The sequence below is a fragment of the Callospermophilus lateralis genome, chromosome 4 (genome assembly GCF_048772815.1).
Source record: "Callospermophilus lateralis isolate mCalLat2 chromosome 4, mCalLat2.hap1, whole genome shotgun sequence".
NCBI classification, from domain to species: Eukaryota; Metazoa; Chordata; class Mammalia; order Rodentia; family Sciuridae; genus Callospermophilus; species Callospermophilus lateralis.
In genome coordinates this window covers 157,309,337-157,378,300 of record NC_135308.1, presented here as the reverse complement: position 1 = coordinate 157,378,300, position 68,964 = coordinate 157,309,337, and the positions used below count along the sequence as shown (strand labels likewise).

The window sequence follows — 68,964 nt, the reverse complement described above, 5'->3', positions numbered from 1 at the left end:
CTTTTCCTGCTTGCAGAAGCCACCCGCATTCTGTGGCCCTGGGTCCTCCCGTCTTCAAGGCCAGCAGGGCTCAGAAAGGCCTTTCTCTAGCACCGGGCATCTCTGGTTCTCTCGCTCCCGCCTCCCTCTTCCGCATTTAAGGATCCTTGGATCACATCCCCACCCCCCCATCCAGGTGACCCCATCTCAAGGTCAGCACACAGGCTGCCCCCTGCCTCCTGGCCACAGAACAGAACCTTCCCTCAGGTTTCGGGGGCGAGGCCGTGGGCATCTCTGGGGAGCGCTGCTCTGGTCCTGTGCTGTTCCCTGGGTGGCGCGGAAGGGGCCCGGTGTGCGCGGAGTCCCCCTGGACCCTCCCCGTGCCAGGTGCCACCCTGCCCAGGCCCAGGCTGTCGCCATGTCCTGAGAAGCCGAGCTGAGCTGGAGGCAGGTGGACGCTGTCCAGCCACTACGCAGCAGGGTGCTGGTCCAGAAGGAGGGACATTCGTAAACGCGGACCCTCAAATGTTGGTTGCTCTTCAACTGAAAGAATCCAAGTGACACTTGGTCCAGTGAGGGCACCCCCTATTTCCAGCAGGTTCCCAAAGGGTAACACAGAACTGAGCTGAGAAGAGGGGACTCAGGCCTGCAGGGCAAGGCGGTGTCCCCCGAGGGAGGGGACCATCCTTGTCCCTCGTGACCCATCCCCCTGTCTCCAAGTCTTGCTCTGGGGTCCTCAGTAGCCCCCCGCCCCCCTCCCGCCTGCCTGACTGCTCCACAGAACGTGAGTCTCCGGCAAAGTGCAGAATTCAGGTGGCTGCAAGGAAAGGGGCCCGGGCAGGTGCGATTCACTACTGGGGAGCGGGCGGAGGGCGTTGCTGTTGCTGCAACTGTGATTGACAAGCATGAGGACAAAGGGAACAGTGGCTGTGACCTGTGCCGGGGTGACAGCCGCACTTAGGGAAGTCAGGCGCCAGGGAAGGCCCCTTGGCTGGCCCGAGGACCACCAGGGTAGTGTGGGTGGGATGGGGCAGAGAAGTGAGCGGCTGGCCCTGGAACTTGGAGTCAGGCCTGGTCTCCCAGAATCCAGACTGCAGCGCTCTCCCGGCCCAGGTGCTGGGGGTCAGTGCGTGTCAGGACGTGGCCAGAGCGCAGACTCGTTGTTTGTTTGTTTTTTAAATATTTTTTATTTATTCTAATTAGTTATACATGACAGTAGAATTTTGCATTTTGAGACAGCTTATATAAGTGGAGTGTGACTTCTCATTCATCTGGTTGTACATGATCTGAGTTATACCGGCCGGGTAATTATATATGCACATAGGCTAATAATGTCCAATTTATTCTACTATTTTTCCTATCCCAGACCCCCTCCCCTCCTTTCAATCCCCTCTGTCTAGTCCAGAATACCTCTATTCTTCCCCCACCTAACTGTGAATTAGCATCCACATATGAGAGAAAACATTGGGCCCTTGGTTCTTTGGGATTTGTTTCACTCAGCATGATATTCTCTAGTTCCATCCATTTACCAGCAAATGCCATAGTTTTCTTCTTCTTTAAAGCTGAGTAATATTCCAGTGTATATATGTTCCACAGTTTCTTTATACATTTATCTGTTGAAGGGCACCTAGGTAGGTTTGTTTTTTTGAAACCAGGGATTGAACCCAGGGGCACTTGACCACTGAGCCACATCCACAGCCCTTTTTAAAATATATTTATTTATTTATTTATTTTAGTTTTCAGCGGACACAACATCTTTGTATGTGGTGCTGAGGATCGAACCCGGGCCGCACACATGCCAGGCAAGCGCGCTACCGCTTGAGCCACATCCCCAGCCCCCCCAGCCCTTTTTATATTTTATTTAGAGACAGGGTCTTGCTAAGTTGCTGAGGTTGGCTTTGAAACTGTGATCCTCCTGCCTCAGCCTCCTGAGCTGCTGGGATCACAGGTGTGCAGCACCATGCCCGGCACAGACTAGTTTTATAGGCCCCAAAGTTTATTTGACTATAGAATCCTCTTCAAAACCCCACAAAATCATAAAACAAAACTAGGTAAAAAGTGATGTTATATTGAGAATGAGACAGATTAAAAAAAAAAAAAAAAAAACTGTAGAAGACCAGTTATGGTGGTGATGCCTGTTGCCTGAGCCCCGTGCTCAAGACCCACCTGGGCAACAGAGCAAGACCCTGTATTAAAAGAAACAACAAAACTGAAAAATATCACAAAGTTCAGAATCGTCATGTTTGTATTAATTAACTGACCTTTGATGCCAGGCTCCCCGTGCGGCCTTGCAAGGGGCTTGAGCAATGAGACGTGAGTGTGGACAGCACCCAGCAGAGCTGTCCCTGGAGGAGTGTTCCTGCGCGGGGAGAAGCCGTCCTTGTCTTCATGGCTCCCGGGTCCCCGTCCTGACCCTCCAGCCTGTGCCCGTGCCGTTACCTGCGGGGGAATGAAGCCTGTGGGGGGTGGCAGGGCAGCCTGTGTGCCGACCTTGAGATGGGGTCACCTGGAAGGTGGGGAGTGGGATGTGATCCAAGGATCCTTAAATGAGGAAGAGGGAGGTGGGAGGGAAGAACCAGACACAGGAGAAAGGCTGCCCCAGCCCTGCTGGCCTTGGAGATGGGGGGACCCCGGGCCACGGAATGCAGGCGGCTTCTGGAAGCAGGAAAAGACAGACGGACCCTCCGTCGGAGCCTCCCCAGGAACCGCGCAGCTGCTGACTCGGTGATTGGAGTCCACTGTGGACTGCCGACCTCCGCATCTGGAAGATCACACACTCGGGTTGTTTGGGGGTGAGCTGTGGCGGACAGTGTTGCTGTGGCTTTCCCAGTCCCAGCCCCCGGATGCTAAGGGAAGGAGCTAGACCTATGCGGGACTTCAGCTCTGCCATGTGACCAGTGCCACCTGCCCCGCCCCTGACTGCAGTGTAAGCAATGGGCTGAGGGCAAGGCCATTAGGGGCCAGCTCAACCGTCCAGCACTGACCAAACAGTGGAGCAAGTGAGGTGGAAAGAGGGGCAGATGGGGGGCTGTGGCAGAGGACTCGTCCTCAAGAGGACCTGAAGGGTCGGCCATATGAGGGAGGGCCAGGGAACACTGGGCTCTGGAGCAGAAGCAAAGACAGGTGTGTACTGGCTGGAGAGTCTGCCCCGACCCTTTTTTTGAATAATAATAAGAAGAAGAAGTATTATTATTATTTGTACTAGGGATTGAACTCGGGGGCCCTCAACCGCTGAGCCACACCCCCAGCCCTATTTTGTAGTTTATTTAGAGACAGGGTCTCCCTGATTTGCTTAGCATCTCGCTGTTGCTGAGGCTGGCTTTGAACTTGAGATCCTCCTGCCTCAGCCTCCGGAGCCTCTGGGATGACAGGCGTGGGTCACTGTGCCTGGCAGACCCTTTCTTTGGCAGATGGTGCCCCAGCCTGCCCTTGCTGGTGGTGCTCCTGGCCCCTCCTCGTCCCTTTTGGCCTCACCCCATGGAGGCTGACCTCTCACCCGCTTCTCCCAAGTTAAGAAATCCATGGCAATCCCACGTGGACTGAGTCAAATGAACAGAAAGACAAACACACACTCCCAGTGAAGAGACGGACACACAGGCCACAGTTTAACAGCTCGACTCTGACGACTCACCGGAACCCAAGCTTCACCAGTGTCCCAAGTTTTGACACCACCGAAGTCATCGCCAAGGCCATGATGGGCAGCAGCTCTTTCCTCCTGGACACCACCTTAGGAAATCCCCGCGGCTCTGACTCAGAGAGGGAGGCTGCGTGTGCCACGCGGAGGCTGTGTACACACCGACCAAGAAAAGCACGCTGAGAAAAATAGCCCTGACCTGGGGCGGGGGTGGCGCACACCTAAAATCCCAGAGACCCGCCAGCTGGGCAGGGGGACGGCAAGTTCAAGGCCAGCCTGGGCAACTTAGTAAGAGCCGGTCTCAACACAGACGATAAGGAGGACTGGGGATGTAGCTCAGTGGTAGGGTCCCCTGGTGCAATCCCCAGGGCTGCAAAAGAAAGAAAGAAAGAAAGAAGGAGAACAATATGCACAGGGAATCTCATTTTTATAACATAGAAAAATCATAGCGCTACCCCCGGTATATAATAATAGTCCACACGTGTTGAGCAGTGCCCCACGCCCAGCCGGTGCTGGGCTGTGTGGCCTGTATTTGGGTGTAACTCAGTTATTTGCTATTCTCACTTTCTTCGCCAGGTGGGAAAAGGACTTACCTAAAGCATCCAACACCTGGCCCTTAACCAACGCTTAGAGTCACCTCCCTTAAACTGGACGACTGCGGGGCCCCAGAAGGAAAGGGCTCCGGGCTCCAGACCTGTCTTATGAGGGTCAGTGGGACTGGCTGCCCCTCAGGATGGTCATGCCCGAGGTCAGCTGGCAAAAGAGGACACCTAGGCCTCAAAGGAGGTGACTCGCTCCGTGGACGGAGTGTGGACAGGTGGCTCCAGAGAGCCACGGCCAGGCACTGGTGAGGGCCCAGAGGCCACCGTGTGTGGTTTGGACCCACCCACTCTGGTGTCCTTCCCGCTCAGGGAGCCAGGGCTGAGCTGGTGGAAGGAAATGGGGGCAGGAACTCGGGGCCCAGGAGAGGCCTCACTGGACCTTGGGAAGGAGGGCTGGCCTCCTTTGGACCCACCAAACCCCCGAGGTTCCGGGGCTATTCCGGGAGAGACCTCAAGAGGGAGACACTGGGCTTCTTAAGCTGGAGTAGACGCTGGAGGTGCAGGAAGTGAAACCCCAGAGCTTCAGACTGCTTTCTCTGAGGAGCGCAAACCCGGCTCACACTCCCACAGGGTCTTAACACCATAGCCCACAGCACGAGTTCTTCTGTAAGATGAAGAGGGCGCGGGCCGCAGTCACACTCACCTGCAGGCGCAGACCCCTGGTCCGATCCCAGCCCTGCAGGGAGAACGGGAAAGGAAAGGGGGTCCTCATAACAGCAGAAACACTCGATGAAAAGGCAAATTATCAGCTAGAAAAAGCCTGGGGGTACGAGGAGCAGTGGCAGACATCCCAAGACATCAAAGGCTCGAACAAATGCTCCAAAGAAAGCCGTGACCCCCCAAAGGGAGAAAGTTCATGGACATGTTTCTAGAGAAATCAGTCCAAGGAGTCACACAGCTGTGACCAGCAGCCAGTCGCACTTTCCACCAAGATTAACTAAGACTTTCAGAAATGACCGTGGGGCTGGCCGAGTGTGACAGAGGCACACCGTCCCACCCACGGGCATCAGCGTCCCACCGACCTATTTAGATAACAATTTGCTTCTAGGGACAAGGACCTTAAATCGGTCAGACTCAGCCTGGGTCCAATCAGGACAAAAGAACGGGGCAAAACACACTGAGGACATTTGGCAAGATGCTCGGCCAGGACCTGCTGACGTGAATGTCACAAAGGTCCACCAGCCGAGCTAGCACGGGGACGCGCGCCTGTGATCCCAGCATCGAAGGAGGCTGAGGCAGGAGGATCGCAAGTTCAAAGCCAGTCTCAGCAACTTAGTGAGGCCCTAAGCAACGCAGCAAGACCCTGTCTGTCGCAAAATAAAAATATGCATAAATAAAAAGGGCTGGAGATGTGGCCCCCCGAAAAACAGACGAAAAAACAAAGAGCCACAAAATGCCAGAGATTGATTCCGTCTTAAAGGAGACAAAGATACCTAACAATCCAACTCAATATGTGGCGAGGACACCCCAGGAATCTTGAGCAAAGTCGATTATGACTTGTGGTGCCTGTGACCCGTTTCCGGGGTGTCTCCCTGGACTGTGGTCCTGCAGGCCAGTGTCCTGGTGCTTGCGGTGTCACTGACGATGGAGTCGGAGCGTCGAGTGTCCCCTTGCTGCATCTGGGATCATTCAGCAGGCGCCTGTGTTGAAATGTAGACCAGCTGTCCACATCTGCATACAGCCGGCTCAGCACACCTGTGGGCTCAACCGACCGCAGACCAACAATATGCAGAAAGAGGGCCACAGCCGCGGTTGGTGGCAGAGCACTTGCCCATTGGGTGGTTTCAGCCTCTCACTGCAAGAAGGAAAGAGAGGAAGGGGGCGGGGAGACGGGAGGCGGAGGGGAGATACCCCATTGTGCTGAACGTGGTGGTGCCGGGCTCCCTGACCTCAGCCTGGGTACTCTTTCTCCAAACAATACAGTGTAACAACTGGGCACACAGCGTTTATCTTGCATTAGGCAACAGACGACTGTTACGTATATGGAGGGCGGGCCGTGTGCAAATTCTACCCCAAATTACATAAGGCACATCAGCATCTGCAGATCTCCGAGTCCAGGGAATGCTCTGGAATCCAGCCTCACGGACCCCGAGCTCGGCAGAGAAAGCGAGGGCTGTGGAGGGGAGCGGCGGTGAGCCTGGGCAGGCGCGGGCCCTGGGTGCTCTCCTGGCGCAGCGCCGTGTCAGTTTGAAGATGCTCCCGGTGGTAAGTGGGGGGTGCTGGAGGTCAAGCGAGTCTTGTGGGAAGCTCCTTCTAGGACACACCCCGGAGCAGCAGGGCAGGCGTGCCAGCTTCCTGGGCTGCCTCTGTCCTCAGTGCCACCCACACCTGCCCTGTCCTCGATGCCATGCCGTCCTGGAGCCCCGTCCCCACAGCACCTCCAGGAAAGGCTGGAGTTTCCCCGGGGCCTCCTGCCCCAGCCCCTTCCTCCCTCCTTCTTCTCCTACGTACGTCAGGCCGCCATGAGGCCAAACCCGGAGCCTGGTCCAGAGCTTGGCGTCGACGCTGAGTTGTGACAGACACTGGGTTCAGTCCTGGGGCTGCCTGTGGTCTTCTGAGGCCCTGACCTGCGCTGGTCTGTGTCCTCACCCGCCCTCATCACCGACCCCAGGGCTCTGAACACTCAGCATCAGCACTGTTTTCCTGACGTTGGGCACATGTTCTGCCATCCGAGTGGGCAAGAGCCTGCCTGGAGGAGGAGGTAAGCAGGGGTCCATGGTGGGGGACGAGGGCACCTTAGAGCCACACAGAGCGGAGGTTCCACAAAAGACAGCAAAGTTCTTGCTCTCGGTCCCTCCCTCCAAGGTACCAAGTCCAGCCGCCCCTGACCCTGGACTTCCAGAGGAGGAGCAATGGCCTTCCCAGAATAAAAGGCAAAGACTTCTAGAATCAAAAATTCAGAATAACAGAGTCACAGGAGCTCAGAATTCTGGACCCACTTATGTCACTTTATATTCTAAAATGTAAAGGGTCAGAGTGGCCCTCTCTTACAGTTACCGGGCAAATCCTTCACTCCTACTCCGTGCACCAGGCTCTGATGCACCAGCCGGTGCCCTGACCAGCAGCGGGCACCAGAGGGACATGGCATGGAGACAGAGGGCCCAGGCCTACGCGCAGGACCCAGCTGCCCTCCTGAACCCAGCACGGCTGCTGTCACTCCCTGCAGGTGTCCAAAGCGTGCTTTGGCAGAGGCTCAGGAGGCTGAGGCAGGAGGATCGTGAATTCAAGGCCAGCCTCAGCAATTAAGCAAGGTCCTAAGCTGCTCAGCGAGATCCTGTCTGTAAATCAAATCTAATAAACAGAAGGTCTGGGATGTGGCTCGGTGGTAAAGTGCCCCTGGGTTCAATCTCTGGTGCCAAAAAGCAAAAAACAAAACAAAACAAAACAAAAAAAACACCCACCGTGCTTTGGCCCTGCTCCAGGCAGCGGAGGAACCCTGGGGGCCACCCGGCTCCTGTGCACATGTCAGGGACCTTTCCCCTGAAAGAAGAGGCTGACACCGGGTCAGGAGGGGGCAGTGTCGGCCGCTGGCATTGTGGCTGGTACTCCAGACGCCCAGGTAGACGTCACACGCTTGCCCCAGCAAGGAGGCAGAGACACGTGAGCCTGGAGGTCTTCATTTCTGGCTGATTGACGTGGATTCAGTGAGGGACAGTGACCTTCTGCTGATTCACAGCTCTGGTTTTTTGCTTTTGCGTGGCTCTGCTGAAGGTTGGAGAATGCAGGAATCTCTAATTTCCTAATGGAGTTGGAGACCCAAACTTTTGAAACATGGAAGAGGTCCACTATGGAAACGTCACCTAAGGAGATAAGCAGAAGTTCAGCGAATATGTTAGAGTTCGAGGGTGTGCACTGTAGCATGATCATGTTTTGAAAATACTTTTATGTTTATTTTGTATTTATTTATTTTGGTACCAGGGATTGATCCCAGGGATGTTAACCTCTGAGCCACATCCCCAGCCCTTTTGTGTTTTATTTAGAGACAGGGCCTTGCTGAGTTGCTGAGGCTGGCTTTGAAAGCTCAATCCTCCTGCCTCAGCCTCCTGAGCTGCTGGGATGACAGGCGTGCGCCACTGTGCCCAGCGGTAGCATTATTTTTGGTCTTTGAAAAACTAGGGGAAAGGGGCTGGGGTGGTAGCTCAGTGGTGGAGAACCTGCCCAGCCTGTACCAGGCCCTGGGCTCTATGAAAAAATAAAAAGTACACTTTATTTTATTTTATTTTTTTATTTTTTGCTGTCCTAGGATGGAACCCATTGGCTCTCTCCCACTGAGATACAGATCAGTCTTTAAAAATGTTATAAATTTTGACAATCTGCCAAAATACATTGTACTGTCATGTATGTCTAAAAAGAACAAATAAAAAAATATTTTGAGATAAGGTTTCACTAAGTTTCCCAGGCTGGCCTCAAACTTGTGATCCTCCTGCCTCAGCCTCCTGAGTTTCTGGGATTACAGGTATGGGCCACCAGGTCTGGTTTTATGACCATTTTCTAAGGTGGGGATGATTATTCTTATTTTATAAATGAAGAAGCTGAGGCCCAGAGAAGTTAAGTGACATGCCTAAGGTCACACAGGGGGAAGGGGCTAGAGCCAGGTGTCAAGCATGTTGAACTGTACAGTGCAGCTGAGCTCTGGCTAGCGTCACTGCCAGCCCCTCTCTGTGCAGCTCTATGGGATGGAGTATGGCTGGAGTCCATCTTTGGCCAAGTATCGTGGTGCATGCCCATAACCCCAGCAACTAGGGAGGCTGAGGCAGGAGGATTGCAAGTTTGAGGCCAGCCTCAGCAATGTAGTGAGACCCTGTCTCAAAATAAAAATTAAAAAGACCTGGGGATATGGCTCAGGGGTAGAGCACCCCTGGGTTTAATCCCCAGCACCCAAAAGAAAAAAAAAAAAACATACATATATATATAGTCCGTCTTTCCCTGAGTGGTTTCTATGTTCCAGACTTACAGAGAATCTCCAAGACTGTTGGTCTCTGAGTCTTAGGCAGCTGAGGTCAGCAAATACTGACAATGTGAGGCCAATGTCCATGTCCCCCGCCCCCCACCCAGCACTGGGACACAGCTTCTGGTGGTTGGTTAGGCTCGTGGCTGCCAGAAATGGAGACTGCCTTTCCCAGCCTCTTCTGCAGCTGGGAGTGGTCATGTGATCAAGTTCTGGCCAAAGAGTATCAATGGACAAGTTGTGCTAGAGCTTCCTGGCATGGGCCAGGGAGAGACAGCTGACAGGCCCTTTGTCCCTTCTTTTGCATTCCTCCTCTCCCTCCTGCTGTCTAATGCTGATGTGATGCCCGGAACCAGAGCTGCCATGTTGGCTCCTTGGGGAAGGGAGACTCTGCCCGATGGAGTCTGGCTTCCAAGAAGGGCGCGGGGTCTGGATCCTCGTCACCGTCACCATGGCACAGCGAGGGTCCTTCCCTGGGACTTTTCAGGGTTAGATAAACACAGGTTGTTCTCACAGCCAGACGTCTTCCCATTCACATGCCAACGGCCGCTTTTCCCCAGATCCCAGGGTATTGCAGGCCCCGGCCTCACTGCCCCGTGTGGAGGCCAGCGTGGCAGGAGAGGGCAGAGGTGGCCTGCGGGGGTGCGCACGTCCACACACCTGCACGTCTCGTGCCAGGTGAGTGTGTGGACACACACGCGTCGCGTGCATGAGCTTGTGAACAGGCGCGCACAGGCTTTTGGGTGTGCGTGTCCGACACTGGCACACGATGGATGGCTGCCTCCGATGAAACACCAGGGTATCCCAGGACAAACAGGAAACGTCACGTGGTCAGACAGGTGAGAATGCGGATTTTTCAGAAGATCTTTTCAGTTGTAGGTGGACACGTGCCTTTTATCTCATTGATTCATTTTCCCGAGCTGCCGACAGGGAGCCCAGCGCCTCCCCGCTGCTGGGAAAGCCTCTGCCCCAGCCACTCCGCAGCCCCTGATTCTGCACCTTAACGGACTCGTTTGGGATCCTCCTGGGGACAGCAGCAGCTCGGCCTGAGATCCCAGCAACTTGGAGGTCGAGGCAGGAGGATTAAAAGCTTGGGGCCAGCCTGGGTGACTTAGCAGGACCCTGTCTCAAAACAAAAAGACCAAAAAGGCTGGAGAGCGCCCCGGGTTCAACCCCCAGGACCAGCAAAAACAAGGCCAAAACAGAAAACCCCACGGTCCTGCACACTCTCCAGGTGCTCCTCCTCACACCCCAATTGCCACGCAAGAGGTGGGGGACCTGAGGCCCAGAGAGGTTGAGTGACTTCCCTGGGGTCACACAGCTGCTGTGCACCCTTGGAAGCATATACACAGACATGTGAGGAGAAGGGACGCGCAGGACGGGGGGTGTGTGCTAGGTGTTCGTGATGGACGTGTTCCCAGCTCTGTGTGGGGAGGATGTGGTGTGTCCAGTGGGAGTTTGTCTCCCTGAGTCTTAGTGGTTCTGCTCCCAGGCCGAGGCACCCTCCCTCCAACGTCCCCAGTTTATCTTTGAAGATTCGGAGGAGGCTGCACCTCCAGGCCAGGCAGCCTCCCCTGGGTCCCCCTGGGTCGTTTGCGTCACCTGCTCTTCCTGGTTGTTGTGTGGTGGGGTGAGGGCTGGGACAGGGTGTGTCCCCCATTATCTGTGTCACCCTGGTGCCTGAAACAGGCTTGACCAGGACATTAGCAGCATTGATAACAGCTGTCCCTCCGCAGGTGTGACCTCACTCAGTGACCTCATCTCGGGGAGGAGCCCGATCGAGAACCTGGGCTTGGCTCCGCCCTGGGCCCCAACCGCGGTCCTTCTGGGATATTTTATTATTAAAAGAGAAAAACGAAACTTTATTTCTATTAGAATTTAACTGGAGCAGTTCAGAATGTCTGGAGGCACCTGATACTGAAATAAGGGTCCCCCGTCCCTGGGCCCGGCCTTCCCCCAGGAAGCAGCCGCACGCGGTCGCCAGGTCTCGCGTGCAGGGCCCCTTGGCCCCGGGTTCGCTGGCCCTGATGTGGAATGTTCTGGAGAGGTCACGCGAAGCCCCACGGGACGATTCTCCTCCTGCACAGACCGCGGCTGCCCCGCGTGCGCCTCTGCCGCAGGCCTGCTCCCTTCCCGGTCCTCTGGAAGGCCTGTCGCCCTGCCCCGGAGCCCAGGGGACAGGGGAGGCTGTGAGGGGAGGCCTGAGGTGGGGGCCTGGCCGAGGGGCACCTGCCTTCCCAAGGAGGAGCCGGAGGCCAAGCCCCAGGCGAGGGTCTCTCTGCAGGGCCCCTGGCACCCCCTCATGAAGGCGGCTGGGCCACCCGCTGAAGCTGGGGCACACTTCGCCCCTCTCGGACCCTGGCCAGCGCTGCCGCAGCCTGCTCCCGAGGGGGGATGTGACCATGCAGCCAAGGACACGGGCCTGAGGGTGGCCAAGCCAGGACTCAGAGCGAGTGACCAACCATGAGACCGCTCCCTGCCAACCTCCTGAACCAGGGAGGAGCCGCGGCGGCCTGCGGGGGTGGCCGGCCCTGGGGAGGTCTGGCTGGGCGCCGCGGGGTGGCGAGGAGCTCCAGGCAGGGCCCTGCGGGAGCTCGGGCTCTGGGACGGGGCAGTTGGCACCGCATGGGGATGTGGGGAGGCCAGAGCTGCGGGATCACAGGCCGAGGCGGCCAGCCACGCGGGGTCCCCCCTCCTGCCCTGTCCAGAGGCCTCCAACGTCCTGGGCCTTTGGAAGGACGCTCTTACTCTGCTTCTCCAGGAACCGGGCGGGTGGCCCGCTCAGGGCCCACGGAGGTCCCCTGACCTCCCTCCATTCGCAGCCCCCGTGGGGGCCCAGGGCCCTCATCTCTGGGCAGCCTGCAATGAGAAGAGCCTGGTCAGCTCTGGAGGCCACCTGGGCTGGGGGACTGGCACCCCTGGACCTCAGCTCTGTGACCAGGTGATTTGGCCCAAATCTTCACCTGTAAACTGGGGACAATTGTGCCACCTCCTGCACAGGCTGTTCTGGGGATTAAGGGAGGGGAGGAGTGGGAAATGCTTCTGCAGAGTCCCTGCCGCAGCAGCCAGTGGTGACAAAGGTAGATAACGTTGCTGTCAGGGCAGGCGGGGGACCAGGAGACAAGCCGGGCTCTGGAGCCAGACCTGCTGAGTTGTTGACCTTGGGTGAGTCAGAGGCCCTCTCTGAGCCTCAGTTTCCTCCTCTGTAAAGTGAGGAGATCCATGGATACTTCAAAGGGTTGTGCGCATTAAGAGGAATGTTGTAGATAAAGTTTGCACGTGACGGACGCTCCATCAAAGTAAGGCCCTCCCTCCCTGGGCCTCAGAGCCCACAGGGCCCTTTTGAAGTCCAGATGGGACGCCAGGATGACAGGGATGACTCAGGATTACAGCCCAGCCCTTCATGTTCTGGAAACTGCCATTAGCCTCCAGCCCCGAAGGCTGGGTGCTGGGCTTCCCAGCAGGTTTATGGGGAGACACAGCCTCTTGTCATTTTGTGGGGAGCCGAGGCTGTAACTGTGCCTGGCTGGGTGGCATTCATTTCCAGCCAGTCAGTCAGTCAGTCAACAAACACTCACTCAGCTGAGACTGGGTGCCCTGGGCTGGGCACTAGAGACAGAAGTGAATCAGAGCCAGGGTCTTCCCAGCCCGGCTTGTCTCCTGGTCCCCCGCCTGCCCTGACAGCAACGTTATCTACCTTCGTCACCACTGGCTGCGGCAGGGACTCTGCAGAAGCATTTCCCACTCCTCCCCTCCCTTAATCCCCAGAACAGCCTGTGCAGGAGGTGGCACAATTGTCCCCAGTTGAATTGTCCCCTGTGAATCAGGCCCTGGGCTCACAGTCTGGGGGAAACAGAGAGAATGTGCCGCAGGCAGAGGCTGCGAGAGCCATGGTGGGACCAGGATGGGGCTTCCTGGGGACGACGGAGGCTGGGGGTGTCTACACCCTAAAAACTAAAGCCAAGGATGAGGGGTCAGGGGTCACGGGAGAACACGGAGGGGAGAAGACAGGAGAGGGAAGACGGACCCTGGGGACCAGGTGTTAGGGGGCTGCGCAGACTCTGCCCCGGAGACCTGGGGGGAGCTGCTGGGGACAGGCGCAGGAGTGAGATGGCTCTGGATGGGCCACGTCTCTGCCCCTGCACTGTGCTGTCATCCTGTCCCCTGGAACCGGCCTGGACCACGTGGTCGGAGCCGCGCTGCAGTGTTGCCAAGCCTGACCTGGAGGAGACAGGAGGCCCCACGGGTCTCGATGTAGGAAATGGGGCTCCAGACGTCCCACTGTGCAGTGAGGAGGGCCAGGGATGGCCACATGGAGAAAGGGAGGGACGTGTCCTGGTGGACGCACAGACCCCCCAGCGAAGGAGCCACCTTGATGTGCACCCAGAGGGGGCTCCTGGTGACTCCAGCCCCTGCCACCACTTGATCGCCACCATAAAAGGACACCAGGAGGACTGTCCAGGAGAGCGGCTCGCCCAGGGACCCCGTGAGCACAGGGCTTCCTGGGCCCGAGGTCATGGGGTTGGTTACAGGCTGTGGAGCACTGGAGCAGTGGGCACTTCAGTACCGCGCAGCCCGGGGGACATTACTGCCCCTCTAACAGATGAGGAATGTGGCCCAGGGCCGAGCTGGCTGGCGGGCGGGTGGGCGGGACGACCACAGGGCTGACCCTTCTCTTTCCGAGCACAGGCCTGGCTGCCTGAGGCTGTTGACCAGAACTTGCCACCAAACCACGTGGATTTGGCCCAGTTCCCAGTGTGACGGAGGTTATGGGGTTACGGATGTCCTCTAGGTGGCCACCTGCTGAACCCTGGCTTCTTTTTGTTTGTTTGTTGTGTATCAAGCAGCCATTTTATACACCCAGCCCAACTGGAGTGCGCACAACCTCGTGTCCCTGGGACAGCCCTGTGACATACCCAGCTGAGAGACAGACATTTCTGGCACCAGAAACTTCCTCTGTGCCATCTGCCAGGCAGCGCCCCTCCCCTGGCCCCGAGGCACCCACCGTTCTGATGGCTGTTGCCCCCGACTGTTTGCTTTGTGTGGTGCTGTTTTCTGTGACGTGGATCAAGCCCAGGCCTCCCAAACGCCAGGCAAGAGCCGCACACACAGCTGGGCCACACCCGGCCCGTTTTATTTTACTTGGAGACAAGGGTCTTGCCAGGTTGCCCAGTCTGGCCTTGAACTGGCAATCCTCTGGCCTCAGCCTCCCGAGCGGCTGGGACTCAGGCGGGCACTGCCATGACCTGCTTTGCGCGGCCTGCTCTTGGACGTCTCGCAGACGAATGCTGCAACACGTGGTCTTCTGCGGCTCTTCTGCTCATCCTGCGTGTTTCTGTGGGCAGTGGGGATTCTTCTCTGCACTGCCGTACAGTGTCACAGTGTACAGACACGCCCCAGCTTGCTCATCCTGTTGTTGATAGGACAACTGTGATGTCCCCAGACTTGGGCTCCTTTGAGTGAAGCCGCTGGCTCGTGACTCCGCGGGCTGGCTCCCGCTGGCTCCTCTCTGCTGTGTGCGCAGGAGTGAAACGCCGGCCGCTTCCTGGGTGGCTCACAGAGCACCCTCCCACCAGCTGTGCAGAACCAGCCCAGCCGTGTCCTCGCCAGCACTTGATAGGGTCAGTCCTTCTAGCCTGGGTGTCCCAGCCGCAGGCGCGTGGCCTTCTAGTGGCGATGCCTGGCGCCTCCTGACTCCTGCGGGGCAGCTGCTTCCCAGTTGGCCCGGGGCTGTCCCACTCACCCAGACCCTGGGGAGGAGGAGGGGAGGACGCCAGCCGGAGGACACTGCCACAGCCCAGGTGAGATGGTGGTCCTGAGCCGGATGGAGGCACGGTGGGGGGCAGTGAGGGCCGCCTGGGCAGGTGGCGGGATGAGGGGGGAGGGGAAGGGCTCAGGCCCTCTCAGGTGGGGCTGCCAGCTGCAGATCCCCATCTCTGAGTGGTGGGGGATGCTCCTCGCCCCCTAAGAGGTCCTGAGGCAGGTTAGCCCTAAGCCTGGGTGACTTGATGGCCTGGGGACCCTGACTACTCTGATTCCCAGCATATGGATGAGACAGGATGGCGGCAGCATGAGGCCCTCACTCAATGCCGTCTAGAGGCCGAGGGGGCTGTCTTTCCTGTACCCCCTCTAAGAAGCAAGGAACAGGGCTGGGGGTGTGGCTCAGTGGTCAAGTGTCCCTGAGTTCAATCCCTGGTACCCGCCCCTCCCCCGCAAAAAAGAAGCAAGGGACACATTCCCGAGGACCCTCTCCACCCCACTCCTCCGTGCACCTCACTGGCTGGAGCTGCCTTCCTGCCATCTCTGAGCTAATCCCGGGCAGGGGCTGGCACGTGTCCCCGGGTGGCTCTCCTCCAGGGCACACTAGGGATATGCTCAGGATTTGTTCCTGCGGCTCCTTCTGCTTAGAATCCCTCCTTGACTTTCCCATTTGGAAAGGTCGTATGTGAAAGCTGCTTCCAAGAGCAACTGCAGGCAGAGTAGGCCTCTGGGATTTAACCCAACGTGTGTTTCTATGGTTCAGAAATGGGGCCTCTTCCCAGCCCAGTGTGACCATGGCCATGGCCAGCCGATGCCCACCTTGCTCAGAGCTTTCATGAGCTCTAGGCCAATCCTCTGTGCAGGAACGGGGTTGGAAGGAAACGCCCTCTAATGGAAAAGCAAAGTGAGGCTCGGAGAGGATGACCTGCTAGGGTCATGGCCAGCGGCAGCCTCAGCTCCCGCCCTCTGCAAGGCCTGGGTGCAGGGCCTTCCCCCAGGGCATGCCAGACTTGGGTGCTGATGGTTCCCCAGGGACCGTGTTGGAGAGCAGACCACTCCAGCAGGTCAGGGCGGGGCCTGCAGGACACTCAGATGTCACATCCTCGCCTCCTGGAAGAACTGGCTTCTCAACTCCACCCTCGAAGCCACATGCCACCACTCACAAGGGTGGGGCGCTATGGGGCGCCGGTGAAGAAGCCACTTGAAGAAACCCCACTCTCCATTCCCCCCTGCCTGGCCACCCAGGGAACCGGAGTTGCTGGAACGTTTTATTAAGTTAAGGAGGTTCACAGAGCAGGAGAGAAGCGCCCTCATGGGTGGCGCCAGCGTTTCCATGCCCAGCACCCCTTGGAGGAGGAGGTGGGCCGTGGGGCAGCTGCTGGCTTCCTCGGTCCCTCTGTCCAGAGTCCCAGGGTGTGGGTCCACCCAGGGCAGGAAGTAGTTAGTGGGAGGTAGGCAGGAGGAGGGTGCTGGCTCACGCCTCTCCTCACCAGGGCCACCTGCCTGGCTGCTGCCTGGGCCTCCTCTGTGACCCTGGGCAGGGCCACAGCCGACGCCCCAGCAGGGGACTAGAGACAGGGGACTCAGTGCTGGGGCACACACCACCAGGAATTGCTTTTTAAAAAGTATAAAGTGTTCTGCAAGAAAAAATCTATATAAAAATCTCTTCACATATAAAATCCTGAAGAAGGTGCCAGGTAAGACCCAGAGCAGGGCGCGCTCAGATCCCAGAGTGGGCACGGGTGGGGTGTGTGTGTGTGTGTGTGTGTGTGTGTGTGTGTTTTGGTACACGTGCATGCGCGGCCCACAGGGTGGCGAGAAAGCTTGGCTTCTGACTCCATCCATCAGGGAAAGAGGGCTATTGGTCCCTTGGGCTGGGGGGTCTGCAGCTGGACTGGACCACGAGGACCTGGAAGGCAAGGGCGGGGTGCTGAGGGCCAGGAAGCCCCAGCCGCAGGCCCACCTGGGGTCGGTCCTTCCACCTCCTCCCTTCCTGAAGGCTGCGCCAGACCCTGGCTTCCCGAACAGCCAGTGGCCTCTCCTGTGTGCCTTGGGAAGCCTGCACGGCCTGGGACGAAGAGGACACTCAGGCAGGCGGGCCCTGGGAAAGGAGTGAGGAGAACCCCTGGTGTGCGGGGACCCCCGGGGTGTGCACAATGCACCCCTGAGGTCTGGCCTGCGGCTCTGGGAAGGGGCAGAGCGCCTGAAGTGGCATTCCTGTATCCCCACTAGCCCCGAGGTGGCCCAATCAGGCCACAGAGTGGCCCTGGAGAAACTTACGCACACAAGTTCAGTGCAGCCCGTGGCCTGATTCTGAGCTCCCAGGGACAACTCTGTGTGGTGAGGGGGTGACCATTCACAGAGAGGGAAGGTGACCCGGCAGCAGGAGGGGCGGGTGCAGCTCCCTCCCCCAGGCCTGGGCCCACGGCTGCCCACCACAGAGCCCACCACTTACTCTACTGCGCCAGGCTGTTGCGCGTGGACTCCTTCTCCTGCAGGGCGGCCATGGCCAGGCGCAGGTGCTCCTTCAGCTGCTCGATTTCCCGCTCTGACCGCGTCTTGATGTGGTTCAGCTCCACGTACACGTCCTGGTACTTTCCCGAGGTGAAGCGCTTGTCCTAGGAGAGGGGGTGGCTATGAGAGCCTGAAGTCCCCCTACTGGGCCTGACCTGGGCACATGCCCACCTTGCTGCTGGCCACACAGCGCCAGGTGGCCTGGCCCTCTGCAGCCTGGTACTTTGGCCCCTTTAGGGCCCCTCCTGGGCCACCCCCTCCCAGCCCTACCTGAGACACAGGTTTACTGTCATCTCATCCCATTGGGGTGAGCACCGAGGCTTAGAGAGGTGACGCTCTGCCCAAGACCACAGGGCAGTGAGTGGCAGGGACCAGGACCAGGTCAGCCTGGCCAGTGCCGGGGCCGGCTCTTCAAGTGTGGTGAGCCCTATGCTGCTCACACATGCCCAGAGCCACCAACACGTCCACTTCTGGTCCCAAACTGGCAGAGTGTGTTGGGGCAGGACATAGTAGCCAAGGGTGGGCCAGCCAGGCCACAGAGGCAGACCTGGCCTGCACCCCAGCACCCCAGCACCTAGCCACGTGGCCTGGGCCTCACAGAGTGCGCACTCCTCAGGGGCAGGGATCTGGGTCTGCTTGTTCGCTGTCAGGACCCAGCATGGTGCCTGGCACACAGCAGGCGCTCAATAATAGTAAGCAGACAAACCCTGCTGAATAAATGAAAGCAAGTGTGGGCCTCGTCCAGTCACTTCCCTTTCCTGGCCTCAGTCTCTCCGTCTGTAACTGGGATAATGACACCTTCGTGGGACACACAGAGGAGAGGAGGAGCTAGAGGGTGCCTGGCACCCAGTGTCTCCCAAGCACCCCTGTGCTCCCGCCCCAGGGGCCGGTGCCCACCTTCTGCATCCCCTGGAGCTCGTCCCGCAGACACTGCACCTCCTTCTTCAGGTACTGGAGCTCATTCTCCTTCACTCGCAGCAGCACCTGGGGACGGGGCGCCGGGGTGAGCCAGGGCCGGAGGCCAAAGCACCCAGGCCCACAGTGCACCCAGAGGGCCTCTCACTGCCTCGGAGCCTGGTGGACTCCCTGGGAAGCCCGCTCTCCTCTGTCCCTTCCCCCCCCCCCCCGCCCGCCCTGTCTACAACAAGTGCAAGGGAATCTGTCACTCATCCTGCAGCCCCAACCCAGCACCAGGCCTTCCTTGCTGGGGTGACCATGGTGGGCTACCCCCAAGGCCCAGGGGCAGGGCTGCTAACTTGACCAGGGGGCTGTAATCCCAGCTGGGCCGGGGAGGCTAGAAAGCTTTTTTTTTTGTGCTGGGGTTTGAACCCAGGGCCTTGCGCCTGCGCAGCCAGCTCTCTACCAACTGAGCTATAGCCCAGCCCAGCTTAAAGGCTCTGACTGAGTCAGCCTGCCTGGTTCAAGCCCTGCTCCTGCAGGGAGGAGTAGGGGACCCTAGGAAAGTGCTGACCTCCCCATGTCTGCTCCTCACGAGGGTTGGGAGGTTGGACCACGGAGGTGAAGGACTTACACAAGTGCCCTGCTGCGGGGGGCCTGGTGTACCTGTGTTACTATTACAATACGGGGTGACCCCTGGATACCACGCAGTTTCCCACTCTACGTTGCCTAGTAAGGGAGGCGCTGGCCCATCCTACAGAGGAGCCATTGTGGCTCTCGAAGGCAGGGGGACAGGACTGGATGGGCGGCCCGACCCTAGAGGCTGGGTCCCCAGCTGCAGGTGACTCGTCTGTCACAGGGAGCTCTCTGCACAGCCCTGGCCGGGGGCCACCATGCCTGGCGTCGGGGAGCCCCTCACCTCCAGCTCACAGGAGCTCCGCTCAGGGCGCCCACAGCTGTTGCCGGTGCCCTGCGAGGCGATGAAGCTGCGCAGCCGGTCGATCTCCTCCGACAGGCGAGTGTGCAGCTCCTGGAGGGGGGGCGCGGTCAGGCGGGTGCTGGCCCCGCCCCGCCCCTGCAGCCCGTCCTGGGCCAGGCCCACCTGATTGTGGCGCAGCAGCTCCTGGCCCTCCTGCTGGCAGCGGCGCAGGGTGTCCTCGCGCTCCTCGGCCTGCCGCGTCAGAGCCCCAATCTCCAGGCACTTCTGCGAGTAGCGCTCCGACAGCACCTGCAGCTCCCGCTTCAGAGCCTCCACATCCGACCTGCGGGGAGGGAGGGCGGCCAGCTGCAGGCGACCAGAACTCCTGGTCTCTCCCCAGCTTGCCCTGGGCCCACTGGGGCCTGGGGGCCACTGACAGCCTTTCTGGGCTGCAGGGTGGTGGCGAAAGCCTCTAGAGTCCCCCAATTCCAGAACTGTGCTCTGTGGTGGGGAGGTGACACTGCCCAGGCCTGGGGACACTGAAGGGGTGAGGAGGAGGGAGGTGGTCAAGACCAGCTCAGACAGGCCAGAAGAGCTGTCACTGGCCTGGGCTGGCTGTGGCCCTGCTGTCCCCGTTCCTGTGTGAGACTGGGCAGGAGCCTCCACGGGGCACACTTGTGTCTTCTGCCAAGCGGGCAGTAGGGCCCTGGCTCTGAGGCAGACCCTGCCCACGGGCTCCAGGGCTGTTCCCTCTTACTGGTGCTGCTTCCGGAGGCCGTCTGGGCCCTGCTGCAGGCTGCGCGTCTTGCTCAGCTCGCGGCTCAGCTCCTCCTGGTAGGCCTTCTTCATGGCTTCGATGGCTAGGAGGGGGCAGAGGGGAGGAGAGGTTGGAGAGGGGAGGCACCAACCCCAGCCTCCTCTCAGCCTCCACATGAACTGGTAGAGACAAGACCAGGAAGTGGGTTCAGAGTCCAGCTGTGCCCTGAGTGGCTTTGGGCAAGTGCTCAACCTCTCTGAGCCTGTCACGGAAGACGAATCCTGTCTGATGGACTCTCCTAGGGAGACCACAATATCTAACCACTGGTGCCTCCTGTTAGTAACTGTGGAGTTGGACCTGACATGGTGGACTACCCCTGCAGAGCCCCGAGGGCCCTCGAGCAAGACCCGTCTGCCTCGCCCCGGCTCAAGGAACAGAGCTGGAGCTGGACAGTCTGCACAAACCTGTGTGACTTTGTGCAGGTGACTTAACCTCTCTGTGCCTCATTTGGAAAGTGGGGAATCAATCAGCTGTGACTCCACTCCAGGGTTCCTGGAGGATGTGCATAGAGCGTTTAGAGCAAGGCCCTGCACAGAGCGGACATTAGCTGGCTGTTTTTCTCAGACCATGAGCTCCCAAGGCCCGAGTACTTTTCCACACCACACAGGGTTGTTGTGAGGTTTAAACAAGTCGCCATCTGTAATTTTACCCACAATTCCCAAATCCAAAAGCTCTGAACACAGAAATGAAAGTTTCCTATCATTCTTCTGATGGAGGTTCCCAATGTGAAGGGACGTGAGGCTGTTCATGGTCTTTGCTTTGTCATACAAATGCCACTCCATCCATCTCACTGCAGAGCTCTAGCGCTGGATCACAGGGGGCACCTGTATCCTGCTGGGTGAGGGTGGCAATGGCGCCTGCACAGGGTGACCTCCCCAAACACAAGCCCCGAGCCCAAGGCCCAGCACGAGGGACCATGGGCTGCACATGAAGCACTGTGTCCAGAGCTGGCGGCTGCAGCTCCGCATCATGTGGCCTCTTTTATGGCTCCGACGTTCTGCCCTGGGTGCCAGGCCACAAGCCCATGGGGTGCCAGGCCACCAAGCCGCCAGGTGCCAGGCCACAAGCCCCCGGGTGCCAGGCTGTGCCAGCACACACCGCAGGCGTGCAGTGGAGTGGGGAGGAGGTGTTGCCACCTTGGTCAGTTGCTGCTCTGGCTTGAAGGCACGGGGGACTCAGAGCGTGACTGCAGTCAGAGTGCTCGGGGCTCCAGCCCTGGTTCTGCCACCTCCAAGCTCTGCCTTCTGGGACAAGTCAGCAGCCTCTCTGAGGCCCAGCTTCTTCACCTGGGAAACGGGCTCCTCTGGGGAGCAGCGAGGACTAAGGACATCTCCTGGTCAACACAGAGTGGGCACAGCAGGCTGGGGCAATGCTCACACCCAAAGCCGGGCCTCCGGGGTCTGGCCATGTGCCCAGGGACAGGGCACACCTATAAGGACAGGGCCTGTGACTTGACGTGGACGCCAGGGGCTACAGGCCCTGAGGGAAAGCAGTTCCAACCCCCGGGGCAGTTACTTCCCGTCTCAGTCTCGCCTTTCAAAGGAGGGCCAGAAACCAGTTCTGCCGATGTCACCTCCCAAGCCGCCTCCCAAGCCTGACACCGAAACCCTGCCTCTTAAGAGCCTCCCCAGTTCCGTTGGGAGGCTCAGTGTGGAGGCCGAGCCTGGCGCGTCCTCACCTGAGGCCGTGGCCGCTGTCTCCTCGGCCAGCAGCCATTCCTTCTCCTGCTGCAGCCGCTGTAGCTCACGCTCATGGTGCCTCTGCAGCTGCTCCATCACCTGCTGGTGCGAGGACTCCATCTCTGCCAGGCTGCGCTCGCAGGCCTCCTGTGGGCCAGAGGCCAGGAGGTCACCGGTTGCGCCACAACCCAGGCCAGCAGCCCTTCCAGGCAAGAAGCCTCCGGCAGGCTCCTCAGCAATACCTGGACCTGCCCACCAGCTGCACCTGCCCACCCCGCCCACCCTCCTCACCCAGAAGCCTCAATCGCCACTCTCTGGCCTCAAACCCTCCAGGGCTCCCCACCCTGCAGGCTCCAGTCCCTGTCCCGCGGCTGGCCTTGTGGCCCATCCCTCCCAGCAACCCGCTATGAGAACACAACTCCAGGCACATCCATACTCTGAGCTTTAGCTCATGCTGTTCCCATTGCCCGAATGCCCTGTCCTCTCCCTAGGGAACATGCCTGGCCTGCGGCCCAATCAAGATGCCTCTCATAGCTCTGTCCCTGGGCAGCCCCTTCCCTGCCTCCAAAGGTTCTGCTTCTGCCAGAACATAACACCCCCAAACAGGGACCTCTGACCCCTGGGGTCCAGGCCAGGGCACAGCACACAGCGGATGCTCAGCAAACAAGCTGAAGTTAATGACATAATACCAAACAGGGTTCTGTAGATGGGGGGCAGGGGTTTTAAAGACTGGCGATACCCACCGCTAGGAGTGCCCACCATGATGGACACGTGCGGGTGGATTTGCGCATCATTGCACAAATGTCTGTTTGGTTTTGTTTTTTGTGGTGCTGGGGATGGAGCCCAGGGCCTTGTGCATGCGAAACCAGCCCTCTCCCAGCTGAGCCACATCCCCGGCCCTGCGTCACCGCATTTGAACAATTTTATCCCTTGACTAGCAGGTCAACTCTGAAGTGGCCACACAGGAAGCCACACGTGTACAGACTCGGGGACAAGGGTATTCCTTGTGGCAAGGTTGGCAACAGATGGAAACGACAAACAACCTAAATGCCAACGGGAGACCCTTAAATAAATGATGGCAGGGCACCTTCTGAAGGACTCCAGGCAGCTGCTGGGACACAGATGCCCCTCTAGCTGCTGCGGAGGGTGTCCCGGAGCCAGGCCATGAAAGCTGGCTGTGACCATGCACACAAAGTGCTCCCGCTCACAGGCAAAGCACACCTGGCTCTGTGTCCAAGCTGCGTGTGAGAAAACAGAGACGGGCACAGACTGTGGGAGGGAGAAAAACAGCACCCCAAGATGTCCACCCCTACTCCCTGGGGCCTGGGACTGCGTCTCAGTCCATGGCAAGAGGAGTCAAGGGTGCGTGGGATGCAGGTTACTGGTCAGCTGACCACAAACTAGGAGATTAGGCTGGACTATGGGGCCAAATGTAATCACAGGGGAGGAGCGAGAGCCGAGGGAGATGTGACCAGGAAAGAGTGGTCACTGGGGCATGAAGTGACAAGGACCAGACTTCCCCTCTGCAGTCTTTGAAGATGAAGGAAGGGACCAGGAGCCAAGAACAGGCCTGCCACCAGAAGTGGGATGTGGCAAGAGCCACGGAGGGGAAGGCCGTCCTGTGGCCCGGCCAGACCGCGCCAGGCTCCAGCCTCCCAACCAGTGGAGACCTGTGCTGTTTAAGCGCTGTCTGGTCATCTGCGCCAGAGGAGACAAATGGAGACGAGGTGCGATGGTCACTAGGGTGGGAGAGGCAGGGACACGCTCATTTCTAACCTTTCAATTTGTTTCAGTCATTACTCTTATTTTTGTGGTGTTGGAGGTCAAAGCCAGGCCCTCACCCAGGTCTGGGAAGGTGCTCTACGACCACCAAGCTCCATCCCCAGCCCCTGTGAGAACGTCTTGAAAATGTGAACTTGTCTCTTACGTCATCTTTTGGGGGATACCAGGGACTGAACTCAGGGGTGCTTGACCACGGAGCCACATCCCCAGCCCTATTTTGTTCTTTATTTAGAGACAGGCCCTCACTGGGTTGCTTAGTGCCTTGCCATTGCTGAGGCTGGCTTTGAACCCGTGATCCTCCCCCTTGAGCCTCCTCCCGAGCCACTGGATTACTGGCTTGCACCACCGCGTCCAGCTCTTGTATCATTTTTTGAAAATGTTTCCAGTAATCAAGAAAGGCAGGGGAGGAGCTGGGGAAGAGAGCGCTGCTCAGAGCCAGGAGGGCTTCGCTGTACCCTGCAGCAGGCGCAGCCCCAGCTCCCGGGCTGCAGCAGGCCTCTGGCAGGGAGGGTAAGGGCCTCCTGGATGCAGGTGTTCTGGGGGAGAGGCACGTCTGCCCTCTGAGCCTCCCTGCTGTGTTCCGAATGTCCCCTACTGAGGACCACAGAACATGGCTTCAGAGCCCCACAGAACGGATTCCTTAGGAAGTGGATCTGCAGAGCTCCACCCTCTGAGCTTAGCTTCAGCCTCTCTCAAACTCACAAGACCAACCCACGAGGCTCCCTGAGCAGAGGGGCTGCTGGGCACAGGAGGACAAGGTCAGCACTGTTGGGGAAAGCCTGCGTTCTTAAAGGGCCAGCACAGGCAGGCAGGCAGGGCAGCTGAGGGTGTGGGGCATCCAGAGGAGGTGCCGTGAAGAGGACTCCTGGAAGGGGAGGTGCTGCCCCGACCTACCTTCCTGAGTGGCCCCAGGTCCTGGTACTGGCTGCACCTCTCCAAGAACACCACGGTGAGTGAGGAGACACTGCGGCACCACCGCCCGGGGCTGGAGGGGTCTCCTTTGCCAGCGGAGGGGCTGAAGTCCCAGCGCATGAAGCCAGGCCCCTCAAGGGTGCCGAGCCCCACAGGAAGGGCGCCCACCAGCTCGGCCTGAGACACCAGGCTGGGGAATCTTCCCCAGATGACACCTCTCCAGGGCCCGCTGAATATCTAGCCACCTCACCCTGTGCCTGAGGGGGACACGTGACAACTTCTCTTTTGCAGCCTTCCATCCCAGTATTCGCTTCCTCCCTGCCCGTCCTGTCCTGAGAGGAGAGTGCGAGGCCTCTGGAGCCCACATCTGTGACAGCCCAGGCCACGCCCCTTCTATCTGTAAGTCAGAAGCCAGACGCTGCTGTTCAAGCTTCATTTTAGTGGCAGAAACACTTTCCAAATGGATCAAAAGCTGGTTAATAGCAGAACAGATGAGGCAGAGTTGCTGGATTCCAGGCCCACCCAGAGCACCTGGAGCTTCCTGCCCTGGGGGGGCCTCTGAGGTCTTCCAGGCACCCCAGGGCTGTGGCGGGGCCCTGCCCTTGGCACGTTCCCCTGCACCCCCAGTCCTCCCTCCCCAAACCCAGGGACCCCAGGCTAGCCCTCCTCACCAGCCCCCACCCTATTCCCTCACTGAACTGTCACCTTCAATTTGGCCTTGGGTGGCCCCAACTAGCACAGCAGCCAGCCTCAAGGGTTCCCCTTGGACTGCCCAGGGCCCAGCCCTACAAGGCTCCCCCTCTCGATGCCCGCCAGCCCACTGCCCTCCAGCTTGGCCCACTCCTTGCCTGGGCTCTGCCCTCTCCAGACCTGCCCATGTCCCTGGCAGACCTCCCCAGGCCAACTCCTCAGCTTGTCCTTGGAGGCCCTCAAGAGGCAGCGGCTGGCCTCCCCCCCCCCCCACATCAGCGCCTGTCCCTCAGGAAGCCTTCCTGGATCCCCCTCGTGGTGACCTCCCCCTCCCCCTACTGGAAGCTTCCAGAAGGGTCCTGCTCCCAGGGTCTGGGACCCCAGGGTTCTTTTCTCCTCAGGCAGTGACGTGCTGACCACAGACAGCTGATTATCAAATTTTTAGGAATTTTATGACTTCATTACTAAGCAAGACCATTTCAAAAAATTAAATTTATATATTCACCATTAAATTAATTACATTATAAACAAAAATACTCAGGATGTATCACTCCCTAATTATTTCCCCATGTTTATTAGCACACGTACGTCCTGAGGGTGTGCCTGATGGTGCCAGAAGGGGAAGCGCTACCTATCCTGAGGTGTTTCCTCCCAGACCCTGGCTCCAAGACGCCAGGGACTTGGGCTGGACTCGTGGTACTGGCCACATGGGAGTGTTACACCCCGGAAACCCATACGTGTCACAAGTCAGGGCTCAGGTTATTGCTTCATGGATCAACTACAGACTTCAGCCAGTGATGAGGAAATGCGGAAAGGATGCAGGTTAGACTCTGAAGTGTGTCATCGATAGCTCTAAATACACACAGAACCAAAAATTGGAGAAATATTCTTAATAGAATATTCTCAGTAGAAACTATTATCTGATTCAGGAAAGAAGTTTGCTCACATTTACCAAGTTTCAACGTACATCTTCTTATTCATTAGCATAAACCACATATCCATCAACACACACATTACAACTACACGTGGACACGGCACTGAGAAGTCACCGGAGCCCTGAGACAAGTCCATCTGCCATATGGAATTCATAATAAAAAGTATTACATCATTTTTATTTGTAAATTATATACTAAAAACATCCTTTATATGGGGAATATTTATAATAAATGTACACCCACACACACACACTTTCTGGAGAGCTAGTCATCCCAGTTGTGACAATCAAGAGCTTCCAGACACAGCTGGACAAAATCTGGACAAAAATCCCTCCCAGTTGAGAGCCGCTGTCCTGGGAGGACAGTGTGCTCCCAGAGGGCCACTAAGGGGGCCTGTGTCCTGCAGACCTCCTTGGAAGGCCCAGGCAGGCTTTCCGTGTGTTTAAGGAACAACTCCCAGGGCCACTGGCTCCCCACTTCCCCAGGGTGATGCAGGGGAGGGGTCCAAGTGCAGAGTGTCACACGGGGACTCACACACAGGCTCTGCAGTCAGCTGGACCCAGGCTCAAATCCCACCTCTGACACCTGCAGGTCGGGTGACCTCGGGCAAGTCACATAACCTCTCAGTGCTCAGTGGCCTTGTCTGTAAAATGGGCACAGTGATCATGCCCACCAGCTGTGGGGAGATTAAATGAGATGACGGGCAGGAAGGGCTCCCAAAACATTAGCTGTTTTCTGGTAACACAGCAACCAGGAACCTGCCCCCAACCCCTCAAAACAACTCTGCGCCATACCTGGGAGATGTAGCCTGGGGGGACGTGGCCATCCTCCTGGGACCTGCGTGCATTCTGAGGGGTCTCCCCTCGGAGGCGCCATGCCTCCAGCTGGGCTCGAAGAGACTGGACCTATGAGGGGAGGAGACCAGGTCAGTGGGCGCAGAAGCAGGAGGGACCTGGTGGGAGGCAGGGAGGGGCCCACAGGCCTCCAGCTTCCAGGTGCTTAGGAAGGGCTCAGGGGCTGAGAGGGACACGCAGCCCTTGCGTGGAGGTGCAGGCAAGGGGATGGTGGGGCTGTTTCCTGGATGGCCGAGTTCAGCCCAGAGAAGCCCAAGCAGGTTGGGAACAGCACAGGGCAGGCACAGACCTTGCCCACACCGGGGAGGTAGCAGGGGCACCTTAAGTCTGTTTTGCCACCAGTGAAAGGCCCGCACTGTGGGATCCCAGGTTGCCCGGCGACTGAGTAACCAGTGAAGTGGACCCAGGACCAAGGACAAGGCCTGGGTGTACAAGATGCACAGTTGGTGACCTCTCTCCACCTCCATGGCTTAAATTAAGGGCAAAAGCAGAAAATACACAGGCAACTAACATGGCCCACCTGGGGAGGGCTCCCTTCCCCGGAAGCGGGGCATCAGATCCGGTGACCCCCCACCCTGGGAGCTAGGCCAGAGCAGCGCCAGGGCGGGCGTGCGTGGTGGACGCGGCCGGGCAGGGGCCCACCTCCTTCTCCAGGGCCTCGTGGCTGTCACTCGGGGGCCCGCGGCGCTCGCCTCGGCTCTGGTTGAGCAGGGCGGTGAGCGGCACCCGCTTGTTGTCCCGCAGGGGCAGCTTCTCCAGCTCCTGCCACTTCTTCTCGATTTCCTCGCTGAGCCGGCTCTGCTGGTCCTCTGTCAGCGGGGCGCCCAGGCTCCTGCGCGGCCCCTCACCGGCGGGCACCTCAGGGGCCCGGCTGTCCTCAAACCACTTGCGGCGTTCCTCCGAGCGCTGGGCCAGGTCCCGCTCCAGCTCCTCCTGCTTGGCCGGGCGGTCGGGAGCGCGGGCCCGCTGCGGGGAGCCCTGAGTCAACGGGGACAGCTCCACATAGTCCAGGGCCTGTCTAGGCCCATCCGTCTTCCGGGAGCCGGCCCGCTGCTCCCCAGCCTTCAGGGAGCCCTTCTGGGAGCCATAGCCGTGCAGCGTGTTCTCTTTATTGCACTCCGAGAGCCTAGGCAGGGCACAGCAGAGCACTCTCAGGTGGGACTTGCCCACTCGGTCCCCCAGGAGCACTTTCGGAGGGCGGCTCAGGTGCCAGGAGCTGGACAGGGCCCAGGGGAGTAAGCAACCCAACCTGGAGGCAGAGGACCTGAGTTTCACTGTTTACAGACCCTGGGGGCATCCCAGCTCTGCCACTCAGTGGAGCCTCCGTTATCCATTTGTAACATGGGACAGCACTGACATGAGCACTTAGAGAAGAGTGGGACGCACAGGAAGCCCTCACAAATGCTGGCCAGTGCACTATTACCAAAAGCAAGAAACAAGAAAACGTAATAGACAGGCCCCCAGGGGCTGGGGCTGGCGCTCAGTGGTGGAGCGCTTGCCTCGCGTTTGTGAGGCCCTGGGTTTGATCCTCAGCACCACATACAAATAAACAAATAAAATAAAGGTATTGTGTCCACCTAAAACTAAAAAATAAATATTTTTTTAATATTTATTTTTTAGTTTTAGGTGGACACAATACCTTTATTTTGTTTTTATGTGGTGCTGAGAATCAAACCCAGTGCCTCACGTGTGCTAGGTGAGTGCGCTACCACTTGAGTCACATCCCCAGCCCAAAAAATAAATATTAAAAAAAAAAGACAAGGCCCAGGGTTTAAGGGGCTCGTGGTGGAGCAGAAGAGGGGTGCCTGTGGTCACTACAGATGGGGTGAAGACTTTGGGACTTTTAAGTGACTGGCAGTTCTCTTCTTCCACAGTATAGGCGGGTACACTGTCACCCAGCCAAAAACTACACTTCCCAGCAGCCCCTGCAGCAACCCCTGGCCACGAGACTGCATTCCACCAGCAGGTGCAAGAAGCTGCTCCCTCTACCAGGCTGGGTGATCCTGGCTCCTGGCAGGGCCTCTGAGCCATAGCCCAAGGTCTGCACAGAGGCTGCAGAGCAGCCCACCAGGCTAGACTCTACACCTTGGGGCTCATCTGGAGAATGCAGTGAACAGCTATCTGGCTTAAGCCACCGTGTCTTGAGTGGCTAGGTCAAGGCCATGAGCCTGTATGCTGAATAACAACTCGGCTGCACTGGACCTGGGAGTCTACCAAGGCTCTGGGCACATCTGCACACGTGTGCAGACATAAAGCCCAACACGACAGATGACAAATCTGAGATTCAGATGGGAAGTCATTGGTCCAGGCTGAGCCGCCAGGGTGTGGCCAGGCTGGGGGACTCACCTCAGCCCTCTTCAATAGCAGACTCTCTTCCTGCTGCCCAGCAGCTTCAAGTCCTGGCCTCACAGAAGGCTCTGCCACCAAGTAACAAGAACCCCACCCTTCTACCTCGGCAGCCTGGATCAGGGGCTCCCCACCTGGGAGGGGACTGCACAGACACCAGAGGACCCAGTCTCTCCCCTACAAAGGCGCAGGTATGGCCCCCAAGGCAGAGAGGGAAGAGCCACCTGGCAGGGACCTCTGACTCAATGCATCTTCTCTCAAGAGCTGAATCCCCTTCCCCTCTTACAGGATGTGGGGGACATGAAGGGGGAGAGGTCAGACTTCAAATCCTCAATGTGTTTCTGGGCGAATGCCAAGAACCCCCGCTGTTCTTGCCTAGCTTATGTTTTGGTGCTGGGGGTTGAACTCTGAGATGCTCCACCACTGAGCCAATCCCCAGCCCTTTTTATTTTTTGAGGGTTTCCTCGCTAAATTGCTTAGGGCTTTAGTAAACTGCTGAGGCTGGCTTTGAACTTGTGATCTTCCTGCCTCAGCCTTCCAAGTCGCTGGAATTACAGCGTGTGCCACAGCGCCCAGCTCCCTATTTTGTTCTAGAGGTACCAAGGCCCAGGAGGCTCAGTCTCAAGGCTGTTAGGTGAGTTCCCAGAATCCCACTCCTCAAGATGTGAGGGTAGGGAAACCTGCCCAGCCCAGCCCAGCACTTACTTGGTGACATCTGGTGCTGAAGTTGGACGCACAGTCTTCCTCAGAGCCTCGATCCAGTTCCGCCGGATACCTGAGGTCATGGCCGACAAGGTATAGACAGCATCCTTGGTCTGCAATCCACACCACAGTAGGTTAACACGTGGTCAACCCCACAGTCTCCCTGCTGACCCAGGAAAGGTGGCCCTTCCTTCCCTGGAGGGGGTCTAAGGTGATAAGCAAAGGGTCTGCAGAGGGCGCAAACGTCCTCCACGAGCCTGGGCAACCGCCACTGGCACCAAGCTCTCCCCAGAACTCCCAGGTGTTGGCACCAAAGCTTGACTGGCTCTGCGGAGAGGGTCTCTGAATAAATGGGGGAGTCACGTCCGATACCAACACCTCCTCTGGGGCCGGCAGCCACGCTGCCCCCCTCCCCACCTCCCCCAGCCACATGCAGCCTCACGTGGATCTGGAAGCCATAGTTGCGCTGCACCGCGTACTCGGTGACGTCCGTGCAGGAGCGCAGATCGATCTCGCCGTCCAGCTCATCTGCCTAGAGCAGAAGGCACGGCAGGGTCACATGCACCCTGGGGAGTCCCAGTCTACCGAGCCCAGCTGGGGCCTGTGGGCACCAGTTGCCTCACCTCTTCCGCTGTGGAGTCTCTGTAATACTTGAGGCTTGAATCTGTCAGCACGAACCAGTGCTTCCTCCACTGTTGGGGAGAGGGGAGGTGAGAAGGGCTGAGGCTGCGGGAGGGTGGACCGAGGGGGCTGTGCGCGCCATCCTGCTGGCTGATGGGGGGGCTGTGCGCGCCATCAGAATGGCTGACCCGGGAAAGCAGCCGGATCAGAGAGTCAGAGCCTCAAGCACCTCCCAGGTGCAGATGAGGGAGGGGCGTGTCCTGGGTAAGGCCACTTCCTGGCCGGCCGAGTCAGGGGCCAAGTGCAACCAGAACATCACCAAGGCTTTTTTCATATACCCGTGATCAGGGACAAAGACTTCCCAGACAGGAGAAAGAGGCCCAGGGGAGGGGACAGAGAGCTGGGCACAGGCACCGTGTGAGCTCCGCCAACCTGTTACGTGATGACTTGGGCATCTTTCTGTGGTGCCCATCTCCTCTAGTCTAGGGTCAGGTGGCAAAACATGTTAGTAAGGGGCAGGGGCACGAGATACACTCTGGGCTTTGGCAGTCCATGTCCTGCCAGGGTCAGTGCGTGTCGCCCAGGCCCCAGCCCTCCTGGGGCTCCCCATCTTCAAGCCCTACCTGTGCTGATTCAAGCACTTAGTTTCCTTTCCTCTGGGCCATAGTCAGTTTTCAGGGGTGTCAGGGATGACCTCCCCACTTATTCCCACTCAGTATCTCCTGGGAACTCGGGTGTCACATCCAAGGACCTGGGGTATGCCTGTGCCCTTGTTGGCTGAGTGCCTTTGTGCAGCTGTCTGCACTTCTCTGAGCTTCAGTCTTCTGGGGCTACCAAGAAGTCCCCAAGCCTTTGGCAAGGCGAGAAGTACCTACCCCTGTGTTTCTCACGGCACTTGGCACGGGCCTGGCCGAGGTTGTTGGGAGTGGTCCTAAGAGGCCACTGGCTCAGAGCCACCCTGACCTCCCTCAGTGGGACTTCAGCTGCCTCTCTGAGAGCAGCAGGTGCTGTGGCAATGGGGCTCTGGTCCTTGCAGGTCTGCTCTGAGATGGAAGGGAGGAGCGCCATGGGCCTCAGTCCCGAGTTGTAGGCCTGGGCCGCCCAGGTGCTGCCGGGAGAGGAGGGGACCACTACGCTGGTGGGCCTTCTCCTGCCTGTGTACCTAGGGACTGGGCTGGCTGGGCTCCCAGGGCCTTCCAGCTCGGACATTCCAAAACCCTGTGAAAGAGGATGAGTAACACCAGTTCTGGGCGGGCCCATAATCCTCCTGCCCTCCAGGGACCCTGGGTGGGGAAGCCAGGAAGGGGTCACTGGCAGGGCGCCAGGCCTTGTGTGAGTCTGGAAAGCAGCCACCAGAGGACAGCGGGCAGGCAGCAGGGACGGAAGGCTGTGGGCTGGAGGGAATAAAGCATGTGGGCAGGAAACACAATGAGGTCCCCCCTGGCCCGGAGCCCTGCCCGGCATGCGGGCTGCAGGCAGCCCCAAGCCGCAGGCACACGCAGACTGGGGTAGGCTGTGTCCCCTCCCAGGCTGGGTGGCGGGGAGCCAGCTCTCACTCCCAGGCAGGCCTGGCAGCCGAAAGGGCAGAGCTGGTGAAATGGTCACTGTCCTCTCTGGTTCCAAAGACAGATATGACAGAAAAAGGCAGGGGTCATCAGCTGAGACCCCAGTAGGTGCCGGGGCTGTGGGCACCTTGTCCATGCTCATCTCTGTGCCTGTCTCCACTCAGTTCCCATCACGGGTATATCCCAGACGGAGCTGCTGAGGCCTAGAGAAGGCTCTGGCTCCACCAGCGGGGGCCCCAGGTTGGTGAGACTCCTGAGCTGTGCTGAGCCCCACCCTACGGCTGAGTCTTGGGGATCTGCATGTGCCAGGCCTGGCGATCTCTGTGGACCTTCCTGCCTGACCCCGTGGAGTCCCAGTCAGAGTTACTGTGAGGGGGGAGGACAAGCGGCCCCTGGTGAGACCAGAGGATGGGCCTGGTGTGTGGACCAGGAGGCCTCTACTCCCTCCACTCCGGGTGACCCACATACTGCAGGAGGACAATGCCCACTCCTCCCATCATCGTTACGACCCAGGCCCTCTTCTCCACCGGACAGGAAACGTACGCCCAGGGTTTTCCCTCTGGGCCCCACTCCCACCCCCAGAGGCCGGGGCTCTAGAAGGCTGGGAAGGCAGGAGGCCCTGAAGAAGCCCAAGCCAGCCTCTCCCCTGGCCCGGCCCTCCTACCTCTCCAGGCTCATCCAAGATCGACATCCATCCCTTCTTGAAGTTGAGCAGGTCGGGCTGTGGGGGGAGAGGAGGCAGAGGGTCAGGCCCAACAAGAAGCCCCCGGGCTGGGGGAGACAGGGTACTACACGCACCTGCCCCAACCCCGGTAAGGTTGAGGTCTTGAGAAACCAGGAGAGGGCTGAGGGCCCAGGTAACACCTACCCCACATGCAGGTGGGCTCCCCACCACTGAGGCAGCCTGGCCCCTTCCCCAACACCTGGCATGAGAGCCCAGGGAGTGGCCAGTGGCCGATATACACACCACCCATGTCCAAGCTCCACTCCCACCAGCCTTCCTAACCCAGGATGGGGAAAGAAGGGGTGAGGGGACTCTGCCTGTAGAGTCTCCCAGGGGCTCAGAGGACAACACAGAGCAACAGTGGAGCAAGCTGACCCATTCCTCTCTGACAAGGCTGAGGCAGCCCAGGTGTGCACCTTAAAGCTCTGCCCACCCCTTGCTCCGACCCTCTGGGGTCCCCCTAGCCCCACCCTCTACTCATCTATTGGAGACCCTTAAAGACGGAGCCAGTCCCAGGCTGGGGTCAGAAACCCTCTGGTCCCCAGGTCTCTTTGGGAAGGCCCAGCATCTCAGTCCTGGTAAGCCCTACCTGCCAGGTGCTGCCCAGTGGGGCACGACCCCGGGGCCGGGGAGCTCCCAGCTGCAGCATGCTCCCTGGGGAGTCTGCAGCTAGATACCCCACTCAGGCCTACAGGAAGAAGCTGCACATCCGGGCATATCCCTGACCATGTCCATGTGAAGGGTGCCAGCCTCCAGCCCGTCCCTGCCTGTAGGGGTCCTCTCTTGTTTATGTCCTGGTCCCTCTGCAGTCTCAGTCCCACAGGCTGGGAGGCTGGCAGACAGGGAGGAGGCAGCCACCTGTTGCCATGGCTCTGAGCCCACCTATCAGCACCTGCATCGCAGCTTACCAGGCCGAGGTATCTGGTTGCCTGGAGGGAGCCGGGTGGCATGGCTCTGTGGGGTGGGCGGCGACAGCTGGAAACCAGAGCCACCTGACCTGGCCACCTCTCCTGACCAGTCCTACTCCCAGGGAGCCCTGTTCTCCTCAGGTGGAGGAAGCTGGCTGAGAGGGACTTGGGCCAGCAGCCTGGATATCCAGAATTATCCATGGCCATGGTCAGGGGACCCCAAAGGCTGGCGGCCTCACCGTTCTACCTGTCTGAGCAAGGAGACAGGCTCTGCTCTGAGCCAGGAAGCCCCAGGGCTGCTTTGTCCTGTCTGTTCTGTGTTCTGCCTGCCCCGTCAGCCACCTGTCCCAAACCAAGCCTGAAAACCAGTGACCACACTTCTACTTCCCTTCAGACCCTCCAGGGCCCGGGGCCTGCCACAGGGCCTGGCCACAGCAGGCCTCAGAAAAAGCTGCCAAGCGCACCTCTTCTGCCTCCCCGGCCTAAATTCCTGTGCTTCAGGGCGGGGCCCATGGAGCTGATCCAGGGGAAAGCCCCAGGGGAGAACCCCTGGGTGGGCTGAGCAGACGACAGCCAATCGGACCCAAGAGGCTGAGCCAGGGATCCCCCCCAACCTCCCCCCTCCCACTGCAATGACAGGCAGGGGCTCTGAGGGTTGCCTGGAAAGTGGAACAGCTGTGACCTTTCTAGGACACATCCCTCTTGGAGCCCCGGATGCCTGATATGGCAAGCGACTGAGGGTCCTGCCCTCCCCCAGCCTTCCAAGAGGCCGGAACCTGCCACAGACAGAGTAGCCTGGTGACCCTTCAGAGATCAGTACAGACCAGTACAGCCATGTCAGGCACGACCTAGCACGGCGACCTGCGAGAAAGGAGGCAGCCAAAGCAAGTTTTTAAAATCTCTGGCACAGAAACCTAGGGCCAGGTTCAAAAGGTACGGCCAACTCCATTTCTCCTGTTTTGCCCTGGCTCTGCGGCCAGTCACCCTTTGGCACTTGCAGGATGCTAAGTGTTCCCGTTGTCCTTTCGGAAGTAGCCACAGGCTCCTGCAGCTGTCCTCCCAGACCTTGGCCACCGGTCAGCCCTGCCTCCTGCCTGGACCAAGGCCATGGACCCTCTAAGCACACTGCTCACTCAAAGAGGCCTAGTGTCATAGGGTTGCTTAAGACCTGCAGGGTTGGTTCCAGGTGTCTCCAAAACAAAGTATAACTGCCTCAGGATGTGACAAAAGCCTCCATCTGCTGTCCCAACCTGGCTCCCCCAGCCTCGGCGCCCACATCATGCCAGGCCACCAAGCCCTTCACACCTGCCCCTGTCCTCAGCCTGAAATACTAGGTGCCCTCGTCTGCCGGCCAAGCAAGTCCCCACTGGTGCCTCAAGAGTTGCCCTAGTTGTCACCTCTGCCCCCTTCCCCATACTTACCACCCACCAGCCGCTCATCCACAGCCCCTTACAGAGGCCCCACTGTGTCAAGATTGTCTTAAGACCTTTACTTTTCCCCCTGGTGGGCTGCTCACCCAGACCCCACTGGAGCTCAAAGAGTCTTTGCAGGTAAAACAAAAAGCACCTTTTTTTTAAGCACCAGGTACTGTCCTAGGGCAGGAAGCCAGCTGGGAACAAGAGCTATAGTCCCTGCCTTGGTGGGTTTGAGTGGCAGACCATAAACAAGAGAACAAGCATATAACTTGATGCCCAGCGATGGCTGGGAAGCCAGGCTCCTCGCAAAGCTGTGCTGGGACTAAGGCAAGAGTGGCAGACAAGGATTCCGACCCCAGGTCCAGCGCCAGATCACCAGCTCCGACAGCCTCTGAGCAGTTACCTGCCCTCAGTACTGTGCCTTCTGCTCGGTCAGGGGTGAGGGCCAGAGAGATGGGTCAGGCACAGGAGGGGCAGCTTGGAGCAGGCTCAGATCCAAATGGCAGCCAGGTGAGCACTTGAGCCCCGGATTGGTGACTAGGAGCCTCATCTCTGCTCCCAAACCTGTGATGGCTCCCCTTTCCCACGACCAGGCTTTCCTGAGCCTCCAGGTGCTCTTGCCAGCCCTCCTCTACGCTCTCAGCATCCCCAACACCTGCCTTCACCCACATGCCCCTCCCCCATAACGCTGCCCTCCTCCCCAGTCCATCACCTGACAAAGTTCTAGAATCACAGGAATCTCCCTCCCCAGGCCCTCCTCCCACTAGTGGGGAGGAACTGTCAGCCTACTCTTGCTCAGCGCGTGCAGCGCAGGAACTGCAACCACACACATCTCTTATCTCTCCCTAGGAAAAAAAAATGGGACAGAACTGGACACAAACTGTGGCCCAGCCATAGAGGGACCGCGGGCATGCTGCTTCACCTCTCCACAGCTTAGCTCCCTTAGCTGTCTGATGGGGACCACACCGCAGACCTTAAAGGCTCCATCTGGTAGGGTGAAAGCACCCAGTGCAGGGGCTGGCAGGCGCCCAGTGGGCAGTGTAAACACCTCCCCCTGGCCCCAGGACACTGACTCAGCTCCTCCCCCCACGTCCCCCTCTGCTCCCTGACAGGGAAGGGGAGGCTGCTGTGGACAGGAAGGGCCAGCAGGGAGGTGGCAGGATGTGCGGAGGGAGGCCGAGGAAGTCCAGAAAGCAGCGCCAGGTCATCCCACTCACAGGGGCAGGGGCCCCACATGGGCCCCACCTCCATCAGCCCAGCCCACTCCTCACTAGGACTTCACTCACTTGAAGGTAGAATGCGCATGTGCCGTGCATGTGTGTGTATACACACACACACACACATACCCTGCTCATCCTAACCCCAGGAGGGTCACCAAACTCTGGAGCCTCCCTAATGCACTAGCCAGAAATCAAAAGCAGCTCCACCCCTCCCTTCCAGCACATCACGATCAGCTGGCCAGACTGATCTGGAAAGGGGCACTTCTTCCCTTACATTAGGGGCAACCCTCAGGCAACTCACCAAGGCCCTCCCAAGCCTCAGTTTATCTTGCTGTGAAATAGGAACAGTGAATTCAGTTATGAGGCTCCACATGATGGTTAAGGCGCAGGTACTGACAGCGCCTGAGTAGACCTTATCCCCCAGAGAAATACAACCTCCTGCCATCGTGCCCACCGCCCCACCTGCAGTGTCGCCCCACTCAAGGCCCCAGAGCCCAAGCGGGGGAAAGTATGTTATCCCGCGGCTTCAGAGTCACAGAATGGCTCCCGGGCCGTGGGGTGGGGCCGGCCGCCCTTCTCGCCCTCCTAATCTGGGGCCAGCGCGCACACGGGTGGCCAGCCTTTGCAGGCCAGGTCTGTGCGACCCAGTCAAGCAGCCCGGAGACAACCCAACCCAGGCCAGGCCCATCTGCGCTCCTCCCGGGCCGGAGCCCCTGGCAACCCCGGGAAGTCGGGTCTTCTCGGGAGTCGCAGGGAAGGTGGGGCAGGCTCGCTCGAGTCCGCCCGCCACTGGTCCCGTCAAGGCGAGCGGGGTGCTGGGGACGGGGAGCTCCCAGCTCCTTGGGGTGGCCTGGGCTCCTAGGGTAACGAGGGGATGGGGCGCGGAGGCAGGTCTGGCGGCCGACCACCACCTCCCAACTCCGGGAAGTGAGGAGGGGGCTGCCCGGGCGGGGAGCGGAGGGGCTCCCTCGGCGGCGGCGCGCAGGCAGCGGGGCGCGGGGCACTCACCGTCATGGCGGCGCCCCGGGGCGGCGGGACCAGGCGGCGGGACAGTGGAAGGGGCTCTCGGTCCGGGCTCCGCGGCGCGGGGACCCCGCCGCCGCCGCCCCTCTCGGCCGGCGCCCGCCGCTCCTCCAGCCCTGCCCTTCCCCAGCGCAGTCCCGGCCCCTTCCATCCGCCCATAAAACTTTTTTTTTTTTCAAACTTCCTGGGAGGACCCGGGCGGGCCAATGGGAGGCGGGAACGCCGGGACAAACAGCGGCGGGGGGCGCGAGCGGACCAATGGGGGCGCGGGACGGGTCCGGGGGCGGGGCGTGCCCGAAGGGACGGGCGCGCGGGGGCGGCAGGGCGGCAGGCCCGGCGGGCGGATGGGGGCGGCGGCAGGGAGCCACGGAGGGCGGGTCCGGCTCCGCAGCCGGTTGCCTGGCGGAAGGAAGAGCCGGCGTGCAGGTGACTCCGTCCAGCCACTGCTCGGGCGGGAGCTGGGGTGGCCTCCCCGCCGCCCTGGCTACCCCCAGCCCTAGCCCCCAGCTAGGGGCGTTGGGCAAACCAGGTCTCCGCGCCTGGATTGGATGGGGACATGGACGAAGCATCTAGCCCTAACGACTAGGGGCACACCTGTTACCTTGTAAACGACTTTTGTCCTCACCATAGACCTGAAGGGGAGTGCTCCATGTCTCCATTTTACTAATGAGAAAACGGAAGCTTAAAGAGGTGGGCCAACTTGCCCAAGGTCACAAAGTAAGACACAGAATTGTTAGTAAGATGGCACGCAGACTGAGTTCTGGAATGGTAAAGGCTTCCCCAAATGCTCCCTCTTGCCAAGCAGATCCTTCTCATTTTTGGTTCTTGTGGGTGGGTGTACACCCCGTTGATCATGTTCCCAGAGCTCTTGACAGTTAGAGGCTCTTTGGCTGCAGATCTCATCTGAGGCCTGCAGATGAGGAGTCCTTGGAGGAATTTCTTGGCTACTGGTAGCCTGTGTAGCATAGCCAAACTGTTACCTGAAGAAAGGCACTGGACTCTGCCTCAGTTTCACCCGTTGTAAATGGACTAATGCTATTACCTCATCTGGTTGAGATGAGGATTAAGCTTTAATCCAAGTAAAGCATGTGAAACAACCTCTTGATCCCTACTTAGCCCTCCATAGGTGGGAGGCATGGGAGGCAAGGCAGCCTGGATTACCCACCATTTCGATTCATCTGACGACTTGGGGTTAAAAATGATTGCCTTGTGGGGCTGAGGCTGTAGCTCAGTGGAAAAAATGCTTGTCTAGCACATGTGAGGCACTGGGTTCATCCTCAGTAACATATAAAAATAAATAAAATAAAGGTATTGTATCCCTTAAAATGAAAAAAAGATTTTAAAAGAAATTATTGCCTTGTAATGACTATCCCCATTTCACAGATAAAGAAATGGAGGTCCAGAGACCTGCTGTCCTTTCTCGGCATTTTCTGCTAGGAGTCTCCCCACCATGAAGAATGAGGCCAAGGATAAGTCCACCTCACTCTAGATACTGGCCTTCAGACACCTGTGTGGCTTCCCACTCTCCTCTATACTTTACTCAGGCCTCAGGCCTCAAGAGAATGAGGAACAAACAGATTGAAGACCCCACCTACCCCGAGGGGCCTGGCCCATGGCCTGGGGAACTAGCAGCACCAGCCCCACACTCTGGTTTTCTGGTCAGGGATTCACCTTCTAGAACCCTCAACCCAGTGACCAGAGCACTCCACTGCACAAAGTCTTTCCTCACTTAATGCATACTAACAGACCAGCTGTACCTTCTCATCCTGGGGAGTCATCACAACCAGGCCCACCTACTGTCCCCCTCTTATGGGTATGTTCACATTCAGGGTCCATAACGCCACACTGCTGGAAATTCCCGGGGTAAACCAGCTCCTTTGTACCTCCTGGCTGCCATGTCTGGAATACTTCCCACCCTGTCATCCACACACACATGCACACATGCACACACTCATTTCCTCTCTCCTCACCCCCTGAATGTCTGCCTGGACTATTCTCTTCACCCTTCATGCCTCAGGCCAAAGGGAGCCAGAGTGTCCAGTTAAACTTAGAAACTCCTTGCCACGTGCTCCCTCCAGAGTGATCCCTGCCTCTGCCGCCCAGACCTGTGCCCCTGCCTCTGCTCATCCCTCCACCAAAGTCATGGCCATGCTGTGTTCTAAACAGTTACCTTTCAGGGACCTCACCTTGCTGTTCTCCTTGTGGGTGGGGATGGAGTGTGCCAGGCCTTGGCCCCCAGTGCTTCCTCAGTGAAGGTTGGATAAATAGATAAACACCAAATAAAGAAGCCATGGCCCAGGCTAGCCAAACATAACTGGCAACGCCAGGAGTGAGTTTTTAAGATGCAAAGACCACAGCCCCAAACTCAGGCAGTCCGGCCTCAACCCACTGCTCCCTTGAGGATAATAAGGTAAGGCTCAGAGAAGGGGGCCACGGGCCAGAGCGCACAGCAAGTGAGGACTCAGGGAAACCAGCAGGTGCCGGGCAGGGTTTGCAGACATCCAGAGATCAGCCAGAGCAGGGTTTGAATCCCAGCTCTGCCACTTGCCCTTTTGTGAACTGGAACACGTGACTCTCCTCTGTGCTTTATTTCCTCATCCGCAAAATGGACAACATGTGTCTAACTGTGACTGGTGGTGAGCATCAAGTGTGGTCAGGCACACCGTGCACTGAGCATGGGGCTGGGCATACAGTAGGTAGCACAGTCATTGCTGGTGACCATCACCATCATCGTTACCCCAGGGTGCTGTCCTCAACTTCTCTCCTCCTTCTCTCCACCGAGGATGAACGTGTCCCCTCCCGGCAGACCTGCTGTGTGTTGGTGACTTTAGCTAGTCTGAAAAGGTAATTCCTGCCCCTGCCCCGAAGGCACCACCCTACCTGGATCACTATGTTGGCCCAATTGCCCTTGGTGCCCTAACCCCCTAAAGAGGAATAATGATGTGGATGAGAAATGGATGAGCCTCCCCAACCTCTGTGCCTCTGGATCTCCCAGAGCCCTCCCTGCAGCCCTGAGATTCTCGGCAGATTTTCCCCAATGGATGTGGCAACCAGGGCTGGGTAAGTTTGGCTGCAACCCTTATCTCACAAGAGAAGTGGAAAATCAGCTCCAGGACACCCAACTGTGTGACTTCAGGTCAATCAGCTCAGGTCTCTAAGCCTCAGTCCCTTCATCTATAAAATGGGCACACTATCTCTAAGGTACCTGGATTAGTGCTAGTGCCAGGGCCGACTATACAAAGTACAAGAGTTGCCTGTCACCAATAAAGGAGATGCCATGGGCAAGCCTGCAGCCCCTAGAGATGCAGCAGAAGCACAGGGGACAGGAGGGTACAGGTCACAGATGCCTCTCTCTCTGCCCTTGAGGAAGCCCCAGCCAGAGGCCAGAGTGTTTCCAGGCCTCTCTGGGCAGGGGATGGTTACGTAATGCCAGATGTTTGTGAAACTGGCTCAGACCCAGGCACACTCTGCAATCCCAGAGCCCCTTGCAGGCCTCCCCGCCTTTCCCTCTCCCCAGCCTGCCTCCCCTGGCGCAGGGCTGGGGGAGCTACCAAGGAGAAGCTCTCAGTCACTGGGCTGTTTGGCTGTCCTCACCCCAAAAGCCAAAAAGAGCCCCCACTGGAGGCAAGAAAACCCACCTCGCAGAGACTGTCGGGAGCTTAGGAGCTCTTTCTGTGTGGGGCCCCAATCCCTGCCTAGCCCCCACACTATTCTGGGACTAACATCAGCCTCCTCCCTGCCCTCCCTCCTCTGCCACCCTCACCCCTCCAGCCCCGTGGAACCAGCCTACCCTTTGCCACCTGAGGACCCCCAGAGACAGCAGGAACGGATTGAACAGCGTGGGTCGGTCCCCGGGCATCCGCCATGAGGTCACCAGTCGGCCCTTGAGTGGGCTCCCAGCCTTGCCCTCTGCTGGCCTCTTGTCTGCCTGTCAAACAGGGTCCAGTGTTGGCCACATGTCCCTTTGGCAGGATGGGGGCATCCCTGGCCACAGCCTCCCCTGCCCGTTCTGCCACCTCAAAAGCCCAGCGTTCCCGTCATTCTCCCCTCCCAGAACTGCCCGAGAGAGAAGCTTGCCAGCTGGTTCACACCTCACTGTGTTTGACAGACAGGGCCCCTGGGGCTCAGCATCTTGGGGATGTGCACCCCACACCCTAGAGTCAAACCCCAGGTTGCCAAGGGGAGGGTTATGTGTCCCAGACGCACGCGTCCACCCCGAGATGTGGGCAGACTGTTTCACATTAGGTTCTAAAGATGCAGAGACCGTTAAATCTGTGCCGAATTCTAGGCTCTTCTTCCTCAGAGCAACAATGTCTGGAGCCAAGGGGTCATACAAGTGTCCCCCGGACCCTACTCCTGTCACCTGCCTAGCCATCAGGCGGTAGATTTGTGACCCCAGGTTACATGAAAGGAATGAGTCACAGAACAGACACCTGCAGACACCTCTGGCAGAGCCCTAAAATGTTCCCCTTTGAACTCTTCCTTGTTGGGGAAACAGACCCCAGGGAAGCAGAGGGACTGGCCCAAAGTCACATGATTATAGGCAGGGGTGGGGCAGAGCTAGGCGTACCTCTCTGGAATCGCAGATGTTCTGGGCTTTTCTTTGGTCTTTGGTTTGGTTGCAGGGCTGGGGATAGAGCCCAGGGCCCTGCACGTGCTAGGCCAGTGCTCGACCACTGAGTCACATTCCCGATGCTTTTTGATTTTGAGTTTTGCTAAGTCGCCCAAGCTGACCTTGAATGTGCACACTCCTGTTTCCCCCACAGCCTGGTCCAGCTCCTCAGATCCCAGGAGGGGGGATCAGAGGCGGCGTGCCCCCACCAGCTGGAGTCCACACTCCCTGGAAGCAGAGCTGGAAGCCTCTAAGCAGAGGCCAGCAAGGCTTTGGAGGAGAGAGTGCCCCCACCAGGCTACCGTGCCCCCATGCGACCCTGAGCACCAGCTTGGAACAGGCCTGCGGTGGCACTCCAGCTCGGGCTGACCCAGTCCTGCACACAGATGTGCGCGAGGGAGCCCACAGATGAAGACCCAATGGAGCGGTCAGCACATCTGTCTGCGCAGTCAGGGCTGCTGGGGGCTGGCTGGGAGACCAGAGGGTCCCCCAGTATTGCTATTTCCTCTTTGTTCACAAAGCTGTGGCTTCAGGAAGTATGAAGAAATTACTCCAAAAGAGGAAGAGCAACGTTGTCAGAACCCAGATAGTGATCAGAGTCCCCTGTCCCATCCCCATCTCACAGAGGGAAGACTGGCCCAGGGAGCTGCTAGCAAGGAGCACGCAGATCAGGGGAGAGCTGAGCGGGAGGGCAGGGGCAGAGGGAGCACTGGGTAGGGGTCTTGAGCCTGGGTTCTAGTTCAAGTCCAGCCATTGACTGGCTATGTGACTTGGGATGACCCCTGCCTGTTCCTCTTCTGCACAGGGAGGGGTGCACAGATCCCCCAGCTCCCACCAGCAGCAGGGCCAGACTCGGGCTCCAGGCTGCCAGACAGATGCTCTCCTGTCACACCTGGACTTTCAGGAGGCAGCACAGGGAAGACAGGACCAGGAAAACAGCCCTGAACAGTGTGTTGCCTGCCCTCTGCTCTGATCTCAGCCCTCTGGAGGCTGAGGGTGATGAGAATCATCTGTTTGGCAGGTTGTGGGGAGGGGTGGGGCAGAGCAGGGCGCTCCAGCTGCAGCCTGGCCCCAGAGCGGCCTCACAGGTCCCACCCCACCCCACTGATCACATGTCCCTTCCCCCAGGACCTGGAGACAGCCCTCCTCAACACTTCTTTGGCTCTTAAATGTCCCACCCTGCCCCTCAGCCTGGTCCAGCCCCCCAGAACTAGAAGGACCTTGCCCTCAGAGACCATCAGGGTCAAACCACGTTTGCCTGGGGAAAGGCAGCGACCTTTGTAGGGCAGCCCAGCAAGTTAGAAACAGAGCCCTGGGCTTCCAACCCCGGGACCGGCCACTCCCAGGTCTCCAAGCCAGAGTCACCCTGCTGTCCAGCTTTCCAAACCCCCACCATGTGCACAGATGACCTGGTTTCCCACCTGATTTCCTTCCCTTCCACTCCCCTGTGCCCATGCCCACACCCATCACCCAACTACCGGGTCTGCCTGCTTCTGGTCAGTCAGTAAATCTTGGCCTTTGCCCGGTTCTGACGCCTCACACTCCTCTGGTTGGAACTGGAGATGAGAAAGAATACAGATTAACCCAGGTTCTTCCCCAGGGTCCATCTGTCTGTCCACTCTCATCTGTCCCACTCTCATCCATCCATCCAACTTGTATCTCACACCCAGCGTCAGTGGGTCCGAGTGTCCATCGACCATCCAACGTCATCCACCCTCTCATCCGTTCAGCATCCACCATCCGACCCACCCCTACTCCCAATCCAGCTTCTATTTATTCAACACCTCTCCATCCATCACGTATGGATCCTCCTCCGTCTGCTCAACATCTGCTCATCCATCCACCATCATCCCAGCACTCATTTCCTATTCATCACCCAGTGTTAACTCATCCCTGTGACATTCTCCATCCATAGCCCGCCAGCACACCCTGCAGCCACCCTCTACTCTTCCAGCATCGGTGTATCCACCATTGGTCATCTGTCCGGCATCCATCCATCCCATTCACACATCTGGCACCTATCATTCACCATAGTCTACCCGCTGTCCCACGGCCTCCCTGTGTTTCTCAGATGCACACAGATGAAGAAGGCTGGGCTCCTGCCCCTGTGGAGCTCATGTTTCATGTGGGGAAATGACAGCCCAGTGTGACAGATGGAGGGAAGCAAAACTGCCAAGCTCAGAAGGGGAGCATCGCGAGCTGAGGGTGGGGTGTTTGGGGAGGTCTGAGGACAGGACACTCAAGCTAAGGCCTGAACAATGAGCAGGTGTTTGGTGGGTGAAGAGGCAAGGAAACAGCACCCAGGCAGGGGAGCGGCATGTGCGAAGGCGGGAGATGGGCGCAGTCCTGCAGCCCCCCCAGAGAGGAGGCTTTGGACGCTGCACCAAGGACGTCTTAGAGAGGAGCTAGGCAGCCCCAGCCACCATTCCTGAGCCTCCCCAGGACCCCAGAGCTGAGGCTGAAGACTCTCTGACCCCCTGCCTCCCTTTTGACAGTCCAGCCTGCAGCACCCCAGTGGCTCCTGGGACACAGCACCATGTCCTCCTCCCTGAGCTGCCTGTGGTCTCCTGACCTCCCTAACTAGTCCAGGGGCAGCTAGAGGGCAAGGGCAAGAGCAAGCTGGCTCTCCCTGCATCTCTGATGTCTGTGCACTGAGCTCATTAAAAAAACAATTAAGAAAAGTCTCAGGGTGGGGCGCAGTGATGCCCGCCTATGATCCCAGAGGCTTGGGAGGCTGAGGCAGGAGGATCACAAGTTTAAAACCAGCGTCAGCAATTTAGTGAGGTTGTAAAAGCAACTTAGCGAGATTCTGTCTCAAAATAAAAAAATAAAAAATAAATTAAAAAAGGCTGGGGATGTGGCTCAGTGGTGAAGTGCCCCTGGGTTCAATCCCTGGTGCCCACACACACAAAGCCTCAGGGAAAGACCACCAGGAGGCCTCCCCAGTCCCCCCTGGGCTCAGGGCTTCACAACACCATGGCCGAAAGCACGGGCTTTGGAGTGGAGGCTTCACTGTCATTTCTCCTAACGTTTGCATGTGAGGTCCCCAGCAATGCCTAGTGAATTTGAGTCTCAGTTTCCTCATCTATAACAGGGGGCCGTCGCAGGTCCTTCCTGTCCATCTGAGGCACAGATGGCACAGCACCCAAGATGACACATGGCAGCAAACGCCAATGCCGAGAAGCTCACCCTCCTCGGGGAGGGCTGTGTGGGTGAGTGAGCAGGAGCCTTCCCGTCACCCCAGTGGTGCCGCGAGGCTAGGTCCCATTTTATGGCCAGGAATAGGCCGAGAGCAGCTGTGTCCGAAGCACAGCCGTGTTCCTGGTGAGCTACAGCCAGGTGGCAGGTCTCTCCCCGCCCCCACCTTCAGATAGAGGCTCTGGGCTTGGAGGACGCACTAAAGTACCACTGAGATGGGGGGGACTTGGGGAGCCCCTACTATGTGCCTGGTGCTGGGCCTACTCTGCACACAGCCCCCATTTAAGCAGTGTGTCTTGGCAGCCACCTCGACCCAGCGAGCACTGCCCAGCCGCTTCAGTGTCTGCAGAGTAGAGGCCCAGGGAGAGGTGAGGCGCTCCTGGACTCAGCAACTTGGCATGGGGCAGGGGGAGGGGACACAGCCACACTGGCTGCAGTCCCAGGCATGGCCAGGTAGGGACCGCAGACACAACACAAACCAGGTGCTGTGTGGCTAGAAGCAGAGAGGCCCTGACCAGAGCGTCCAGCTCAACGCATCAGGGTGACCCCCAGGGGGCAGACTTGGTTCTCCCGCCCCAGCCCTCGCTACCTGTGGACAAGGCGGGGCCTCGGAGTCCTTCTCCTCCAGACTCGAGCCTTCCTCATCAGGGTGCTGTGGAGACAAGGGAGAAAGGGCAGAAGAAGCATTCGGGCCAGGGCTGGGCTTGTAGTAAATGCTCAAAACAGGGCTGGGGTCCAGTGTTGGGAGCTGGGACCGTCTTAATCAGCAGGGAGGACAAGGACAGAACCCGGGGGTGGGGGGGCTGGGGTCGTGGCTCAGTGGCAGAGCGCTTGCCTAGCATGTGTGAGGCACTGGGTTCGAATCTCAGCACCACATATCAATAAATAAAATAAACGTCCATTGACAACTAAAAAAATACTAAACAAACAAACAAAAAGAACGGTGGCGGGGGACTTGCATGAGCTGGGGTCATGCCACAGGGAAGCCTTTCTAAGAATTGTCTGTACTGGGGTGGACTTTCTGGCCGCCCTTCAGAGGAGGGACAGACTCACCTCCAGCACTAGAGCGCTGGGCCTGTCGGTGGGGCTGCTGCTCCCCAGGTGGCCTATCTGCTCCAGAGTTAAGGTCTCTAGGTCACTTGTCACTTTGGTCTTTGGCCACTGGGTGGAGGTGGAGGTGCAGGCAGGGCAAGGTGGCTGGGCCGGGCTCTGGGGCTGCTGCCCAGGGATATCTCCATTCACTTGAGTGGCCTCCATCCAGTCTTTGGGTTGGCTGTGTCGCTCTGGCTCTGGGGCATCTTTTGTGCCTGGGGGGACCAGCTCTGGTCCTGAAGTCCTGGCAGGGTCACCCCAGTGTCTGGCTGGGTCCTTGTGGGGCAGCCGGGCCTGCAAGAGCTCCAGGAGACCTTCCCAGTCCAGCCTTGGGAGTCGGGCCCAGGCCCCCTCCCCAGGTGCCTGGAGGAGGCCCAGCAAGTCCCTCCAGTCGAGGTCAGGTGGCTTCTCGGGGCCGGGAAGGTGGGGGCATGCTCCCTCTCCCCTCCAGCCCAGGGCAGTGGGTGTCTCTGGCTGCGGAGGGTGTGAGAAGTCTTTGGGGCCTGCCCAGGAACTCTCTGGGGGAGTCACAGGCTGGTGGGGACTGGACAGCTCCCGCAGGCTGCCCCAGCCCCACTGGGCTGGCTCCTGGAAGGGGTCCTGTAGCCCATTACTGGGGGGCTCCTCCTTCCAGGCCTCTGACTGCCCCCAGCTGTCCCTGTCCTCCCTGGGAAGGCCCCTCCATGTTCCCTCCAGGGTTCTGGCAGCCCCCGGGCTGGGCTCCCCAAGTCCTGGCCAGCCCTCAGGCCCTGGGCCTTTCTCGTGGTTGCTCCAACTTCTTTCCAAGGGTCTGTGAGAGCCCTGGAACCCCGTAAGCGCCTCCTGACTCTGCCACCCCCTCAGAGGCTGCTGGGAGTCTGCTCGGCTTCCTTTAGCAGGTCTCTCAGTCCGTGGCTCCCTCTCAGGGGGTCTGGCCGATGTCCTGGAGGGCGGTGAGGGGGCCTGGAGTCGCCGGTTACCCTCAGGCCGCCTCTCAAGACTCCTGGACCAAGGGGGCTCTGCTCTGCTCCGACAGGTGGCTGGTTCTGGCTGCTTGGCAGGGAGCTTGGTCACCTGAGGAACAGGTAGGAGGCGGGTGAGGCTCCCGGGACTGGGCTGAGTGGCCACTGTCTGTCTTGGCCGGGCCCGGGACAGTCGGCTATGTCCTCACAGTGGCTTGGATGGAGCAGACTGAAGGAGCCAAGGCCTCTGGGGTTCTTCCCCTCCAGGGGGTCACTCTGCCCTCCCACCCATGTCCCCAGTTCCAGAGAGAGGCGTGCAGAAGCTGCTCACTCCCCAGCTCCCCGGGCTCCCCCTTCCCCGAGACACCGATTCCACCCTGGGCTATCGGGTGCCGGAATTCCCACCACCAATCCCCAGTTCCACTGGGGTGGGCCTCGCCCTCTAGGAGCTTCTTGGGAAACACAATCCCCACCCTGGACGAGGCGCCCTCTGAGCTGGGCGGTGCAGCCCAACCTCCAAACAGCAGGGAGCTAATGAAGAAAGGGCCAGCACCCAAGGGCTGTTTGCAGAGACTAATTTGGGTCCTTTACATTTTACCAAGAGCTTCTGGCCCCTGAGGAGAGAGGAGGCCTGGACACCCGTGACTGGGACCTGACCATGTCACAGAGGACTGCCCTGCCCAGGACCCCGCCTTGCAAGGAGTGGGAGGAGGAGGCAGTGACTGCCCCTGGGACGCAGCGGCTGGCAGTGCTCAGTGCTCAGTGCTCACCTGGCTGCTGGGGATGGGGCTGGAGTGTCTTCCGTGAAGCTGGCTTTGACCTTGGCTGGGCCGCTGCGACCATCCCTCATCCCGAGCCTGGAAGGCCACTGGTGCCTCGGACTTCCTAGGAGCAAACGCAGTTGCTCCTGAGGCCCTCAGGACCGCTTCACCCTCGGTGCCCCAGCCCCTCCCCTCCCACCCAGTGGGAGGAGATGTGGGGGGTCCAGAGACCCATGACAGCCCTAAATGAGGGTTGACCTTCTCGGGCCTCAGTCTCCCCTTCTGAGAAATGGGGCGGGGCAGTGCCACCCTACTCTGCCAGGAGAGAAGCAGGGTCGGGCCTGGGCCACATCTCTCCTTTCCTGTGCTGCCCAACGGTCCACCAGCCACTCTAACAAAGGTAGACTGGCCCTTGTGGGAATTCAGGTTTACTGAGCACCTATTGTGTACCAGGCACTGTGCACACAATGTTTAAGCAAACAGTTATTGAGCATTGAAAAGTAAGAACATCAAGCAGGCTCTGGGCACATTTGTCCCCTCCCTTAGTAAGGAGGTCACCTCATAGACCCAGCCACTCCATGAATATTTTCATGGGGTTTGAGAGTCTGACTTCCTTTAAACTGGCAAGCAGAGAGGGAGTGGGTGGGACGGGGTGGCTCAGTGGCAAACCATGTATTTAGCATGTTTGAGGCCCTGGGTTCAATCCCCAGCATCTCAGAAATAAATAAGGAAAATAAATTGATGATTGGAGTCGTGTCTCTGGAGAGAGAGCTGAACTGGGAGGAGAGGCCTGAAGAGGATGAGCCTAGAGTGAAAAAGGAGGGCAGAGGAAGCGGGCCTCCCTGGGAGCCACCCTGCAGCCTGCTGAAGAAGCCTGGGAGCGCAGGGGTTTTGCAGAGTCTAAAAAAGTGCAGTTGGGGTTTGCTGGTCACGTGGCTTTTGCCAGCGTCATTAGAACCAGATCCACAGAGCAATTTGGGTTTGAATACACGCGCCCTCCCACCGAGCTGCGCCCAGGCTGTGGTTTGAGTTTTCTGCAGTCCTTAGCAGCTCACAGGAGAAGAACCCAGGTTCCCTGGTCCCCATCAGGTTCACTTTTTAATGTAATTGGAGGTGCACGACTCTCCTTTCTCCTTGAGAGCCATAAAGGGAGTCTTCTTTAGAATTGAGGTCTGGTGGCTCCTGAAGCAAAGCCCCAGGCGTGACTGGTGGATGCGTCTCCCTCCTGGGAGGGAGGGGAGTGGATAGGAAATGCCACACCAGGGAGCAGGGCAGAGCTGCCTCCTCTCCCCAGTGTGCATTTCCCAAACTTCACTTGCTAGATGGGCACTCCTTCCGGGAATTCTTCTTTCTTCCCCGTGAGACACTGAGAAGGACCTAGAACACTCTGAGGCCCCTACAGAGACCCAGCTTTCCTTAACAGAGGGGCCCCTGTTCCTGAGGGCTGGTGTGGCCACAAGGAGGAGGACTGAAAAGTTTCCTTTGGAAGCATAAATGGGCTCATCGACTTCCAAGTCATGAAGTCTAGCACAGAGAAGAAGGGCTCTGTTTTAAATTCAGGTGACAGCAAAACGCACATATGGTTCTAAAATAAAAGATTCCAAAGGCATTTAAAGAAAAAAAGGTCAAGATATCAAACTAAAACTCCTGATGCTTTGATGTGATAGCCCTTCCAGAAAAATGTTCCAGGCTCAGAACAATGCTTAGACAGAGTAGATGCTCAATAAACACGGCGGGATGGATGAATGGGAGACAATACAAGTACTACTCTACCGACATCCACCCACTCATGACTTCCAGTCTGTCCCTTACACAAATGCATAGTCTAAAAATTTGTCTTCAGGGGCTGGGGGCTGACGCTCAGTGGCAAAGTGCTTGCCTAACGTGTGTGAGGCACTGGGTTTGAGCCTTAGCACCAATAAAATAAAGCAATTCTATCCATCTACCTACAAATTTTTTTTTTTTTAATTTGTCTTCAGAAGACAATTGGCATTCCCTGTGGAAAAGTGCCACATAAGGGGAAATTTTACCCAGAAGAATTATAAAATTTTGACCAAAAGGTAAATAATCTACTTTGAAGAGGAGCAGAATAAAATATGTAAGATTGTACAAGAATAACTAAACTGCTAATAAAAGGGCAAACAAATCCCTGATTTCTGTTATAAACCCCTTTCTCTCTCCAAAAGTCATTTCGGGGGGAACAAATTTGAAAGTTAACTTTGTTTAAAGATTTCAGAGTCTCTGGGCTATGGTGTGGCTCAGTGGTAGAGCACTCGTCTCACAAGTGTGAGGCCCTGGGTTCGATCCTCAGGACCACATAAATAAAAAATAAAGGTATTGTGTCCACCTACAACTAAAAAAATAAAAATAAAAATATTTCAGTGTCTCTGTTGAATTTTCAATAAAACAGAGGTATACAAATTGGCATCAGTTGGGCACAGTGGCACATGTCTGTAATCCCAGCGAATTGGGAGACTGAGGCAGGAGGATTGCAGGTTCAAGACCAGCCTCGGCAAATTAGTGAGGCCCTAAGCAACTTATCAAGACCCTGTTTCAAAATTAAAAATTTAAAGGAGGTAAGGAGGTGGTAAAGTGCCCCTGGGTTCAGTTACAGTACCAAAAATAAATAAATAAATGCCAAAGAAGGAATGACACCAATGCTGGAGTCCCCAAAGGTTGTCACTTGGATATCAAATGGATCAAGTGTACTGGAAAAGGAAATTTGAAGAATAAGAGATAAGGTTTCTCGTGCAGGTTTAGATCTCAGAGAAATGTCTCAGGGACAGCAAAGAGGAATTTTAAGCACCAAATATTACCTAAATAATAGGTATTTAGGGGGCTGGGATTGTGGCTCAGTGGTAGAGCGCTCGCCTAGCACGGGCAGGACCCGGGTTGGATCCTCAGCACCACATAAAAATAAAGGCATTGTGTTGTGTCCATAAAAAAAAAAAAAAAAAAAAAAAAAAAAAATAGGTATTTAGGGAGTGGGATATGTTTTAAACTAGGCTGTGGTAATGGCCCTACAACTTGGTAAATATGCTAAACTTCACTGGAAGTTCTGAGGCTCCAGACCTGCTGTCCTCCCCCTAATCCCCTTGACCTCCACTAATGGAATTCTAGCTCTGGGCCTTGAAAACTCCGCAGCCAGCACTGCTGGGAAAGAAATCGCAGCCACATAATGAGGGGGACAGTTCCCCTTCTGGCACCAGTTGAAAGTTGAAAGTTAACTTGGTTTAAAGATTTCAGAGTCTCTGGGCTATGGCTGACCAAGGAGGTTCACACCTGGACTCCAGGCATTAGCATCATGTCCCAGGAAAATCATATGTAACCTCTGACCCTAACTCTACCCTGACCCTAACCCTGCCAGTCTGTGAGCTCACGGGGCTTCTGGTTGGGGGTGTGGCCCCAGGTTGCATCCCCAACACTGCCAAATAAATAAGATAAAATACATGGCCCTGGCTGTACATTTTAAATGAACATCTCTGTTTTTGGAATTGCAAAAGGGCCTGTGATTTTTCTTTGCTCCGTCAGAAAAGAATAATGTTCTTCCTCATGCAAGAGAGAAAAATAAATAAATAAATAAAACATCCCTGACTATGGATCAAATAAAAGTTCTGAGAATTTAATTTCATTAAATAAATGTGCTATTGCTCTCCCTCCTTTGACAGATGAGGAAACTGAGGCTCACATGGGTGAACTCATGTTACAGGTCACACAGGATGTGAATGGCTTGGACCCTGGATTTGAACCCAGCCTGCCTGACTCTAGTCTACATACAAAAACAGAGATAAAGTGCCTTGCCCAAGGTCACTCAGCCAGTGGACAGCAAAGCAGAAGGATTGGCCCCTTGCTTCTGGCAACATAACCCTGAGTCCACCTGCCCTGTGCTCCGCCTCCCGCAGGCCCCCTGGACGCCACTGCCCACCCAGGGCTCACCTGCGCTCCTGCCCGAAGAGGCGCTCCACCTCTGCGCGGCCAGGGCTGCGGGTGCGGCCCCCGTCGCTGCCCTGTGCCTGGGGTCCTGGCTCCCTCTGGGCCAGCCTCCTGGGCGGGGGCAGGTCAGCCAGTACGGTGTACTCCTCCCTTTCCAAATTGTGTCTGGTTTCCCAGGGGGCTGCCGAGCCCCGGGAGCCCCCTGAGCTGCCAGGGGGAGGTGAAGGCGCTTGGAGCGCCAGGTCGCCGGGCAGGTGTCGGGGAGGGGAGGACGCTCGGGGTGCATCTCGGTGGCCAATGCACACTTGTGGGGGCAGCAGGGGGGAGCCGCGCAGGGAGTCGGTGGAGGGGGCCAGACTCTCCATACTAGCCCCGGGGGGGTCCTGGAAGCACAGGGAGGGCTCGGGGGCCTGGCGCGGAGGCGAGGAGAAGGAGGGGGCATCCCGATGCCCGATGCACACGGGGGCGGGCCTGTGCGGGGGCTCGGGCAGAGAGTCCGTGGAAGGGACGAGGCTCTCGGTGCTGGCCCTGGGGTAATCCTGGAGCAGGAAGGAGGGCTCCGGGAACTGGCGCGGTGGGGAGGAGGCCCGAGGCGCATCCCGGTGCCCAATGCACACAGGTGGGGGCAACTGAGGAGGGTCGTGGTGCCGGGGCTCGTTTTCGTTTTCGGTATCTGATGTGTCTGGGAGGAAGGGGAAGGGGTCGTACTGAGTGTGGCGAGGGGGCGAGGATGCCCAGGGGGCATCTCGGTGGCCAATGCACACAGCCGGTGGCAGGTTGGGCGGGTCATGGTGGGGCAACTCGATCTCAGAGGCTTGGGGGTCTGGGAAGAAGGGGAAGGGGTCGTGCTGCAAATAGCGGGGAGGTGAAGAGGCTCGAGGGGCATCGCGGTGTCCTATGCACACGGCACATGTTGGCTGGGAGGGCCCAGAAGAGAACTGGGGAGCCCCACGGGCCCCAGGGTACAGAGGCGAGGACATGCGCCAGGCACTGAGGTGGCCGGGATTGTGGGTAGAAGAGGTGGCCCCCGAGTGCAAGGTGTGCTGGGAGGGGCCAGCAGAAGTCTGGGGTGGGTCCTGCTGGGCTGGTCTGGAGGGAGAGGAGGTCTGAGGCCTGTCACCTTGGGTTGGCCGGAGGGACACGGATGCCCAGGGCACCTCACTTTGCTTGGAGCGGGATGGAGAAGAGGATCGGGGGCCGTCACTCTGAGTTGGCCGGAGTGGGAAGGAAGCCCAGGGGATGTCTCTGTTGGTGCGGTGGGGAGAAGGATTCCTGGGACTGTTTCTTTGAGTGGAGCGGCAGGGAGATGGTGGTCCCGGGTTGTCCTTTGGGATACTGGTCTGAAAGCTGGGAGTCCCAGGGCCGTCCCGCTGAACGAAGGAGGAGTGTGGGGAGTCCCGCTGCGTGCAGGTGCTCCTGAGGTGCTCCCACCTGGCACAGGAGGCTTTAGGGTTGGCTTGTTGGGCAGAAGAGGTTCTGGGGGCATTCTGTTGGATGGAGGAGGTTCTGGGGTTGTCCCGCTGGGTGGTTCTGCTGGGGGAGGAGGTTCTGGGGTTGTCCCATTGAGTGCAGAAGGTTCTAGAGCTTTCCTTCTGGGTGGTTCTGTTGGGAGAAGAAGCTCTGGGATTGTCCCGTTGGGCACAGGAAGTTCTGGAGTTGTCCCTCTGGGTGGCTTTGTTGGGAGAAGTTCTGGGGTTGTCCCGCTGAGCACAGAAGGTTCTGGGGGTGTCCCGCTGGGAGGTTCTGCTGGGAGAGGAGGTCCTGGGGTTGTCTCGCTGGGAACAGGAGGTTCTGGGGGTGTCCCGCTGGGTGGTTCTGCTGGGGGAGGAGGTTCTGGGGTTGTCTCGCTGGGTGGTTCTGCTGGGAGAGGAGGTTCTGGGGTTGTCTCGCTGGGAACAGGAGGTTCTGGGGGTGTCCCGCTGGGAGGTTCTGCTGGGAGAGGAGGCTCTGGGGTTGTCCCGCTGGGTGGCTCTGCTCGGGGAGGAGGTTTTGGGGTTGTGTCGCTGGGAGGTTCTGCTGGGAGAGGAGGTTCTGGGGTTGTCTCGCTGGGCACAGGAGGCTCTGGGGTTGTCCCGCTGGGTGGTTCTGTTGGGGGAAGATGCTCTGGGGTTGTCCCGCTGGGCACAGGATGTCCTGGGGGTCTCCCGCTGAGAAGTGGGAACAGAAGATTGTGGGCTGTCCTGTTGAGTAGAGGTTCCGAGGTTGTCTTCCTGGGCAGCTCTGAGGGGAGAGGACAGTTGAGGACGGCTTCCTTGGGTGGATGAGGTTCCGAGGCTACCCCGCGGGCTTACTCTGGCGGGCAGTGACGTCTCCTGGGTATTCCGCTGGGTGAAGGAGGCCCTGGGGGTGTCCTGCTGGGTGGAAGAGGGCCTAGGGTTGTCCTTCTGAGCCACTCGGTGGGGAGAGGAGGCCCGGGAGGCTTCTCGCTGTGCAGAAGCAGCCTGAGCAGAGGCCGGGGTGGTAGCGCTGTGAGGTCTGTGCTGTGGTGTCGCAGAGGAAGCCTGGGCAGGGGCTGAGTGCTGTCGCTCCAAGGAGAAGTACCCGCCTTCTCCCCGGAGCTTGGCCCAGTGCTGTGCGGCACAGCGGCTCCCAGCGCCCGAGTCTGGAGGGAGACGCAGAAGGTGAAGGTGAGGAGGGCGCCAGGGACCCATGATGGGGACAGACCCTGCTCCTCTCCATAAGGACTGCACCCCTGACCCAGGCTGGCTGGACCTCCCTCTCCTCTGGGGCTGGGATTTGAAATCAAAAGCCAGGTTCGCTCGCCAGCAGGGGGCGCCAGGCCTGAAGCCACGGCACAACTCCCCGTCCACTTGGGCTTCCTGCAGAGGGGGTTCCGGCGAGTTGCTCTGATGTCTTCTAAGGAGACTCTGGTGTGTGACACTCTGGAGGGCTCCTGTTCCCTGTGCCAGCCAGCTCTTCCAGCTCCGGAGGTCCCGCCCAGCACTGGCTGTCTACAGGGATCACAACCTCAGGCCCTGCCCCCATGTGCACGGTCAGCATTGACCAGATTCCAGACGACCTAGGCACCTCAGAGTTTCAGAAGCGCTGGTTTAGGGACCAATGAACTTCCCTCAACACTCACCTCTTCCCAACCCCCAGGCCCATGATGGCATTGCCATGACCTTGGTGTCACCCCCACCCCTCTGATTCCTTGGCCACCAGCTGTGCCCTGGGATGGTGCTCAGGTGAGCAGCACTGTGGTCTTGGCTTGAAGGAACCACAACTGCCTTCCTGGACGTCCCCTCTCCTTTGCATTCAGCTCCGTCCCCTCCACCCTCGCTACGCTGGTGTCACCTAACTCTGGATCCCTAGCACTGCTGTTCCAGATGGGCTGATGCTCCAGGGCCATGCTGAGCGCGGTCCAGACCCACCCGCTTCTCTCATCTCCAGCCTCCCCTCCACCCTGCCACTGCCGTTCCTCGCCTGGGTGGTCGCAGTAGCACGGGCATGTATTCTTTGGGTCCAATGTCACGGTTTTCCCCAGGGAGATCCTTTCCAAAGCAAAATGACCAGATCCCTCTGCTCACAGTTTTGCAGGGGAGGATGAAAGACCAGAAAGCTGTCCCAGAGAGGACACAGAGGAGACCTGGCAACTGATGCCATGTGGGATGCTAGAGTGGACATAAAGGGCTACTAGAAGAGAAACGAGAGGCTCCCAACGAAGTCTGTAGTTTAGTTAATAGTGTCATACCCCAGCGTTCATTAATTAACTAATCAACATTTTTTGGTACCAGGGATTGAACCCAGAAGCACTTAACCACTGAGCCACATCCGCAGCCCTTTTTTATATGTTTTTAGAGACAGGGTCTCGCTGAATTGCTGAGGCTGGCTTTGAACTCACGATCCTCCTGCCTCAGCCTTCCAAGGTGCTGGGATTACAGGGAGGCACCATGCGCCTGGCTCCTTTCTTTTTTGTGCTGGGGATGGAACCCAGGGCCTTGTACACGCTGGGTGAGTGCTCTACCTACCTCCCCAGCCCTCGCTGTGTTCATTTCTTAATTCAGATCACTGCACTGTGGCCATATTCGATGCCAACATCCGGGGAACCAGGGCGAAAGGCATAATGCACCTCCCATACCATCCGGGCAACTCTCGAATAAACTTTATTTTTTTGGGGGGTTGCTGGGGATTGGGAACCCAGGGTCTTGTGCATGCAAGGCAAGCACTCTACCCACTGAGCTGTATCCCCAGCCAATTTTTTTTTATTTTTTTAAATTTTATTTTTTAGTTTTAGGTGGGCACAATATATTTATTTTATTTTCATGTGGTGCTGAGGATCGAACCCAGGGCCCCATGAATGCTAGCTGAGCGCTCTACCACTGAGCCACAACCCCAGCCCTTGAATAAATTTAAGAGTATTTCAAAACAGGAAGTTAGAAAGAAAGAGAGAGAAAGAAGGGGGAGAAAGGGAGAGAAAGACACAGAGAAGGGCTTCCTACTGCATTTGAAATAAAATCCCCAATTTCCACCGCCAGGCTGGCTCTGCCCACCACCCCCCACGGCAGCTTCCGCACCTGCCTACCTTTGGGTTCCTGGAACGCACCACAGACACCTCACCACCCCAGCTCTTGCTGCTGCCTCTGCCTGAAGCACGCCCCTCTTCACCTGGCTGGTTCCTTCAGGCGCCCTGTCACCGGGAGCAGCCCTGGGTCGCCTCCTCACATCGTCTCCTTCACTTGGTCCCCTGCTGCCTCCCCAGCAAGCTCTCTTCAGGAAGGGCCTTGCCCTCGGGATGGGGCTTGGAAAAGTGCTCAGCACACAGTAGGTGCACAGTACACGCTGTGCTGCCACCTCCAGCTCTAGCTGTGCTTGGGCCTGGGGTCCCTGTCCTTTGAGAGTGGGCATTGGCCGAGCTGCCCCTGCAGGGGGCCCAGCTCCTTCCCACCATCTGAAGCAGCCCCGCGCCTGGCCCTTCCAGGGTCACCCTCACTCCCAAGCCCCTTAGTGATCACAATGGGGTAGGAGCCTGCGTGTCCGTCCTCCGCCAAGTGGGCTCTGTGTCACCTGCCTACCTGGTGAGCTCTGCAAACAGGCAAGAGCTCTCAGAGAGTGGAGGGCGGAGCCCTCAGCATCCCAGAGTTGGCCAAGTCCTGGGCCCTGGCCCCTGGCCTGCCATTTAGGAAGATGCCACCAGGTGGACAGTGGTGTCCACTTCTGATGAAGCTGGGCACAGAGCGAGGCTGCCCACCAATGTTGTAAGGTGGGTTTCTTCTTTTTTTTAGTATCAGGGATTGAGCAGAGGGGCACTTAGCCACTGAGCCACATCCCCAGACCTTTTTATTTTTATTTTGACACAGGGTCTTGCAAAGTTGCTTTGGGCCTTGCTAAATTGCTGAGGCTGGCCTTGAATTTGTGATCCTCCTGCCTCAGCCTTCCTAGTTCCTGGTATTACAGGTGTGCGCCACCACATCTGGCCTGCAATATGTTTAGGAGCAAGAAACCAGGGGCTCAGTGAAAACCCCACCTGACCTTCCAGACCCCTGGCCCCCCATGGGGCCAGGACTGCCTACTGGAGCTCAAAGGCAGATGCTCTGGCCCTCTAACCTCAAATCCTGTCCCTGCTGAAGACAGAGACTAGGAGACGCAGAGCAGTGGCGATCAAGCGAGGGCTCAGACTCTGGGACTCAGCATCCTGGGCACGTATTCTGGTGAGCAAGGCCCCTGTGGGCTCGGCCTGATGACAGCCTCCCCCTCTCTGGTAACAGTCATCCTCATTTCTCTCCTTTCCCCATATCGAAGGCCATGAGGTTCATCAGAAGCTGATCCTGGTCACCAGGTGGACACATCCTCCATCCTGAGTCCCAGAGACTAGCCTCAGGTTAGAGAAGACTGGACCCTCCTTCTAAGGAAGCTGATGAGCTGGTGGGACACACCTAGCACAGAGGTGGCCATCATGCCAGGGTCAGGGGAGGGTCTATCTAAGGATGGAACCACCTCAGAAGAAAGCCGAGCAGAGGCCAATTTCCTGATGCTGCTGAACACCTGGATCCAGCCATGCCTGAAGTCACACCCCTGAGGCTTTTTATTTATGTGAGTCATTCCATTCATGTTCAACCAGTTTCTTTCCTTGCAACTTACAGATCCCAACCTGGTTGTAAAATGATGTACTTAAATCAGGCAGCCTGCCCATCACGGTTGTCCCTAATTCCACGGAAACTTTACTATTATTAGGACTTAGGTCACCAAAGTAAGCCCTGCCCGTGGCCCATTTGCCAATGAGTGGCTATCTGGGGAACTCCAGGTCCTTACCATGTCCATGGTCACGGGGATAGCCTGATAGAAGGACTCACCATCCTTTTTCTGGCCTGCAGTGTCTCCTCTTGTAGGGGACCTGGTGACCCTTCGGGCACCTTCAGCTCTTTGCCCCTCCTGGGGCCTCTGCGGGATCATCACGAGCAGGTCCCAGCTGGGCACTTCCGCCCACCTCTCCACAGTGTGGCAGTCCTACCAGGAAAAGGAGGACAAAGCGGTGTTGGTGGGGGGAGGCAGCCCTGGCCTGCAGTCCCAGCACAAGACGCCAAAGGAACTGACCGTGAAGGTGCCCACTGAGTGCCCTCACCGACCTCCCTCCAACCCCGGCCAGCAGGCAGCCGGAGAGCCCAGAGTCTGTCCAAACCCCGCAGCCAGGAGGTCTGGGTTCAGATCCCAGCCTTGTCATTCCCCTCTGTGTGGCTCTAGTGGCCATGACCATCTCCAGGACAGAGGGCGGTGGAGCCCCCAGCCCGGCACACAGCCCGGGCCACCTGGGGGACACCGGCTGGGTGTTAGGCTGAGCCTGTCACTCCCCGCCAGGTTCCTCTGAGGGAGGGTCTCATGACAGGCCAGCCTCCTGTGCCCCCTGAGGGCCCCCCCACGGAGAGCTTGAGAGGACTCCAGGCCTGCTCCCGCACTGCTGCCGGGACGACCCTGTCCTGTCCTTGGAAACCGATGCCAAGGGTGGCCATGGGCTCAGCAGCTGTGACCAGGGCCCAGCCCCAGGCCTGCTCTGGACACAGCGCCCACATCCCAGCCCTCTGGGACCCGAGAGGCTTTGGCAGCCTGGGCGGGCGGGCGGCTCACCTGAGCCTAGTCCACCACCTGGGTCCCCACCGCCCCCCAGTTCCTGCTGTGAGGCACGGGCGGGGCTCAGGGGGCAGGTCCTCTCTTGTCCCTCTGTCTCCGGCCCCCAGCTCACCACAGAGGACGACCTGCTGGTGTCATGGGTGGGACTGCCAGGGCTGCAGCTGGTGTTAGAGTTGGGGTCCTCGAAGCAGCTGCCACTCGGGGAGGGGGCCAGGCCCTCCAGATAGGGCACTGCCTCCAGCTCCTGGTGCCTGCTCCTGGGGGCAGCTTTGGGGTCCTCCTCAGGAAGCCCTGCTGTCAGGGACAGGCCCCTGGGACAGGAGACACTCGTGACTTTCCCCCCAAAAGTAATAGGGAATTAGGAAGCACTCCTCCGCCCAGAGGCACAGGAGAACACACTCTACAGGGGCCGGGGATCTGCTGTCACTGCAGAACAGGGAGCCACACCCAGGGCCTCATGAGCTGTGCATCGACAGCCTCCCTTTGAAGTACAATGATTCCCGTTTTATAGATGAAGGAAATGTGACTCAGAGAGGTCAAGATATTGGCCACGGTCACACAGCCAGAAAAGGACAGAGCTGGATTGTGAACCAGGACAATTGCCTGGGCTCCAAACCCTTGTCACCAGAGCAGGAGTGGGGACTCCAGGTTCAGTAAGAATAAGACGATAGACTCATGCTGGACTAATGCAGGGAGGTGGGCAGCCACGACCCAAGGAGGCATGCAGCTGACGTCTTTCAAGATGGGGACACGCAGATTGACCTACAGGCTGGTAATGAGTGATGACCCCAAAAGAGTTCTATAGTCAAGTTTGGGACAGAACACATGTCTCTGCCTCCCCCACCCAAACCCACCCCCCCACCCGCCATGCAGATGCATGCCTACAAACTGAAAGTCCTGCTGAGAAAGCATTGACTTCCCCTCTCCCAGGGTTTCTGAAATGTTTTTGAAAGCTGAGCTTTTCTTTAAAATATTGCCTTGGGGTGAGGGATGTAACTCAGCAATAGAGCACTTCCTCAGCGAGGGCCAAGGACCATAAAAAAATGAATGAATAAGTAAAAGTAAAGCCTACTGTGAGGAGCACATGTTTCCAAGCAAGGCCATTTGATTCTGTGCGGTGTGTGTGCGCGCACACACACACACCGCGATACTGGGATGGAACCAGAACTTCACACGAGCTGGGCCAGCACCCTACCACTGAGATGCGCCCAGCCCTGACCTGTCCCTCTTATTTTACAAAGAAAGTGAGGCCCAGAGAGATGGACCAACTTGCCCGAGGTCCCACAGCCTCTGAGGGACAGACCAGAAGCTGGGACCCAGGTTTCTGGATCCTGAAGTCATGGCCTCCCCAGGTTCCATGACTCCACACGGGAAGTCCAGGGGAGTCCAGGGGAGCGCAGGCCTGGGTGGAGGGAATCGGGAGACTGGCGCAGTGCACAGCCAGGAGGGAGGGTGACAGCTGAGCGCAGGCCTCCTCTGCATGGACCCGCCCCCTGGAGAGAAGCTGAGCTAGGGAACTAGCGAGTGGGTAGGACCCTCAGGAAAGACAGCCAGGGCTGGGGACAGTAGGCTCAGAGACCCAGGACCCCAAAGGGACAGTCTGATCCGAGTTCTCCTGTGGGGCTGAGGCGCTTGCCTCCTGCCTGCCTGTGCCCAGAGCATGGACTACCCCTTCAGCAGCATCAGGCAGACGCTGTCCCCTGGAGAGTGCAGGAGGGGTGGTGAGGCCACCCTACCCCAGGGAGCTTCCCTGGGTCCTTGGGCTCTACCCACCTCTTGGGCCCCTGGCAATCGGAGCTGGAGGTGCTGAGCGGGTCCTCAGGGGCTGACGGGCAGCGGGGCAGCTCGCAGCAGGGCGCCTCAACGCTGGAAGGGCTCCCCAGCTCCTGAGGCAGAGCAGGAGAGAGAGGCTCAGTGCCTCCCGCATGGGGCCCCGGGGCAGGTGGGTTTCAGCCACGTCCTCAGGGAGCGCCTGCTGCTGCACCTGCCCCTAGGGACCCGGCTGGGGCTGGCGGGGGCCCAGGCTGTGTACACAGCGGGCCTAGGCTCAGGTGTTCATAAGGTGTGTGTGTGGCGTGCGCACATGTGCGTGGGACTCTTGAAGGTGTGTGTGCACACAGAGCGTTAGGGGCGCGGGGCGTGTGCTTGTGTGAGCTCACGCAGGTTCATTCAGGGGTGTTTCAGTGCGTGCGTGTCTGAGAAAGCGAAGTGACCCAAAAGGGCCTCTGGTGGCCAGAAGGCAGGTACAGGATGCCTGGCGAACAGGGAGAGGTCTGTGGGGAGAAGAGCTGGTCTGGTGGCCGAGATGGGAAGCAGATCTCAGAGGAGAGAAGAGATTTGCCCGCTCAGGGCCAGGCAGGGCTCACGACAGGAGGCAGGGGCTCAGGACAGGAGGCAGGGGCTCAGGACAGGAGGCAGGGCTCAGGACAGGAGGCAGGGGCTCAGGACAGGAGGCAGGGGCTCAGGACAGGAGGCAGGGGCTCAGGACAGGAGGCAGGGGCTCAGGACAGGAGGCAGGGGCTCAGGGCCAGGCAGGGCTCACGACAGGAGGCAGGGCTCAGGACAGGAGGCAGGGGCTCAGGACAGGAGGCAGGGCTCAGGACAGGAGGCAGGGGCTCAGGACAGGAGGCAGGGGCTCAGGACAGGAGGCAGGGGCTCAGGACAGGAGGCAGGGCTCAGGACAGGAGGCAGGGGCTCAGGACAGGAGGCTGGGGCCCCAGGTGTGGCGAGGGCCATGGCCCTTGTACTCCTCTCCCCTCCTGACCTCAGCATGGCCACACCTGGGCCCTGGAGCTGGGCTCACCCAGGGGGAATGGCGGCGACTCGCCTCCACCAGGGCCCCCCCAGTCCTCCGGCTGCCTGGAGTGGCAGGGCCTCCCCTGGTGGTGGGACACCCGGCCGTGGCACCCGTGCCCCGCCTCCTCTCGGGTTACCTGGGCAGCGGCTCCTGTGGTAGCAGCAGCGGCTGGCGGCTGTCAGCACCCTCGTCCCCGGGGGGCTCCAGCTCGGGCCCCCGCACTGCCGCCCTCCCGGCCCGACTCTGGGCCGTGGCGGCAGCAGCAGAGGCAGCGGAAACCTTAGAGGGGCCGGCCGGGAGCAGGGGCCCCTCATTACTGTTTCATGAGCCAGGGCCCAGCCAAGAACAATGGGGCACATGAGACCAGGAACCTGATCCCGTGGCTCACCTGAGAGCCAGGGCGGGTGGGAGCCTGGGCGGGGCTCCCTGGGGACCCTGGGACTGGAGTCCAGGGCCGAGGCTGTGGCCTGATCAGTGCCCCAGGTGGGCACAGGCTTTCCTGGACCCAGGAAAGTCACCCCTGGCAGGGCCTGGGAGTGCTGAGGTGTCGGCTGCAATTCCAGCCAGAGGAGGCCGAGGGGATCAGTTTCACCCCCTGCTCCGCAGCCAGATTCTGATCTGATCAGCGCTTGGCAGCAGGAGGTGTCAGATCCACAGCCGGGCCCGGCGCCTTGGCCACCCAGGGGACAGCGCAGCAGGAAAAAGAGGGAGTGGCTTGCTGGACACTACCAAGGGTCCTGGCTCAGCAGCACCTCAGCCTGCCTTGGCACCTGCTCCCACTGTCACCCCAACCCATCGCACCCACTGCCCACTCCCCAGGCCAGCAGGCAGTCCCCACTCCGACTACTGTCTGGGGGTCAGCGCGGGCTTCAGTCTGAGACCTGCGTCCTGTCTGGGCTCCTCCACTTCCCAGCCGGTGGCCTCACCAGGGCCTTGTCTCTGTAGTGCAGGCAGAGAGAGGCATGCCCAGGATCATGGCCATGATTTGCCCTCTCTGTGCCTCAGTTATGTCATGCAGAACTGGCCTGAGCCACATCCTAGGGGCTGCCAGGAGAATTAAATGAGTTAATATCTGTAAAGGGCTCAACAGCATCTGCCCTGCCCATCATAAGTATAATAACAACGAAAGAACATGAAATAAACTGTAGACGCAGGCAATTGTCAGTGTAATGCTACATGCAATCAAGACTCTGTGGAAGGGCAGGCCCTACCACCCAACCACCCACCTTCCACTGCCTGCCCCCCACACCTGGCTATGACCTGGACAAGGTCATGTGACCCCTCCCCTGGCTCCCAGCCTCTGGGAGACTCAGCTGTGAATAGAGAGGGACAGGAATCCGGAGCCAGGGGCCTGTGGGAGCTGGATTCCAAGGACTCCTTGTTGACCAGTTGCTCAGCAGTTGGTCATTCTTGGTGATGATGGGGACACCCTGGGACATGGCCATTGACACCTATTCTAGAGTGGCTGAAGATGTCAGAGTGGACCTGGCCCTGCGTCTCTGTGCCCAGCTGTGATTGGAAGTCTGGCAGGAAAGTTCAGTCCCTCAGACTGGAGGTGCTTTCTAACAGAGGCTTTTCCGTCTCACATGTTTGAAATCTCAGGGGCCAAGAGGTTTGTTTGTATTTTGTTTTGTTTGGTGCTGGGGATGGAAATATAAATCTTTATATTTTTATTTCTTCACTTTGAACAGGGTCTTGCTGACTTACCAAGACCGGCCTTGATCCTCCTGCCTGGTCTCCCGGGTAGCTGGGATCCCAGGCATAGTCATTTTAAGGTCAGTTTTTCCTATTACACCTGCTATACAATAATTCTGTCCTCCATTGAGCTGGGTCCCACCGCCGGGCTCAGCCCTGGGAGGCTCAGGGGAGTTTCACACCTTGCGATCTTGTCCTGGAGCAACTGGAAACTAAAGGACTTGGTACCAGTACCTTCTCTGGTCATGAAACCCACTCTTCCTGAGGCTCTGGGAGGAGGCCACACCCTGGTGTCTGCCTCCCAACATGGGCTGCCCTCTCTGTCCTCCGGGATTCTCCGCCTCCTGTTACCTGGGGCTAAAAGCTGATTCAGTGGCCAGAGCTTGTCTAGAAACAGCTGTGTCCTGACCCCGGGGCCTCTTCTCTTCCCACCCCACACTCCACCCAAGACTTTTGCTGGAGCCAGACCCCAACGATGGGCACGGCTCCATCTCCTGCTGTGGCCTGACGCTAAGTGCAGCCCTGGTCCTCAGTAGCCTCCCGTCTCCACGGTGCCTGCAGGTGCCCACTCACCAGGCCCCAGCAGCTCCACGCGGACCTCCATCCCAAGTAGCTGCCCACGGAAATAACGAGGGGTCAGCCAGGGCTTCTCCCTCCCCCACACCCAGATTATCAGCTAGTTCTCCAGGGCGTCCTCTGTCACCACCCCAAAGCCCCGTCCTCTCTGGCACAGATGGGTACTCGCACATTTTCCTCACTGGTCCCTGATTCACCCCTGCCTCTCAGAACTTCATTCTCTGCTCAGAAATCACAGTGACTCTGAAAAATGCAAATCGAAAACCATTCATTGTCACTTTTTTATTTAAATTCCTCAGTGAATCCCCATGACTGTCAGAACAAAATCCAAAAATCCTCAGCTTGTCCACAAAGCCACATGAGGCCCCGCCTGGTGAGACCCAGGCTCCGCCCGTTTTCCATCCAGCTTCATCCTGTAGCTTCAGTGTCCCTCCCTCTCGCTTACCACTCTCCAGTCCACCCATGTGCCTCCTCCTTTCTGCCTCAGGGCCTTTGCACATACAGTAGTACTACTGCCTTCCTCTGCACTTCCCCAACTTCGATGGCTAATGCCTGCAAGCCTTCCCCTAGCAGCCGAGTGTCACCATGTGCCATCATTTACCCTCTGCCACTTGCTATTACTTATGGCACTTATCACAACCATGACTAAATAATCGTGCAGAATTTCTGACTCTCCATTTCCCTGACTATCAGCCCCACAAAGCAGGAATATGTCTGTCTTATTTATCACTATGTCCCCAGTATCCAGCACCATGGCGGGCACATTTTACGCACCTATTCAATATGAATAAATACGGGAGTTGACTCGAGCTCTTTGCTGAGAATAGGTGAGATTGATGCTGGAACTCACACCTGTCTGAATCCACACTGGCATCTCCCCACCCACTGGGAGGAGGCCACTAGCATGGGAGACGGACTTACAACACTTTCGTGCATCTGTTGTCCTCAGGGACAAGGTGGCAGCTATAGCTGGAGGTATCGAGACTGGTGTAAAGGAGCCTCCAAGCTTACCTCTCTGGTCAGGAAGGGGGTAAAGAAGAAACCGCGTGTACTGAATGGGCCCCACGCGGCTTGGCATAAGTACTGGCAGCGATCCAGAGTGAGGAACCTGCTGCCCCCACGGACCCAGGAGGACAGTAAAGCCAGAGAACTTAAAGGGCCCAAGGCCACACAGCCGTTAAATGGTAACCCCAGGACTGCGCCTGCAGCCTGCTGCCTCCCAAACCGAAGAGTACCCTCCACCGCGGCCGCTTTCAGATCTAAACCCCTGCAAGAAGCTCGCTGCCAGGCTCAGGAGCCTCAGACCCCACAGGGAATGACGAAGTCAGAGGCGGTCAAGGCTGGAAGGGCCCCTGGAGATCCCGGGGGGTGTGTGCCAGGCGCTCTGGGATCACCGTACAGGGGCTTGGCATCGGACACACCAACCGCAGAGTAAGAAAACCAAGACCCTTTCGCTTTCGCAGCAGCTTCAGGAAGAAAGTCTTTGGCAGGTTCTGGGGTAGTTTTAACACCCAGTATCTGCTAACCTGCCTTCTTTTTGGGGGGAGGGTACCGGGGATTGAACTCAGGGGCACTCGACTGAGCCACGTCCCCAGCCCTATGTTGTATTTTATTTAGAGACAGGGCTCACTGAGTTGCTCAGTGCCTTGCCGTTGCTGAGACTGGCTTTGAACCCACAATCCTCCTGCCTCAGCCTCTAGAGTCACTGGGATTACAGGTGTGTGCCACGCATCGGGTTAGGCCCTGGTCTTAATTTCTTATTTGTGGTGGTGGTGTAAAGTTTTGTCTCATATAAGTGAAAAAAAGATGTTGATTTTGGGGTTGGGAGTGCAGCTCAGAGGTAGAGCTTGCACAGGGCCCTAGGTTTAATCCCCATTATCCCCCACAAAAGATTTTAATCTAAGGAACAATAAGTAATAGATTAGATGAAGCTATGGTAAAAATCAAAAACTGGAGGAAAATGACTAAAGATTTTAAAACATCAACATGGTTCGGCCACCTCATGGTATCGACAGGTAAATTGAGGCGCTGGCCAGAAGGAAGCATTTGGGTTCAACTTCAAGTCCATGGCCCAGCCATTGTGGTTCCCTCATCCCAAACCACCCAGCCGCCCAGGAAAGCCAGCTCACCTGGTGTCTTGCTCCATGGGCCTCCTCAGGGTGGAGGCAGTTTTGACAGCAGCTCTGGGTAAGCATATTGGCCTCCAAGGGTTCACAGGAGACCGTCTCAGCCTCATGCTCCATGTTGGGTGAGCCAGGCCAGGGCAGCTCCTGTGAGCCCTGGCTGACCTTCTAGAAGGGGCCTGGGGAGAAAGGGGGAGTAGTTCAAGGACCAGAGGACTGACTAGGCATCCACTCAGACCCTAGCCCCAGTGTCTCCAGGCCAGAAGAGGACCAAGGATCCATGGCTATCCATCCTCTCATGTTCATTTATTCACTCAGTAAACACTCCTCAATACCTAAGCACCCAGGCACACTGCCAAGTATTTGACATGTGAATTTTTAGCCCTCACCACAGTGTTGCTCAAAGTGTGTTCCAAGGACCCTAAGTTACACAATCCTGGTCTGCTCATAAAGAAATACAGATTTCCAGCTGCTAAAGAGGCCAAGGCAGGAGGCTTGCTTGAGTCCAGGAGTTCAGGATCAGACTGGGCAACCTAGAAAGACCCCTGCCTCCTAAAAAAATGCAGATTCCCTATTCCTTCTCCTGATTCACTCAGTCAGAATCTCCAGGAGGTGAGGCCTGGGGGTATGTCATTTAAACAATTCCCGTGGGAGATTCCAGCAAGCACCCCCAAATTTGAATACCTTTTTTTATAGCAATCCTGGCATTGCAGTTCAAATTCATGCTAATTTCAGATCAGACAACCAGAGCTCAGAGAGGTTCCCTGAAAGGCAAGGTGATGTGGCTGAGCGGAATTCAAATCCAGGTCAGTGTGCGCCCCACTCTCTTGGAGGTGGAAGCGAGGGGCCCTAGGGTCACACTGACAGCTTACACAGTTCACTTGGGAAACACAAGGAGAGGCGAAAGGCTACCCAGGTATTTTTAGGGTTGAGGACTAAGTCTTAAACAAAAGTAAACAGCCTAAGATTACACAGCAAGTTTGTGACAGAAAGAAACCCTGATGCTCTGACCTGAGCCCAGGGCTCCAATGTTCAGCCTCTGGAAACAAAGCTGGGTCAGGAGGGGGATTGGAAGAAGCCCTCCCCACCGGTAAGGAGACCAGGACGGCAGAAGCGACATCTGACTCCAAACACACAAACACCTTAAGGCCCCCCTGCCACCCCATACTTACCGACCTGGTGACTTTCCTCCAAAGCTCCCAAGGGATCAGGCCTTTGTTGTCAATCTCAGCTGAGGGCTGTGGGATTTCACGTCTCCACGGGGGCAGCAGGGGAAGGCTCCATCTCCTCCCCCAGGAGAGAGGACCGCAGAGGGGACAGGGTGGGGCACCCACTAGCCCGCCCGTGGCATCGGAGCCTCGGATCTTCACGGGGCAGTCATCTCCCCGCCTCGCTCCCGGTTGCCGACGGTGGACAGATGCTCCGCACCACCTGGGCGGTTCTTTCCCGGTTGGTCCACATAAAGGAGTACCGCCTTGGACGGAGAGCGCCATTCATTTCCCTGGGGGCGGGGTGGGGGGCTCTATTCCACGTGCCCCCAGCTGCTCCCGTTCTCCCCTACCCTCAATCAGTTGGCAGAATCTTTCTCTAAGATGCACTTTAGATTTAACAACGAAAACCGTAAGTGGCCAGCCTGCCACACCCGGAGAATGGACCCCGGGACCTCTCTCCATCCATGCCGTCAGCCAGTGCCTCCCGCATCTCTCAGCCCCCTTGCCCTCCCTAGCCGCCCTTTTCCACCGCTCGCTCCACGCTCACCTGGGCTCGGGTTTCCACGCACCGGGGCTGCGGGGTGCGAGTACCAGGGTCACGGCCTTTACATTTTAACAATGAATCAAAACGCTGCCGGGCGGTGGTAGGCTCGCTCTCAGAGCCTCATTTACATGAAGGCCGTGGGATTGGACCAGCCGAAGACGAGGGGCGGGGCGGAGGCGGGCGGTGCCCCGCTGCCTCGGAGCGCCGAACTCCGCACGTTCTGCCTGGGCAGCAGCAGCCCCTCCCAGGCGCGGTTCCCAGGGGGCCCACGAAGCTGGCACGGTGAATCTTCTCTTTGGTTTATTCAGGCCACAGTGCCCTAAGCCGGCTTCAGCCGAGACTTCACCTCTGCGCCTGTTTTTGGAACAGGATATGTAATAGTACCTATGAGAATGAAAACAAACAGTTTGCACGTGGCTCTGGAGGCTGAGGCAGGAGGATCGCGAGTTCGAAGCCAGCTTCAGCAAAAGCAAGGCGCTAAGCAATTCAGTGAGACCCTCCTGTCTCTAAATAAAATGCAAAATAGGGGCTGGGGATGTGGCTCAAGCGGTAGCGCGCTCACCTGGCATGCGTGCGGCCCGGGTTCGATCCTCAGCACCACATACAAAGATGTTATGTCCGCCAATAACAAAAAATAAATATTAAAAATTCTCTCTATATATATTTAAAAAAAAATAAAATGCAAAATAGGGTTGGCGATGTGGCTCAGTGGTTGAGTGCCCCTGAGTTCAGTCCCTGATACCACCCCTCCACCCCCCATCCCTCGTCTAACAACAACAACAACAAAAAAAAAAAAAAAAAAAACTGAAGTGTATCAGAATAGGCACCCAGTAAATACCAAGCAGATGCACAGAACTAACACAGCATTGCAGTTGTGGCCTCGGGGACCACCAAAAATCCCTGCAGGAAGGCTTCAACCTCCACTCCACATTTTACCAACTGGAGCTCAGGCCCTCCCCACTTTGACGCTGAC

At 58.0% G+C, this 68,964-nt stretch overlaps 1 protein-coding gene across 3 annotated transcripts; it reads right to left on the bottom strand.

Annotated features, from left to right (window-relative positions):
- Positions 1 to 16,178: 16,178 nt before the first annotated feature.
- On the bottom strand, positions 16,179 to 66,311 carry Triobp (TRIO and F-actin binding protein). Of its 3 annotated transcripts, XM_077109327.1 has the most exons (23): positions 66,243 to 66,311; positions 60,819 to 60,931; positions 59,158 to 59,356; positions 58,274 to 58,427; positions 54,001 to 54,585; positions 51,987 to 53,826; positions 48,060 to 48,174; positions 46,310 to 47,401; positions 43,537 to 43,614; positions 41,237 to 41,374; positions 32,821 to 32,877; positions 30,594 to 30,662; positions 30,413 to 30,502; positions 29,974 to 30,083; positions 27,565 to 28,048; positions 26,863 to 26,973; positions 21,749 to 21,896; positions 20,011 to 20,113; positions 19,437 to 19,596; positions 19,254 to 19,364; positions 18,335 to 18,421; positions 17,379 to 17,541; positions 16,179 to 16,832 (listed from the first exon to the last, which is right to left on the bottom strand). In XM_077109327.1, exons 1-22 carry the CDS (start codon positions 66,306 to 66,308, stop codon positions 17,380 to 17,382), a joined length of 6,072 nt encoding a protein of 2,023 aa, XP_076965442.1. In that variant the 5' UTR covers positions 66,309 to 66,311; the 3' UTR covers positions 16,179 to 16,832; position 17,379. The 3 variants fall into 3 exon arrangements, with proteins under 3 accessions (XP_076965442.1, XP_076711257.2, XP_076711258.2); XM_076855142.2 differs by lacking the exons at positions 41,237 to 41,374; positions 43,537 to 43,614; positions 46,310 to 47,401; ... (5 more) ...; positions 60,819 to 60,931; positions 66,243 to 66,311 and adding an exon at positions 37,432 to 37,605; XM_076855143.2 differs by lacking the exons at positions 16,179 to 16,832; positions 17,379 to 17,541; positions 18,335 to 18,421; ... (12 more) ...; positions 60,819 to 60,931; positions 66,243 to 66,311 and adding exons at positions 25,494 to 26,744; positions 37,432 to 37,605.
- Between the last annotated feature and the right edge of the window lie 2,653 nt (positions 66,312 to 68,964).

Bases quoted from the DNA above. Each gene is read 5' to 3' on its own strand.
- Triobp (XM_077109327.1), bottom strand. From the start codon at position 66,308: ATGCTTACCCAGAGCTGCTGTCAAAACTGCCTCCACCCTGAGGAGGCC. The intron at 60,932-66,242 runs GTGAGCTGGCTT...GCTCTGCCTCAG, and splicing joins CCCATGGAGCAAGACACCAG to GAGCTGGGGAGCCCTTCCAG. The intron at 59,357-60,818 runs GTGGGTAGAGCC...CTCCTGTCCCAG, and splicing joins GATTGCCAGGGGCCCAAGAG to GGGCCTGTCCCTGACAGCAG.